This window comes from Taudactylus pleione, unplaced genomic scaffold (assembly GCF_031769625.1).
Source record: "Taudactylus pleione unplaced genomic scaffold, aTauple2 ptg000138l, whole genome shotgun sequence".
NCBI classification, from domain to species: Eukaryota; Metazoa; Chordata; class Amphibia; order Anura; family Myobatrachidae; genus Taudactylus; species Taudactylus pleione.
Window position 1 is genome coordinate 3,343,971 of NW_028284540.1, and position 72,089 is coordinate 3,416,059.

The following is a 72,089-nucleotide window of genomic DNA, read 5'->3' on the forward strand; positions in this document are numbered from 1 at the left end:
TTGGGAAAGAGAGACACCACAGAGGCTTTAATCCTAGGATCGAGCACGGTGGCCGTAGTGGTCTGATTGCAACAGAGTGACCACCTTCGAATCCTGGGAAAGAGAATGAAGGGTTTCATCCACAAGTCCCACATACCGAGCGGAATCGCTCCGTATTAGCTCCTCCTTCACTTTCTCCAGCTGCTTCTGCAAAAGCCTGATAAGTGGTATGACCTGACTCAAGCTGGCAGTGTCTGAACTGACTTTATGTGTGGCAAGTTTGAAGAGCTGAAGAACTTTGCCCAACATGGAAATCATTCTCCACTGCGCTTGAGTCAGGTGCATACCGCCTGCTTTGCCTATGTCATAGGTGGATGTATAGGCTTGAATGGCCTTTTGCTGCTCCTCCATCCTCTGAAGCATATAGAGGGTTGAGTTCCACCAAATTACAACCTCTTGCTTCAGGTGATGGCAGGGCAGGTTCAAGAGTGTTTGCTAGCGCTTTAGTCTTCGCCATGCAGTCACTGAATGGCAAAAGTGGCCTGAAATTTTCTTCCAACCAAAGCGTCTCCTGCACACCCCTGACATTTAAAAAAAATTCTGGACCACCAAATTTATTGTATGAGCAAAACATGGGACATCCTGGAATTTGCCCAGATGTAATGCCTGCACAATATTTATGGCATTGTCAGATATCACAAATCCCCCAGAGAGTTTAAGTGGGGTAAGCCATTGGGCAATGATTTCCCTCAGTTTCTCTAAGAGGTTGTCAGTGGTGTGCCTCTTACTGAAACCGGTGACACACAGTGCAACCTGCCTTGGAATGAGCTGGTGTTTCGGAGATGCTGCTACTGGTGACACTGCTATTGTTGCTGCATAAGGTGATACATCTACCCAGTGGGCTGTCACAATCATACAATCCTTAGTCTGCCCTGTTCCACTTGTCCACATGTCCATTGTTAAGTGGACATTGGATACAACCGCATTTTTTAGGACACTGAGGACACTTTTTATGATGTCTCTGTACATGGGATTTGGTACTGGGGACACACTACCTCCATCATTTGTCTAAATCCCACTGCACTAATGGCGGATACTGGACGCACGTCTAACACCAACGTAGCTGTCAAGGCCTCAGTTATCTGCTTTGCAACAGGATTACTGCTGTCATATTTCATCCTCCTCGCTAAGGACTGTTGAAGGGTCAATTGCTTAGTAAAAGGAGTAGTGGTGTTCCAACTTCCTCTCTGGGATGATGAACGACTCCCAGCAGCAATAGCAGCAGCAGTAGGTGTAGTGATGCAGGATCCTCTGGAGGAATCCCGGATAGGAGAAAAGTCAGTCATGCCAGTGGCATGGCCTGCAGGACTACTTCCAATCCTGATTGAGGAGGAAATTGATGAGGAGGGAGTTGACGGTGTGGTTTGCAGATGCTTGGATACAACAGGACAAAGGTGTCCCTGGACTGCTTATGGTATTAGCCACAGTTTCTGAACTTGGTTGTAACTTTTTATGAACGCGCTGTAGGTGATGTATAATGGAAGATGTTCCTAGGTAGTTAACGTCCTTATTACACCTTTACATAAGCTACATATGACAGTTGTTGTCCGGATTTGGATAGATATATTTCCAGACCAAAGAGGTGGAATATTTGGTCTTCTGCCCTGGCATGACCATGATGGGCTTTTTCATTCCACAAACAACTACTCTTTCCCTTGGTGCCTGATTTAAACAAACCACATCACCATCAGAATCCTCCTCGTCAACTTCCTCCTTAGTGCCAGCTACACCAATATCCTCATCCTGTTGTACTTCAACAGTGACATCTTCAATTTGAATATCAGCAACTGGACTGTGGGTGCTCCTTCCAGCACTTGCAGAGGGTGTGCAAATAGTGGAAGGAGCCACCTCTTCCCATCCAGTGTTGGGAAGGTCAGGCATTGCAACCGCCACCACACTTGAACTCTCCTTGGGGATTTGTGATAACTTCTTAGAATGCACAGTTCTTCGCTGTGCTTTTTACAACTTAACTCATTTCATTTTTGTAGCAGGAGGAGGAGGGCTTCCATCGTCATGTGAAGCTGAACCACTAGTCATGAATATAGGGAAGGACCATAGCCATTCCATGCCACTCTGTGTCGTAAATGGCATATTGGCAAGTTTACGTTTCTCCTCAGATGATTTATTTATTTTTTTTAAGGTCATTTTATTGGACTTTGGTTTTTTGGATTTTCACATGCCCTCTACTATGACATTGAGCATCGGCCTTGGCAGACTACGTTAATGGCATCTCATTGTCTATGTCCTGACTAGTGGCAGCAGCTTCAGCACTAGGAGGAAGTGGTTCTTGATCTTTCCCTATTTTATCCTCCAAATTTTTGCCCTTCATTATTTTAATGGAATGCATAATTTTTGAGTGAATAGCCCCTGTAAAAATTATTTGTATTAGCGTACCCCTACAGCAGACAGGTTACCCCCGGTAAAAATTATTTGTAAGAGCATACTGCTACAGCAGATGGAGCACCCCTGTAAAAATTATTTGTATGAGCGTACCCCTACAGCAGACAGGGTACCCCCTGTAAAAATTATTTGTAAGAATGTACTGCTACAGCAGATGGGGCACCCATGTAAAAATTATTTGTATGAGCGTACAGCTATAACAGACAGGGCACCCCCTGTAAAAACTATTTGTATGAGTGTACCGCTACAGCAGACAGGTCAGCCCCTGTAAAAATTATTTGTAAGAGCATACCCCTACAGCAGACAGGGCAGCCCCTATAAAAATTATTTGTATGAGCATACCCCTACAGCAGACAGGGCAGCCCTGTAAAAATATTTGTATGAATGTACCGCTACAGAAGACAGGGCACCCCCTGTAAACATTATTTGTATGAGCGTGCCGCTACTGCAGACAGAGCACCCCCTGTAAAAATTATTTGCAAGAGCATACTGCTACAGCAGACAGGGCAAGCCCTGTAAAAATTATGTGTATGAGCGTACTGCTACACCAGACAGGGCAGCCCCTGGCCAACACAGAACTACAGCCAGCTGGCCAACCCCTATGGACAGGACAACAGCCAGCCAATATATGGACAAGGACAACAGTAGCCAGCCAGGCCCTATGTATATATGGACAACAGTAGCCAACTAGCCCATCTTTTCACACTGGGGGTGGGTGAAGAGAGCACCCCTGAAGGACAGAGAACCCCCTGGACAACACAGCACTACAGCCAGAGAGCCAGCCAGCCTCTATGGACAGGACAACAGCCAGCCTCTATATAGACAAGGACAATAGTAGCCAGCCTGCCCCTATGTATTGTAAATGGATAAAAGTAGCCAGCCAGCCCCTATGGTCAGCGTCAGCATGAGCTCCCTCCCACTTCACAGTAGCCAGCGGTACTTTATTATTTTTTATTTTTGCAACAGTCTAACAGTCTAACACACTAGACCTTTATAGAATCCAAAACCAGGGAGAATCTGACAGCAGGATGATGACACTTTGCCTCGATTTCAGATCTGAGCCAGGTGGGAAAACCCGAGCCTGACTTGGTTCCTGGCTCTGATCGGAGGGGGCTTGGGGGGTTGAGATTTTGGAAATCCAAACCTGCTCATCCTTAAATATAATAAAGCTATTAAGTTATAAATGCAATTATAGATGAGCGGTTCGGATCCCTTTGAATCCGAATACGCCCAAACTTCCGGGATCCGAGGTGATCCGAGCCGCAGCTCAGATCTCCCTGTCTGCCTTGGATCCCTACCCAAGCCAAAACCTCAATATTCCGCTGTACAACCTCGTGGTTTTGGCTTGGGCTCCAATTTCAAATGTCCCATCGAAATCAATGCACTGACCACTGATTGGCTGAGATAGCCATCTGTCATGGCTCTTAGCCAATCAGCACTTCCCCTTAGACTTCATTGGGGCAAACGGATGCAAGATGGTGGCCCCCACAGCATCGAGGACACCGCCACTCACAGTGCCGGCACCGCCTGCAGGGCCAACACTACTGCATCCCAGCACTGTCGACACTGCTGGCACCCCTGCACTGCCGATGCCACTTCTGCACTCAGAACCCTGCTGGCGCCCCCGCACTGAGGACACTGCTGGCTCTCCTGCACTGCCAAGACCATCAGCATTCCTGCACTGAGGACACCATTGCAACTCCTGCACTGACAACTCCGCTGGCACCCCTGAACTACTGACACCACCATCAACCCTGTACTGAGGACACTGTTGGCACCCCCGCACTGCATACACCACTTGCACTTTCACACTCAGAATACTGCCGACACTCCTGCACTGCCGACACTGCTGGCAACCCTGCACTTAGAACACTGCCGGCATACTTGCACTGCCAGCACTGCTAGCAACCCCATACTGAGGACACATGCCGCTACCTCCGCACTGCCAACACCACTGCCACCATCGCATTCCCATTTCCGTTGGGACCCCTGAACTGCCAACACCGCCTGCAATCCTGCACTGAGTATACCACTGACACACCCACACTGCAGACACCACCGACACTTCTGCACCTAGAACACTATCAGTACTCATGAACTGCCGACACTTCTGGCTCCCGCACTGAGAACACTGCCGGCACTCCTGCACTGCCAACTCCACAAGCACCTCTAGAAGTGCAGGTGGGGTTGGCAGTGCAGGGGCATTGGAGGATTTCACATGCACAGTGCACATCCTGCACATGCGCAGTCCTGCCATGAAATTGCGGGAACACAACTGATATTCTTGACTACTTACTAAAGTAAAAAAACAGAAGTAAGCGCGCTGTCACTATGTATACAAGAATGGAGAAGGCTACTAATAATGGGATTAAACCACTCCCCCTAAAGGACAGTATCCATCGATATAAAGAAAGCAATCAGCACCCAGTACTCCATTCTAATAAAGATGATCGTATAATATAAATATACATAAATTGTGAATATAAAAATAAGGTTTCTTATAGCTCATATATTCAATAAATATATTTTATTGGCATAACGACATATGCATGTGTCAACCACTAAAACCATACAAATTAAAACTGAATTGTTTAAACTGAGCCTCTCAGAAATAATAAAAGGCAATATGAATGGCAGACAAAGTGTAATTAAATATAAACTCCTCATCTAATCATCCGCATAACATGAATCCCTTGTGTCCCTATTAATCTCAGTGGGTCCAAATAGTTCCTACAAGGTAAATGTTGTAATCCACGTGGTGACAGGTATGTCTCGCTATTTAGCAGACTTGCCAATCAAAGTGTCAGTGCATAAGATATATCACAGAAAGTGCCACAGACAATATCAACGTATCTTCTCACCCATATCTCTCACAGTTCAGTGCAGTGAGTGAAGGAAATACTGAATGTCTGATCACAGATACAATTCAATAGACACTGGGCCTGATTCAGAGCCGCTCATAAGCGGCCGCTCGATCGCTCCGAGCGATGTTCGCACAACTGCGCATGCGTACGGCTCATAATTCGCATGCGCGAACCAGTCAGTGCAGTCGAAATTCATGTGCTCGCAAAATAGCGAATGCCTGATAATTTGAGTGACAGAATGAGGCGTTTGTGGGTGGTAACAGGGGAAGGTGCTTGAAAACGGGGAGTGGAGATCCGATCGCAGGCGTGCCAAAAGGTCAAAACGGGCTTTTTAAGGGTGTGCAAAATTAACAAAGCAGCGTCATCGACCACATCACTTGGTTGTTTCTTAGCCTGAACTGCTCGCATGATTGCGGTAGAAAAATCTAACCACAAGCACTGCGAGCAGTTCATACGCCTTTCGATGTACCCGATTAATCAAATAAATAGCGGAGATGACGTAGGATGCGAGCAGCCAGGGGGCGTTTTTTACAAAATAGCAAGCACATGTTTCGTTAGCTCATTCAGACATAGAGGCGTCAACAGATTGCAAAGAGCGAGCGCTCTATTTAAATATCCGGCCGCTTTTTCTGAACGACCGTTCGCAAATAGCGTCCGGCTCTGAATCAGGCCCACTGTCTCAACAGTATATGTACTCAGCCTGTCTCCTCTGGCGGCATGTGTAAACAGAGGTCTACCCCACTTGTTGCGGCTTGTTATAAGGGGATTGCTAGAAGTGTGACAATACACAGTTCCAGATTGCTCTTACTCACACACTGTGGATCTCATTCCAACAGAGAATCAAACAGATAGAGCTGTCAGCACACCAGGAAGATCCATGATAAGAGGCAGAGTATGATTCTTAGTAAGTCTACTTAACGCATTTCCCTCTCTATTGAGAGTTTCCTCAAAAGGATACGACTTATCCTTATATAAAATATATTTGTTGAATATACTGTATGAACTGGAAGAAACCTTATTTTTATATTCACAATTGTATGTATATTTATATTTATTATATGATCATCTTTATTAGAATAGAGTACTAGGCGCTGATTGCTTTTTTATACTTATTAAAGTACCAGAGTGTTTACTCATGACTTTGTCAAGACTCTACATGAAAATACCCCACTATACCATGTCTAACTTAATTAGCCAAATATATAACCCTTAATAAAATTCAATGGTGTTAAAAACTTCAAATATTAAGATCTTGTAGTGTAAGACAGCAGTTTGTTATTTGTAAAAAAATGAGTGATTAAGCCTATTCTTGTTGTAATATGTCCATTGTCATATTTCATATCAAGTCAATAAACAATTAGCATCATATAATACAGATTAGTCCTCTAGATTCTATACATAAATATATTAATCACAACTTGTTTTTAATACAGAGAGTTAAATATAAAGATTTATTTTGGATCTTATTGACTCGGAGGAATCTTCTGTCTTTAGTTCTCAAATAAATATCCAGGCTGCAGCTCTTTGAGGAGATCACTCCAACTGTTAAACCCTGGGAAGATACTTGCCATACTCTCCCTAGTTTCGCACCACTAATACAATGCACTGTTCCCATCTGCTAATACATGTGTTCACACAGGGCCGGCTCAATGTGCTCAGCCGGCCCTGTACACAAAAAGGCACTGGGCTGCAGAGGCGCGGTCTCTGCCTACTGCATTTACTGGGCGCCTGCTGAGATTTTGTGTGGTAATGTGAATAAGATTGAGCTACTGTGTGGCATAATTAGAACTGGGGATACTATTGTGTGACCATGCCCCATAAACTCTAGCACTGGCCCTGTGTACACATGTTGTTTCTTTTATCAGAGTAATATACTTGAATACTCTAAGGGCCTTATTCAAAGATGAATAAACCCAATGATTAGCACATATCTTTGATTGTTGGAGGACTGCACATGTCCAGGATGTGAACTGCACATGTACAGCCCTCTATCTGTGAGTCTGCTTGTAGTGTCTCCCAGCCATAGCCTGATTGATAGGCTGTGGCATTTGGGGGGGCAGAGCAGGGACATTCCTGGTTACCATTCCTGAAAACAGGGGTGTCGCCCCTGTTTTCTGGGAAAGACGAGGCCAGAGACTGTGTTGGTGGACGCAGATTACCTGGCTTCATATGTGCCAGGCTGAGGAAAGCTTCAGGTTACGCAGCCTGGTCAAAAGGGGCAACCATCGTGACTGATAGTAATGATGGTTGCAATGGTGATTCGAGGCAGCGTGGCACTCGAATCTCTCAGATGCAGCAAGGAGGTGTTTTTTTCATCCAGATACCTCCTGCTGCATTTGTTGGACAGCTTCTGTGTGGCTGTGCAATACCACCCATCTCTGAATCAGGCCCTGAGTCCATAAACTATTAGCAGGGCAATGGCAGAGTGATCAATGGGGAAAATATTTTTTTTTCTTGCCAAGGATTTAAGATCGGTTTGAGAGTACTCGTAGGTCCTATATTCGAATTAGATCTTCTCTGTAGCTGAATTGGCTCCAGTTTTCAAATTAATGAAAAATTATAAAATTCAATTATTTTCTCCATTTGAAGTACCTTACTAATCTATGCCTGCTTTACTTAGCAGAATCGACTTAGTTTTGCTTTTTAACAACTACCCTCTTTCAACAATAACAAGAATTTGTTTTATTTGTGATAAAGTAGCTGGTAGTCACATTTGAGACACATAACACATTCAAATCTCCTCAATAACGCTGGGAGGAGGCGTGGCAGTGCACAGCTGTGCCTGCTGGGACATCCTCAGACCACAGCCACACCTCCTCCCAGCATAGAGAGAGGAGCAATGGAGAGGACCAAGTGAAGCAGTTAGCACACCTCCAATTCCTTTGTTCGGCCCTATCTCTGTCCCACCACAACCAATTTACCGCCGTTTGGGCTTGTTTTGTTAAGTACGTCCTCTGCTTTTGTTGGGAGTTAGCACTGAATGTGTGAAACAAAATGTTTTTGCCATAAAAATGACTTCTTCTCGGACGGTGTACTAACACCACAATTGGACTAAAGGTGATTGAAAAGGACTTGGGCCTGATTCAGACCCGCTCACTAAGATGCATACTCTCGCTGCTGCTGATGGTATGCAGTGCGAAAGTTCACAATGCATTTGCTCACTATGCACAGACAGCCCAGCAGAGTGAGTGACAGGGGAAGCCATTTGTAGGTGGTAACAGGGAGTGGCCATTAAAAATAGGGGAGTGGAGGTGCAAACGGAGGCATGCCTGAGCATCTCATTGGCGTTTTAGAGGTGTGCATAATTAAAAGACAGCATCATAGTACACATCACATGGCTTGTTTTTACACTGAAGTGCTCGCAGTGCTTGCAGCAGGGTATGGTGAACCTCAAGTGCTGCGATAGCATCTGATGTTACCCGATGTACCGATGGTTGCATACACTTCCTGGACATGACGTGCACAAGTGGGCATCTTAAAACAGGCTGGTGGGTGTCTGCATACACTATGTGATCACTCTCTAAGAAACACTGGGCGTGCTAATGGATTGCAGTGCGATAGCACTGCCTACGCAATTCGCATACAAATCGTGCGAGCGATCATATCTAGCTAGTGGCTCTGATTCAGGCCCTTAATTTTGGCATACCTTTGATGTGTTGTGAGCCAAAAGATCACTTGAGTGACTGCTATTTTTGTGCTGTAAATGTGAAGGGTATGAATCAATTTAAGAAATGCTAATGGGAATACCAGAGAATGAATTCTGCAAAACAACCGATACCACATAGCGAAGATTTACCTGTATCATAATTCAGTTCTTTGCGCGAAGTTGAATGTGATGATGTGGAAATGTTAATTTTATCCAGTGCAAGTAACAACACAGAGGAAAGTGAATTTGAAGAAAGTTCCTCTACTCCAAACAAATTTTCTCAAAAGGAACTAAACGATGTAATTTGTGACTTGAATTTATCGAAAAAAGGAGCTGAGCTTTTAGCATAGACTTCAAGAAAAGCACTGTCTTGAGCCAGATGTTACTATATCGACGTATTGAAATAGAGAGCAAGCCATACTGCCGTTCTTTAGCCAAGATAACAATCTTGTGTATTGCAACAATATTCTGAAACTTCTCCAGATGATGGGCTTACCAGAATATTGAGCAGAAGACTGGCGTCTCTATTAGATAGGTCTAAAAGGAGCTTAAAATGCATATTACTGCCCAATGGGAATAAATTTGTGTTGATTCCTATCGGTTATTCAACAAAACTTAAAGAACAGTATGAAAATATCAAGTTAGTCTTTCTTCTTGGGCAGCAAAGTGTTTATACTAAGTATCCTTGTCACATATGCTTATGGGATAGTCATGTAAAACAAAAGCACTGGCAGCAAACTATATGGCCTCCAAGAGAAATTATAACTGTAGGAGAAGCCAACATCATTCATGCGCCCTTAATTGACAGGAAAAAAATCATACTGCTGCCTATCCATATCAAACTGGGTTTAATTAAATAATTTGTAAAACAGTCAGGCGATTGTTTCACGTATTTTTGTCGAACATTCCCATCTCTTAGTATTGAAAAATTAAAGACAGGAATTTTTGACTGCCCACAGAAATGGAAACTGGTGAAGGAACCAAATTTTACCACATATATGACTGAAACCGAACCTGAAGCATGGCTGAGTTATGTATCTGTCATTCCAATTTTTTTAGGCAATCACAAGGCAGACAACTATCAATAATAAGTCCACAACATGCTAAAATGTTTTGAGAAAGTAGGTGCCAACATGAGTTTTACAGTACATTTTTTGGACAGCTATTTAGATCACTTCCCTTCCAATCTAGGAGATTTAAGCGAAAATCAGGGTGACCGGTTCCACCAGGATATTAAGGTAGTGGAAGAAAGATACCAAGGAAGGTGGGATCGTCACATGATGGCCGATTACTGTTGGAATCTGCAAAGGGACTGCCTCCAACATGAATACAAAAAAAAATCCTACAAAAAACGGTTCTCATGGCTTCCTAACACTTATGTATGTAATTATCCTGTGTCTTTTTATTACATTTTACGAATCAAATTTAATCAGAATAAAAAAATATCTTTTTAACAATTTTTAACATTGTTTAATAAAATTTTTCATAAATATTAAAGACATATGCATATCTCAAAAACTAGAGCCAACTGAAAAATAAGCATGGCATATTTATGATCAGGAGCACAAAATGAATCGAAATCAACTCTTAAATCCCTGGCAACAAATTCACTGTTCCCCAGTGTTATAGTACCTCTGTTCTGATGTTATTATGAAGTGTGTTGCGTATTGTACTGTAGTTCAGGGTGCAGTAGTTCAGCAGACAAGATGGTGCACCAGAATGTAAGATATCTTCCCAGAATGTAAATGGTATTGAATAGGTGTATAATGCCATATAATTCCTTTAATTCAGGACACATATGAATTACACAGGTTCTGTGGCTGGCTGACTTCAAGTCATCATTTTTACCTTTTTTAATCAGCCACAGAACCTGTGTACTTTATATGTGTCCCAAATTAAAGGGATGATATTGTAAGCCTAAAAATTCAGTATTTGGTGCCACTAGTGGTTAGTCAAAAAATGTGGTATGCTTACCCAGTCCTTAGATTCATTATATCAGGTAGAACAATGGTATACAATCGGGAAGCCGGCTGCCTTAATACCGGCAGCCGGCTTCCTGACTGTCATATCCTGGCGGGGGTGAAATGCCGGGCATCTAGATGTAGATGCCTGACATTTCCCCGACGCCGGAATACCGGCACCCGGCATCCTGATCGAAGGGATGCCGGGTGCCGCGAGGGGACAGCCACAGGGGGGGAGGGTTAGGTTTAGGGCACCTGGGGGGGACTTAGGGTTAGGCACCCCCTGGGAGGGTTAGAGTTAGGCTAGGGGGAGGGAAGGTTAGGGTAGGCACCCCCAGGGGGACTTAGGGTTAGGCACCCCCCTGTGGAACTTAGGTTTAGGTGGCGGGGAAGGGAGGGTTAGGCACTTAGATGGGGGATTAGGGTTAGGCACCCCTAAGGAGGGTTAGGGGGTAAGGTTAGGTTAGTTAGTACTTACCTATCCACGAATGGGATTTCCAGTGCTGTCGGGCTTCTGCTGCCGGGAACTCTGCTGTTGTCAGCCAGGCGCTGCCGGGAATTGAATTTCATACCGATTCCAGAACAACTGGTACAGTAACATACAATACAAGGAATATCACAGGTGTAACAACTGCACAGCCTGGAACTCTGGGTATCTCAAGGCATTATAGTGCACTGGGTGTGATCGCTATACTGGCACCAGTGGATAGTAGCACTGGTGTATATAGTGTACAACATTGGTGGTATGGTCTACTTGTGGGTAACATAGCGGCACGGTTAGGTTCCAAAGTGGTGAGAGTCTACTTGATCCAACTGTCCATGCAGAACACCAGGGAATATAGATGTATATGGATGCTGTGCATACATTGTAGTGCATGTCAGAGATTGGACCTCTCTGTCTGAGCTCTGTGAGGTCCTAGTAACTGCCAGCACAGAACTAACTGTAAGATGCTGGAGGGAGCAACACAGGAATGTACTCCTTCCAACCATTCTGTTTCTGTCTGGCTCTTTTTCTATCTTGCACAGTGATTTCAGATAATTGAAGGTTAGTAATGGGAACCACTACATTGTATCATATGATGGGAACCGCAAGGTTAATAGAGGTGAACTTTGCGGTTCCCAATGTAGTGGTTCCCACCACAGACTTCAATGGCCTTTTCCCACCATTAAAGTGTATGGGGGAAAGCTTGAAAGACAGACTGACCACTCAGAGCCAATCAGCAGGCAGCTCCTATGGAGGCGCCAGCTATTTGGCTGCCAGCTTCTGTAATGGGTTAACACATACCCTTCCTCCTGTCTGTCTTGCATTGGGTATACATTTTTTGTTTTTAACCCCTTGCATGCCTACTTGGAAAGAAGAGGACATGATCTTCACTAGGAATAGGTATGAATTTATTTTACAGGTTTCAGGGATGCTACTGCACAAGTAGACGTGAATGGCTACAGTGATTATAGTGAGTATGTGTGAGTGTGCATGTATGTTTTAATAAAATTATACTTTCATGGTGTGTGAGTCTTGCTTTTATTTTAATATTTATTTTGCAGGTCCCTATTGCCCCGCATACTTTTACTTGTGGTTCTCAAAGTACCAGCATGCGGGGGAGGCTACTTCTTCAGTAAAACACAGCTAAGGGGGCTCTGCTGATGACAATGTATTTAGTAAACCAGATGCAAAAACAAATCTGATTACCTAATCCCAACAGATACAGGAGCGGTGTATATACATTAGAGATGAGTGGGTTCTGTTCTCAGAGAACCGAACCCACCCAAATTTGATGTTCCAAGCTGAGTCGGCTCGGGTTTTCCCACCTGACTCGGATCTCATAACGTGGCAAAACATCGTCATCAGGCTGTCGGATTCTTGCAGGTTTTGGATTGTATAAAAGGTCTGGAGATCGCCGCCATTTTCATTCCAGCTGTGGAGGGTGAAGAGGATGCTGTGATCTCTGTGCTGTGCTGTTGCAGTGTGTTCATAGGGGCTGGCTACTGTTGTCACTTGTCAGGGGCTGGCTGCTTAATGTCCATACTGCACAGGGGCTGGCTGTTGTCACTTGTCATAGGGGCTGGCTGTTGTCCACTCCATACTAGGGTTGGCTGCTGCGCTGGGCTGTGCCTGTTGACCATAAGGGCTGTGTTACTCTATACTCAGGGGCAGAACTATGGGAGACAATGGAGGCACCTGCCGCCGGGCTCCAGCTCTGAAGGGGCACCTCCTCCATTGTCCACAACATATTCAACCGACTTAGAGCTGTAACTATGTACCCGAACTGTACCGTTATGGCTGTCCAATACATGGCACCCCATCCCGGCACCTGAGAAGCCACCATACACTAGTGGAGAGCTCCATGTTAGAACATCAGCTGCTGCCTTCGTCTATCTATAGCCTGTCTGCATGCGAATTGCTACATTACAGTGTCAGCGGCTATGACAGGGGGAGGGGGCACCAAATTATAACTTGCCTCCGGGCATCTGGGATGAACTTACGCCACTGTCTATACTAGGAGCTGTGCTGCAGACAGAAAAGGGGGGCTTCAGTGGCTCCTGTGCCACTGCAGTCCATAAAAGGTGCTGCTGTGTTGTCCAGGGGATGCTCTGTCCATCAGGGGTTCTCTTCACCCCCAGTGTGAAAAAAATAAAGAAATTGTGTTTTTTTCTGTGTGTGCACATGTGACCGACACTTATCAGCAACATAGCTGTGCAGGGGTGATGCCTGTGTTGTTTATAAAGGAGCTGCTGCCTTGTTCAGGGGTGCTCACCCCCCCCAAAAGTGCCTCTGTAATTTTTGCACATAATTGATGGCAAAGGTCTTTCTCTTAGTATTTGTAGTTAATTTTGATGGCAATAATGTTTTTCACATTTTGCGGAAGTAGTCTCAGGCCAATCACTGACAAGGTTCCCGGCTATGCTGAAAACTCTTTCTGAGTACACACTGGAAGGTGGGCAGCTCAAGTAAAGCAAATGCAGTTTGTGTAAGGGCCTTAAATTGTCTCTTTTTCCTGCCAGTAGTTCTTCACATCTCTTTAGATCTGTGGGCCTGATTCAGAGCCGCTCGTAAGCGGCCGCTCATTCGCTCCGAGCAATGTTCGCACAACTGCGCATGCATATGGGCTGTAATGCTCATGCGCCAACCAGTCATTGCGGTCGGAAATCGAGCGCTCGCAAAATAGCAAGTGCCTGCTAATTTGAGTGACAGGATGAGGCGTTTTTGGGTGGTAACAGGGGAAGGTGCTTGAAAACGGGGAGTGGTGATCCGAACGCAGGCGTACCAAACAGTCAAAACGGGCGTTTTAAGGGTGTGCACAATTAACAAAGCAGCGTCATCGACCACGTCACTTGGTTGTCTCTTAGCCTGAACTGTTCGCATGATTGCGGTTGGATAAACCTACCACAAGCACTGCGAGCAGTTCAGATGCCTTTCGATGTACTCGATTAATCAAATAAATAGCGGAGATGACGTATGATGTGAGCGGCCAGGGGGCGTCTTTACAAAATAGCGAGCGCATGTTTCGTTCGCTCGCTCAAACATAGAGGCGTCAACAGACCGCAAAGAGCGAGTGCTCAATTTAAATAGCCGGCCCCTTTTTCTGACCGAGCGAGCGCAAATAGCGTCCGGCTCTGAATCAGGCCCTGTGTCCGTTGGGAAGACGAAACGTCTTCATCCCTTCTGGGATGAAAATCCACTCCCAGCAGCAGGCAAGGTGCACAATAATTCTCAACATAAGACTTAAACCTTAAATCTGAAATGTTGCATTTGCTGCTCTGTTCCGCTTGTCCACATATCTGCTCTGGTTAAATGGGAAGTGGGTACAACAGCAGTTAGAAGGCCACTAACTAACTAACTATGTTTATTTTAATATCCCTGTACAGGTTAGGAAATGCTTTTCATGTGGAAGCTTTGCAAAGGATTATTTAACAGTCAATTGTTTTGGAAAGCAGTAGCACTCTTTCTGGTCCCATTCTGGGATGAAAATCCACTCCTCGCAGCAGAAGCAGGTGCAGGATTCTCAAGAAAGACACGTAAGACCTTAAATCTTGTGCTTGTCCACATATCTGTGCTGGTTAAGTGACAGTTTGGAGGCCAATAGCTAACTATGGGCCTGATTCAGACCCACTCGCGAGCGGCTGTACGCTCGCAAGTGGGTCGATGGTCTGCACTGAGCATGCGCACGACGGAGGGAGCTCCGTCGTGCGCATGCGCCAGACACGACGAGCGAAGGACTTTCCTTCGCTCGTTGTGTCCGATCAAAGGGGGCGTGCTGTCAATGTTGATTGACAGCACGCCCCCTTTGGTGGGCGTGCCGGGGGCGTGCCTCCCTGACGGGGGCGTTCCCACGGGAACGCCTCCCGTCAGAAGCCGGCCCACTGACATCACTAGTGATGTCAGTGGGAGTGATTTTGGCTCTGATAGAGCCAAAATCACTCCGGAGCTTGCGGTTGAAAACCTCAACCGCAGGCTCCGGCTCGCAGTTTCGATGGTCGCGATGGTCACGACCATCGCGGCCATCAAAATGCACGCTCGTATAGCCTGTGGGTGGTGACCCACAGCTATACGAGCGTCCAGGAGGACGCTCCATGAAAAAGGAGCCCGGCCCTCATGCAGAGCGTGCGCTCTGTTCAGAGCGTACGGCTCTGAATGAGGGCCTATGTTTTTTTTATTGTCCCTGTCAGGTTTGGAAATGCTTTTTCTTGTGGAATCTTTGCAAAGGATTATTTAACAGTCAATTGTTTTGGAAAGCACTACTAAAAGTCTTCCTTGTCCCCTTCTGGGCTGAAAAAAATCCACTCCCAGCAGCAGGCTCAAGGATTCTTCTGGGGCAAGGACTGATGTGAATGTGTCATTTTTTTTTGCAAATGCCTCCCCTCCCTCTCTCCCTCATAAATTTACTTTGGAATCCAAAAATTAAATGAAGTTTACTACCAAACAACCCTTCCTATACCTGTCTTCAACTACATACATACTCCAACTCCCTCAGGCAGAGGCTGGCTGGCAACTTTTAGCCTGGGGGGCAAGTCCAGGGCACTGGCCCATAAAGAACGGCTTATCCTTAAATAGAGATTGTGAGGTCTCATGCGCAGACCGACCGTGAGACCGTGCCCTAATCAATGGCTCAAATAGGGATGTTAGTTTCAATACTAACACTTAAATAAAACATTATAAGAGGAAAATAGAATGATGGATATTTCTCAGAAACAGTGACAATATAGGGCCCCATTTAACAACAAAACATACTACCTTTAGCACTTACTTAAAGAGGTCCTCTTTCAATATTCAACAAACAGTAAGACATATTCCTTAGCCCCAGTATGTCTCTACCTAGTGTGTGTGTGTCTCTCACTCATTTCCCCAGACCCAGTGTGCATCTCCCAGCTCCACACTCCCACACCCCCAGGCCCAGTGTGCATCTCTCAGCCCCACTCCCCCAGACTAAGTGCAGAGCCCAAGTAGTGGCCAGTATGCAGTGCCCCAGTAATGCCCCTTATGTTGTGCCCCCAGTAATGTCCTTAGTAGTGCCCTTTATGCAGAGCCCCCAGTAATGCCCCTTTATGCAGAGCCCCCAGTAATACCCCTTATGCAGAGCCCCCAGTAATGCCCCTTATAAGAGCCCCCAGTAATGGCCTTAGCAGTGCCCCTTTATGCAGAGCCCCCAGTAATTTCATTAGTAGTGCCCCTTATGGAGAGCCCCCAGTAATGCCCCTTATGCAGAGCCCCCAGTAATGTCCTTAGTAGTGCCCCTTATGCAGAGCCCCCAGTAATGCCCCTTATGCAGAACCCCCAGTAATGTCCTTAGTAGTTCCCCTTATGTAGAGCCCCCAGTAATGCCCCTTATGTTGTGCCCCAAGTAATGTCCTTAGTAGTGCTCCTTATGCAGAGCCCCCAGTAATGCCCCTTATGTTGTGCCCCCAGTAATGCCCATTATGTTGTGCCCCCAGTAATGACCCTTATGCAGTGCCCCAGTAATGCCCCTTTATGTAGAGCCCCTAATAATGCCCCCAATAATATACCTTTATGCAGAGCAGTAATTCCCCTTATTTTGTGCCCACAGTAATGCCCCTTATGCTGTGCCCCCTCCCAGTAAAGAACACGCCCAACTCACCTGTCTGTGCAGTACTTACCTTTCTTCATGATGGCCGCCGGGCACCGCTACAGTCCACGCCATCCTGCGTAGATGCTGCCACTGACTGGATCTAATTAGATCCAGAACGGTAGGTGCAGGCTCCACTGCATCACTGAGAACGCTGGCCTCTGAAGCGATCAGAGGCTTCTGATCGCTTCAGAGACCACTGTTGCCAGCCTGTACTGCCCGATGGTCACTGTTAACATGCATGTTGACAGTTTGACATTATGCATGTCAACATAACTGTCGACCAATCATACCACACCCCATGTAGTATATCTACCTAGGCACAATATATGGTCGAATATACTGTATGTACATAATTGGATCACACTTCATGATTTCCCCAATTACTGTAGTGTGGGGAGTTTGTAAAGAATCCTGTCTTGACAATCAAATTATTATCTGAGCTGGTGCTTAGAAACTCATATAAACTTAATGGATTGGAGGCCACACTCAATGCAATTTATTGATTGCAGGGACCCTGTTCCCTGGTTGACCCCAGTTATATTTGCATGAACTTACTGTACAGGGCCAACACTGTACCCATTCTGTCTCCGTAGGTATTGCAGGTAGTCATAACAGTAAGACATGCATCCAATAAAAAGTTTAGGAGTTTACGATATACGGTTTCGAAAGTAAGTCCTTTGCTATAGTGTAAGTGGATCTTCTGCATGACAAAGATCTGTCGCGCTTTGGACTTTTAAAACAAAATTTTTACCTTTGCAGTTTACTGCACATCAATTCTGGATAATGCAGAGGTCTGCTCATGCTGTACATCACTCCTGGCTGGTTACAAGGTCTGTCTGTGCTGTTCCTACCCAGTCCCCTCAGTGTTCTGTGTCTGAGTATGGAGGTTACTCCCTGCAGTGTTCTATTCACAGCGTGTCTGCTCAGCATGATGGTGCACAGGCTGCATGCCAGAGTTATCTCCAAAACCACAGTATGGTCTTCCACCACTCAGAGCGCTGCTACCAGATTCTACATCACTGGCCCCAGTCCAATATCAACAATATTGATTCCAATCTGATTTTACATAATCAATTCTACATCATCGTTCCAGTCCTATATCTACTACTTTGGTGCCAATCTGATATCTACAACTTCAGTTCCAATTCAATATCTACTATTTCAGTTCAAATAAAGTTGTTCTATTTCTGTTCTGCCTTTGGGCTAATCATCTCCAGCATTAACTCTGCCTCCTCTCATCTCCCAACACATGTGGAAGAGCTGGATCAAACCTCCAAGTTTTATACATGTCTCATCAATCTCCGCTTAAGTCTCTCATGCCTGTCCAACCCTCAGGCATGACAATTTTTACAGGCCTAATGGATTCATCCAAGGATTAGGCCCAAGCTGTGGTATTTCCACAGGACCTAGTAACATGCCTAGAAAACCAAGAGGCGGCACAGCGATGTGTGATACAATTCCTACAGGAACTGACAAATTGGCAAGAAAACATCCAAGCTATGCTCAGAGGCCCTGGAGCTCCTGCTATTTCTCTTACTATTCCTTCAGCTTCAGTTACCACAGCTGCACCTCGTCTTTATCTACGCACTCCAGCAAAATTTGATGGGAAATCCAACAACTGCAGAGGGTTTTGAATCCAAAGTGAGCTTCACTTTGAACTCCAACCAATTAATTTTTCTACAGATCAAACCCGTGAGGCTTACGTTATCACTCTACTCTCCGGATCTGATCTGGACTGGGCTTCACCTTTATGGGAAAAAGCTGACCCTATATTATCATCCTATAAAGACTTTGTCTCAGCTTTACTTCAAATCTTTGATGAGCCTGGAAGAGTTGCATTTGCTTCTGCAGACATCCTTGGTCTACGCCAGGGTTCACACTCTGTAGGCCAGTATCTGGCACAGTTTCAAATATTGGCATCTGAAATCAGTAGGAATGATGGAGCACTCTATGCAACCTTCTGGAATGGTTTATCAGATAAGATCAAAGATGAACTAGTCACCCGTGATCTTCCAGACAAGCTTGCGGACCTAATCTCTTTCTATACCAAGGTAGACTTACGCTTCAAGGAATGAGCCATTGAAAGAGAGAGATTTTCTCTTCCTAAGACTCGTACAACAGTCTTGCCCCAGTCAGTTTCTCCTCCCAATGAGGAACCGATGCAAATCACTCATTCTCGCCTACCACAGGAAGAATGCAGAAGATGCCAGTTGGAGAATCTCTGCCTATATTGTGCTGATCCTTCATCAGCTCAACACTTGTTCCAAGCATCCGAGAAACTCCTGCTCCTAACTCAGCAAGAAGAGGATAAGTTAGCAGTAGTTCATTCCTCTCCACAGAAATTCAATTGCATTCTTTCAGTCTCTCTGCAAGCAGCCAAGCACGCCAGGATGCTGACTACATTCCGGTCCTGCAATGGGCATTACCCACAGAGAGTTTGCTTCACTCTGTTTATCTTACAGTGGTTGATAAAATCCTCATCCTAGAGGGTACAGATACCCATCAGAATTGACCTCTGTGGGTCAAGATTGCCCGCTTTCACTCTGAACTTTTAAGTTTTCTTGGTATACCCAGGACATCGCATTCCATAGTTCTGGGCATGGCCTGATTCCATCAACATAATCCCCAAATTGTTTGGAGAATGTCTCAAGTTACTGCCTGGGAATCCCCCTGCTTCGGATCTGGTCTCCAGCAAGTTCTTCCAGTATGCTCTGCTGCTCCGTCTCATCCAGATATTCCTCCTCATCCTAATTAGAAATTCAATGATGTCTTCAGTAAAACTGGTGCTGATGTACAGTAATTCCTACTCATCATGAGTGAAATTGTCCAATTGAATTACTGGGAAATCTCCTCCCAGAGGGCAAACCTATCCGCTGTCACTTCCGAAAACAAAAGCCATGGCTAACTACATCCAAGAACATCTGGAAAAAGGATTCATCCACCCTCCCACTTAACTCACTGTTGTGTGCTTCTTCTTCATCAAAAAGAAGGATGGAGTGTTGTACCCCTGCATTAATTACAGGGGTCTGATTTACATCACAATCAAAAAATGCCATCTACCTCTGATTACAGAGCTTTTTGATCAAGTCATTGGAGCCACCATCTTTACCAAATTGGACTTGTGTGGAGCATGCAATCTCATATGAATTTGTGAAGGAGAGTGGAAGACCGCATTTAACACCTACAACCATCACTACGAACACCTCGTTATGCCCTTCGGCCTCGGTAATGCTCCTGAAGTTTTATAGCACTACATCAATGAGACCTTCCTTGTTCTTCTGTACAAGCATGTAGTCTTCTATATAGATGATATTGTGATATTTGCCAATGATCTGGAGGAACACCGCGACAAAGTGAAGGAGGTTCTTTCACATCTCCATTCTAATCATTTCTACTGTAAGTTAGAGACATGTGTCTTCAAGTCTATTTTATTCCTATGATATATAATTTCAGGTTCTGGTCTCAGAATGTATCCAGAGAAGCTCCAAGAAATTCAAGAATGTCCACTTCCTATGACTATTAAAACTGTTCAATGCTTCCTTGGTTTTGTGAACTACTATTGAAAATGTATAAAGAATTTCTCCACCAATATTGCACCTATTACCGCTCTCATCCAGAAAGGAGACGATCCATCCCGATGGTCAGATGAAGCAAAGGAAGCTTTCAGAAGATCAAATAGAAGTACATCTCAACTTCTGTCTTGCATCAACCTAATGTCACACAGCCATTCATCTTAGAAGTAGATATCTTCTTCTGTAGGGGTTGGTGCTGTAATTTCCCAACACTGTACATTCAATTGTGACAGATAACACATACCTCTTGTATCTTAAGACATCCCATTGTCTAAATCCAAGGCAAACCACATGGGCTCTCTTCTTCTCATGCTTCAACTTCAAATTGTATTTTCACCCAGGGGTTCAGAATCGGATGGCTGATGCTCTCCCTTGCTCCATGGAGCAAGAAAGTGAGACAACCTCCACCAAGAAGCATCTCATCATTGATCCTGTGGCTTTCTCTGTGGATTTTTTTATTTTTTATATATATATATATATATATATATATATACATATATATACACAGTATGTGTGTGTATCAGTGATAAAATGAGAGGGTGTCCCTAGTAGTGCAATAAACTTTTTTAATTGTTAAAAAGAATGGAGCACATATGTAGATAGTGACCATACCTAAAATAAAACTGTGTGAGCTAGAATACCACATGGTTTATAAACATTCCACCAAAGTCATAACTGCTCCTACTGCTTCCACTGTCAGGCACATACACATGCTGTCACCTGCTGAAAACAGGCCACAGCGGGTAACATCCCCTCAGTACAGAATGCAAGGACAGAGCCAAGCCGGTATACAGACATGTCCAAGGCTAACGTGTTCTGACAAAGTCTTTGACAAATTGCGTTAGTTGGAAACTTACAGAAGTTGTAACCTAGTCCTGAATCCAGTCAATTGGAACACCTGTGGAGCATACGGTGCATCTATACTAAGCATGTGTACCTATAGGTGCACCTGTCCGAATTAAGTTTATATACGAGTATATATATATAAGGTAAATGGCTGGGGAGGCACTGGCTAGTGTAAGAGCCAGATTTACACATACATATATCAACCTAAGGGTTCATGTGGGCATCATACAAAGGTGCAGCAGTATAAACTGCTGGAATTTGGTGTGTTTTGATCAGTAGACAGGGGAGGCAGTGCCTCACCCGCCATACACTTTTTACTCCAGAATGATAGAAAGAAGATATTTGTAATATTTTCTTCAAAATTTTCTTATAATTCTTATAGTAATCACTGTGGAGAAAAACGAAGTATGACAGGAAAAGGCTCTGCCTCACCTGCCTCTCCTTACCACACCGCTGATATACTGTATATATATATATATATATATATATATATATATATATAACAAATCTCTCTAGCAGCACTCCTCATCCGGCAATAAAAATGGCAAAGCAGGTGCCTTCCTTTTATGAGCCTCCTCGGGGGTTCATAACGTATAATGCAACAACCAGGCGGCACTCATGTCAATGAAATGGCAGGAAACCCAGATACAACAACGTTTCAATGTTTGAATATAAACATTTTCCTCAGGGCATAGGGGAAATGTTTATATTTAAACATTGAAACGTTGGCGTATCTGGGTTTCCTGCCATGTCATTGACATGAGTGCCGCCTGGTTGTTGCATTATATATATATATATATATATATATTCTTTCGAGGGTGAGTCAAAAATTATCCACACTCCAGTTATATTTGTACTGTTACATATGAGAGGCATGGAAAATCCCACTAGTGCCTGGATCTCCCTGTGATACCAATTTTTCTGCTGCAGTTTAAAAAGGAGGTAATTGCTAACTCCACAAATAGGCAAAAATTTATATACTCAAGAACTGCCCTGGATAAACCTGGACCATCAATCATAATAGTCTATATAAAAATGTATTGTTGATTTTTTATACATACAGTATATATATTTATATATATAAAGCACAAAATACATGTACATAAAATATATGACACTAGAATTTAGTAGTCAAGTATCTAGAACATCATTGAGGGAATATATAAGTACAGAACCAATGCAATGTAAAAAATGAATAAAACATTAATAAATTGTATCTTCATAAATGGCCAGTGGTTGCATCAATGTATCTGACTGTAGAATATGACAAACGTGCAAATGTCTCCCATTGAAAGGAATAGGAATATTATTCCAAATAATAATATTCCAAATAATCAGTTCTAACCGGTTAGACTTTTATCCATATACATAAATTACCTGTATCCTGAAGGTTATTTTGTAAAGCACTTTCTTGTGATCCCATCAGTATTATACCAAGGAGGCCTTCTGGTGTAAATACACCCAGTGGTTGTTCTTATCCACCCACTGTTAAGGTAGACTCTGTGCCGGAGTGAGATTCTAGTATGTTCAGGACTTTGTGTGGCTATTAGCCCATTCTTATGCTCAATTCCTTAGCAGTTCTCACCCACTCTGTGTGACGGAGGGGAGGTTACATGCGCTCGATACTTGGAGTAACTTTCAGGTTATTACCCACTCCGATGCTCGGACCCCTCCGACTCACTGCTGTTGCTTAGTCTCCTCCAGCTCTATTCATACAGTGGTGAAGGGTGGTGTTAGGGGAGTACCATTTGAAATTAGATTCTCCACATTAAAATAGGAGCCGGCCAGTTAATTAGATTGGATGACGACCCATAAAGTCCCAATACTCACAAACCTTGCTGACAGGGTTACAGAGTCTCTTTCAATATAAAGGATGAATAGATGGTTATTAAGGCAGCAATGCGTTTCGTCAAAGCCTTTGAACTTTTTCAACCTTACATCTGAGAGATGTACCATAAAACTGACTTACAGTCAAATGTAAATGAGCCCAAAAGCAGTTAGTAAGATCTATGTATTGATGAAAACACTCTGATATTTTTCAGAAAATGCATGTAGCCATAGGGATCATTGTGCCTCATTACCAATGCAGGGAAATTATGCTAATTATACCATTTAAATGTACATATCTCTGTATTTTCTTTTATATAACAGCTACATAATGTGGGTAAGGTGCAATCAGGGAGATTGCTAGACTCCTCAGGGATTCAGGAAGATTGCTACTATTTCAGGGAGTCTCCCTGACAATCAGGTAGAGTTAGTGAGTATGGTGTAAGTTATGACACGAGGCAAAAGCATTTGGGCTTGTTGTATAAGGGAGGAAATGCCATATAGAGCATGCAGACTGAAAATCTACTGTCACCAGGAAACAGAGAAACCTTCTGCTCATTGCTACCCTTTGATGATGACATTTGCATTCCTTCAGTTCATGTAACTAATAAATACCAAACCAGATTATAAAAAATAAAAATACACATTAAATACGTTAGTAAATTCCACTTATTTTGCAATACAAAAGTACTGTCAGGTACATGTAAAATAAAGATGTAATACTGACTTGCAAGAGACAGGAAGCCAAAAAGGTAAGACGAATTCCTTGTGTGCTGTTTTTGACCTGCAGGATTGCTTTTAAAAGGCCTTGTCGTATTCGTAAAATTAATTTGCCTCGCCGTCACTGAGCTGTCAGCCTGTCCTTGGTGTTACTAATCAAGTAAAGTTAACCTTGAAACAGTACTCTTGATTCCAAATGAATTTAAGATAACTTTCTAGACAAAAGCTGCTCATTCCATGTCTGTTATCTGCAATGTAGTAGGATATTTAAACGAATGAAAAAATAGATGCATGCATGGAGAGACAAAAACACAAGATAGGTGTGTTGTGGCTTTCTGAAGTTTGTCAAATGTTCTCAATCGGTACTTGTCTATTTTAAGATAAATCATTCTCCTGACTATTTCTATGCGTATTAACTCGGTGTGTGGTAGACACTGTTTTCTTGGCGCAGGTAACATATTTTGCTGGAAGTTATGATCAAAGTAGACATTTTTCCCTTTGTGGATACTAAACTAATACAATCTGTATTCAGATATTCAGTATGTGTCGGAAATGTTAGAAGCTGCAATGTCTTTGAGATTGTAAATAGTTGGGCTTCTGGCATACATACTTATAGATGATATATTTATATATACAGTTTGTGTACAGAAGAATTCTACTTTTTCCTGGTGTTTGACTGTGATGAATTTGCAGGAACAGTTCTCATCCTGGCTTACCTTGAAAAACAGAATCTAAGCTGGACATCAATTTAGCAAGTCATAGTTTACAAGGGCTTGTATACTAAAAGATGATTACTAGGGGTGTGCACCGGCCACTTTTTGTGTTTTGTGTTTTGGATCTGGATCTTTCTTCGTGTTTGGATCTGGATTGGTTTTGCCAAAACCACCCTCCGTGTTTTGGGTAGAGATGTGTGCCGACCCCATGTTTTGGTTTTGGATCTCCCCTGGTATTGGATCTGAATATGGTTTTGGATTTTTTTCCTTGGTGTTTTGTTTTTAGGTTTTGGTTTTGGATCTGTATTTTTTCCAAAAAAATATATAAACAGCTAAAACCACATAATTTGGGCCTGTTTTTGTTCCTAAAGTATTATTAACCTTAATAACAATAATTTTCAGGCATTTCTAGGCACTTTTAACCACCTCACAATATTGATTTCACTATTTTTCACCAATATAGGCCAAAGACTGCAGCGAGCTGGCTGGCTAAAGTAAGCAACAAAGCAGCAGCACAAACACACAGCAGTTTAAAAAAATATAGGACATCTATGAAACATTGCCACACGGCAGTGGCAGACAGGATGGCAGTTTAATAAACTATAATAATGTCAGTCGGCAATGCCCCAAATTGTGCCAAATGTAAAAAAGAGGTGCAAGATGGAATTGTCCCTCCCACCCACTCTTATGTGGGATATTAAAAAGGAGACATGCATCGTTTAACAAACCAAGCACTTTAGCCACTAGGACTGAAACTTTCGTTGCTGAGCTCCTTGGTTTGTTTGGGACCCCACAAAACATTTTTTGGAAGGGCTACCTTCAATTATTAAGGAGGAGGTTGATGATGAGGGTGTTGGCGGTGGAGATTGCATGTACTGGTCCAAACTGCTGGTAGCTGATACTGGACTGCTTGTTATTAATTTACAAATTATAATTTTGTTAAGCAACTTGCATGAACTCGCTGCAAATGACGTAACATGGAGGAGGTGCCTAGATGGTTAACAACCCTTCCTCTTCTAACTTTAGCTTTACAAATGGAACAGATGCCTTCACAACTGTTGTCAGAATTTAGATTAAAATAATTCCACACCCAAGACGTTGCTTTTCCTTATTATCAACATACACATTAGCATCAGATAGGACACATATTTCCCCCTCATCCTCCTTTTGCACTTCCTCCACACTATCATCCTCATTTATTATTATTTCACCATCTAATACTAGCACAGCCATCATGGCGTCAGTGATCCGCTGTGAAACTGGGTGACAGCTGTTATACTTACTTCCTCTATGAAAGGACTGTTTAATAGTCAATTGTTTTTTTAAATTACTTCCGATCACGAATGAGGATGTTGATGATGATGCAGGTGTTGGTGTTGGAGATTGAAGGCGCTTGGATCCCACAGAGACGGAGCAGGTAGGTGACACTGGACTTGTTATGTATTGAGTTTTGGAACTTGGTGACATACACTTTGATATTTGATGAATGCGCTCCAAGTGACGTAACAAGGAGGAGGTTCCTAGGTGGTTTAGGTCCCTCCCTATACTCACTCTTGCATGGCAATGGTCACATGTGGGTTGACAACTATTGTCCGGATCGGGGTGGAAATAATTCCACACGTTAGAAGTAGATTTTTTTTTGCTTTTTTCCCGGCATGACAACAATGGGCTTTGGCTTTTTCAATCCATGGGCAACATATGTTGCCTTACTTACACTGAGGACATCCTCGGCATCAACATCCTCATCACCAACATCTTCATCGTCAACATCCTCATCATCCTTAGCACCTTCAACTACCAAAATATCCTCCTCCTCCATGTGCAATTCCACAGAAGCATCATCAATTACTACATCTGCAAGATGTTGCATGCCCTTGCCCACATTTACAGAGGGCACACAAATGTTAGAACTTGGAGGATCTTCCAGTACACTAGTATATAGGTCTGGCTCACACATGGCAACCGCGGACACACTTGCACTCTCCTCTGGGATTTGTGATTTCAATTTTTCAGGGCACAAAGTTGTTTTTTTTCGAAGGGCTATCAGAATCAGCAGTCTTCCTAGAGAAAGGCTTATCCTTTCTTTGCCACTTCATGTAGTGAAGGGCATATTGCCAATTTTTTGTTTATCTAAAGGAAAATTTCCTTTCAATTTTTTATTCTTAACTTCAGTACAAGTAGCTTTACCATATCGATGGTGTGACTTAAGCCCTGGGGCATGGGCCTTCATAGAGGACGAGGAAGTTGACATCCTTGCACTGCTGGTGGCAGCTAAAACATGTGGTTCTTGGCCTTGCTCACCTGTCATGTGACAGCCCTCCATATTTTCTGTGGTCTTGAAGCAGTGTCACAAGCACCAATAGTGTAGCCAAGGTGCGGTTACAAAATTCACACACGTGCAGTCATGCACACACACAAAAATATTAGACAAAAAAAGACAATTGATTATTATTTTTTTTCAGCTCTAGAACTTGAGCCCAGAGCACCGATTGATCATTACTGGAGTCAGGCAGCACTAGGTTGCAACTTGCGTTACTGGCTGGATCTTGTGCAGAACTGCAGTTAAGCCTAACACGCACGCACAGAAAAATATAAAAGACACTTTGATTTTATTTTTTTCTGGCACGACTGTAGTCGGGCAGCAGCACTACTTGCATTGCTGGATGGATCTTGTGTGGTACTGCGGTTAAGCCTAACATGCACGCACACACACAGAAAAATATAAAAGACACTTTGATTGATTTTATTTTTTATTAGCACGACTGGAGTTGGGCAGCAGCACTACTTGTGTTGCTGGCTGGATCTTGTGTGGTACTGTGGTTAAGCCTAACATGCATGCACACACACACACACACAGAAAAATATGAGACAATTTGATTGATTTTTTTTTTTTTCAGCACGACTGGAGTGGGGCAGCAGCACTACTTGCATTGCTGGCTGGATCTTGTGCGGTACTGCAGTTAAGCCTAACACGCACACACATACACACAGAAAAATATAAAAGACACTTTGATTTTTTTTTGACTATTGTGACACAGTCGGGATATGGGTCCCTCTCCTGGGGTAGATGGACTTCCTCTTTATACACACAGCTGCCAGAGAAACAGGACACAGTTCTGGGGTTCTTGTGCAAGCTGGACGGAGACAGTCTTTACTGTACCAGACACATAAACAAAATAAAACATAAACAAAATCCTAGCCCGCCTGGGCTCTAAATAGACAGTAGGTTCCCTCACTGTCAGAACACTAAACAAATTCACATCCATAGTATTTACAGGTTTGTATCAAACAGTGTCTCAGAGCAAGATAGCCTTCTCAAATGGGTCAGGGTTGTTTACCTCTGTAAAAAATCGGCTTTCCCACAACTTCCAGAAGTGAGCAAAGTCTCTCCCCAATATTGCATTATACATTAAGCCATGTACCAAACCCACAGAGACTATTGCGGAACCACACGGTGTTTCTATGTTCACTTCCGCAGTAACATAATAGCGAGTGTCCCCATGTATGGAGATCACACCAACAGTTTTCCCCTTACGCTTCAAGGGGTTCTCCAGTTCAGCTTTCATAAGTGTAACCAGGCTACCAGAATCTAACAAAGCCTCTACACGGTTGCCTTCTACAGTGAGTACACACATGTGCTTATCTGTCTCAGCCTGCCAGTCAGCAGTACAGGCTGGCTGTGTAAAGGAAGACCCCTGCGGTTGAAATGAGCAGTACTACATTGCATAGGTTCAGAGGTAAGTGAACAATTAACCGCAATATGGCCAAAACCACCATATCGGAAACACTGAATCACAATATTATATAGTCTTTTATGGGGTAGGAACCTTCCTGGCTTAGTTGGCCTGTCTTCTGGTTCCACACCCTCAGTCTTAAGTTCATTCCATCACCCAGCACCCTCCTCCCATGGAAAAGTCTTGCCAGTGTCGATGGGAGTTCGCCGGCTCGGGGCAGACTCAACAGCTCCTTATTTGCCACATACCTCTCCATCAGTTCAACTAACTGATCTGTGGACTTAGGATCTGCATGGCTCACCCACTTGCGCAGAGTTGCAGGTAGTGATTGCAGATACAGGTCCATCATGACTATTTCCACAATCTGTGGTCCTGTCAGCATCTCAGGCTGTAGCCATTTTGTGGTTAGATGGATGAGGTCATGCATCTGTGAGCGTGGAGGCTTTTCCATTTGGAACTCCCAGCGGTGGACTAGATGAGCACGAACAAATGTGGTGACTCCCATGCAAGTTAGGATCTCCCGTTTTAGCTTTACATAGTCCTTGGCATCAGCCAAGCACAAATCATAGTAGGCCTTTTGTGGTTCTCCAGACAGGAAGGGTGGCACAAGACTTGCCCACTGTTCCTTGTGCCAACTCTCCCTTTCTGTGGTTCTCTCAAATGCCATGAGATACGCCTCCACATCATCACTTGGAGTCATCTTCTGTAAAAAATGACTGGCACGTATGGAGCGAGTGTGAGTTGGAAGGTCAGTGGAAGCATCTCCAGACCAGGCTACTAGGTGTTGTACCACCTCTTTTAGGGCCTGGCTGTTTTCTGCTATGGCCTGGTGGGATTCCTCGATGGTGACTTGTTGTTGCCTCTGGGCTGCCTCCATGGCCAATAGTTGCACCTGCTGAGCCTCGGTAGCCTGAAGCAAAGCTTTTACAGCGTTCTCTTTTTTGTTGTCTTTAGTGGTAGGCTGAAAGCAGAACCTGGCCTCTCTGAGCATCTGCTGAAGCCACCTTCATGAATTCCACAATCTCGTGTATGTCCATTTAAATTTTAAAGGAAATTTTTTTCCTTGCTGCAATTTCAGTGTGTGGTTGCCCGCATTCTCCACCAATTGTGACACAGTCGGGATAGGGGTCCCTCTCCTGCGGTAGATGGACTCCCTCTTTACACACACAGCCGGAGAAACAGGACACAGTTCTGGGGTTCTCATGCAAGCTGGATGGAGCCAGTCTTTATTGTAACAGACACATAAAAAAAATAAAACATAAACAAAATCCTAGCTTGTCTGGGCTCTAACTAGACAGTAGGTTCACTCACTGTCAGAACACTAAACAAATTCACATCCACAGTATTTACAGGTTTGTATCAAACAGTGTCTCAGAGCAAGATAGCCTGCAGGCCTGCTCTACCAGGTGTGAGACACTCAGCCACAACTAAATCCAGCTTATATCAGCCATTTTCAGGTGCAAGCCCTAATAAGCCTGCTACCAGGCTGAAAGGCCCAACACCTGGAGAGGCACGTGGATGGAGCCCTCCCTCTCCTCACATCCACACCCCCAGAACCCATTCCACATTTTCACCAAAGCTGACATTTCCCAGTCTGTTTTGTCAAACAGACTTCTCCTGGGGGGTTTCAAAACACATAGGACAGGAATCTGGCTTACACATAGAAGCCATTCCAAACTTTTCCAGTGCTTCTATCACACTATATATATATATATATATATTTATTTATTTTTTGGAGTCCAGAACTTGGACCCAGATGGACACAGCACAAGCCAAGATGTATCTGCAGTTCTGCACCAGCTCAGATGGACACAGTAGACAGCAAAGCACCAGCCCAGAATGGATCAGCACCACCAGCCCAGGACACAGCAGACAGCATAGACAGCCCAGATGGATCAGCAACAGCCCAGATGGACACAGCAGACAGCACAGACAGCCCAGATGGACACAGCAGACAGCAGAGTCTCCCAGCCCTACACTACCCACCCTCCCTGTTCAGTCTCCATAGCCGGAGTGAAATGGCATCCGTCGCGTGGTCCCTTATATACTACATTGATCATAGAGGTGAAAGATTGCAAACCGCGAGATTTCTAACTCTGTAGTTTTACCTTGGTTTGAGATCAGAGTTAGGTGGGAAAAATCAAGCCTGCTCATATCCGACTCGGATCTGTTAAATTCTAGTGGATTCGTATCTCAGAGATCCGAACCCACTCATCTCTAGTTTTGGGTTCTGGGTTTTGTGTTTTGGATCTGTATTTGTTTGGAAAAAAGTATAAAAACAGTTACAATCACAGAATATATATTTTTTTTGTTCCTACTATATTACTAACATCAATAAAATTCATTTCCACTCATTTCCAGTCTATTCTGAACACCTCACAATATTGTTTTTAGGAAAAAAAGTTGCACCGAGGCAGCTGGATGACTATGCTAAGCGACAAAAGTGGGCGGCACAAACACGTGGTACAACTAGGAGTGGCACTGCAGTGGCAGACAGGATGGCAGTTTGAAAAGCTAGGCCACAAATAGTACATACTTGGCGCTGCTACTTTGTTGATACACGTGCACCTAAGGTGCGCACAAACAGAAAAATATGTTTTTAACATTTTACGGGGGCACTTTGGGGGTTACACTACCCTTCAACATACCAGCCGGCCCTTGACTTATGATAGGCGCATGCTTGGCACTACTGCTTTGTTGATGCACGTGCGGCTAATGTGCACACAAGTCACAAACACAGAAAAATATATTTTTTGGGGGGGCGGCACTTATGGGGTTACATCACCTTTCAACAGACCAGCCGGCCCTAGACTTATGACACAGGCACATGCTTAGTGCTGCTACTTTGTTGATGCACGTGTGGCTAAGACGCACACAAACACAGAAAAAGAAAAATATGAAAATCTTTTCATTTTTTGGGGCACTCTGGGGGTTACACCACCCTTCAACAGTATGGATACCCCTTAATTGCTATTTTGCACTTCAAGTCGCCAAATTGAAATAATTGCTTTCCAATCCAATTGTGGTTCCAAAGCACAAAAAGTTATATTTTACAAGAAAAAGTATAACGCTCTGTGATCTAAACAATTGATGCAAAAAGCAAGTAAAATACAAGGTACAGCCAATACATATGCTAGCGCTCTGGATCCAGTTCTCAGTCATCAATCCTGAAGCCTGCGGTAATCAAAGAAGGGAAAATGACTCCCTTATAGTGTCCAGAGCAGTAGCCTATATACCTTACAGGTCACAGATAAAACAATAGAGACAAGCTGGCATGATTCCATTGGTTCTTGCTACTGGTCATCCTGGTTATTGGTTAGTTCATACGGTGTCATCAGGGGTATGTCCTAGTTCTCCAACAGTTAGTTTGTGTAGTTTCCCACCGAAGAACTGGTTAAACTGGCTACAGACACTACATACAAAATGTTAACATGCTAACCAATAACTCTCTATAGTTCGTAACTTGCGGACGCATGATGCAATCTCCTTGTCGACAGAATCGGAGATCTGCAAATGAACAGTGATTTAATATAATACCAAACATGACATGTCTACTATGTTCTAAACCTTAGATCTTACTTAAGTACTTATTACATCATAATTACTTGTTAAAAAGACCTTTATTAACTTAATGTAACTAGGAACCATTATATACATATGCGTTCGCATATGTGCGTCTGTGCATTGATGTAGGAAATGTTCATACATATGTATGTTAGGACGCACGTGGGCGTCTATGTGTACGCATGTGGTTACACAAAATAGCGTCTATGTATAAACATATAAGTCTATGTGTGTGCGTCATGTGGATCAGTGTATGTGTGTAGTGGGTTCGCAATTGTGCGCATTGGATTGCGCCAACGCAAAGTAGCTTCCAATTTACCCTTTATCAGACAACAGATGACTAGATTGTCAGATAATAATTCAATTATTTGACTATGACAACAGATCAGCCAGCCCTTGACTTATTACACAGGTGCACGCTTGGCGCTACTACTTTGTTGATGCACGTGCAGCTAAGGCGAAACACAAACACAGAAAAAGAAAAAAAAGAAAATGTTTTAATTTTTTGGGGCACTTTGGGAGTTACACCACCCTTCAACAGACCAACCAGCCCTTGACTTATGACACAGGGCACACGCTTGGCGCTGCTACTTTGTTGATGCACGTGCGGCGAAGGTGTACACAAGTCACAAACACAGAAAAATTATTTAGTTTTAGTTTTTGGGGAACATTGGGGGTTACATTACCCTTCAACAGACCAGCCGGCCCTTGACTTATGACACAGGTGCACGCTTTGCGATGTTACTTTGTTGATGCACGTGCAATTAAGGCGCACACAAAAACAGAAAAATATATATTTTTATTTTTTGGGACAGTTTGGGTGTTACATCACCCTTCAACAGACCAGCCGGCCCTTGACTTATGACACAGGTGCACGCTTGGCGGTGCTACTTTGTTGATGCACGTGCGGCTAAGGCGCACACAAACACAAAAAAAATGTAAAAAAATTAAAAATTTTCTTTTTTTTGGGCCCTTTGTGGGTTACACCACCCTTCAACAGACTAGCCGGCCCTTCACTAATGACACAGGCTCACGCTTGGCGCTGCTACTTTGTTGATGCACATGCAGCTAAGGCGAACACAAGTTACAAACACAGAAATATAATTTTTATTTTAGTTTTTGGGATACCTTGGGGGTTACACCACCCTTCAACAGACCAGCATGCCCTTGACTAATGACACAGTCGCACGCTTGGCGCTGCTACTTTGTTGATGCACGTGCAATTAAGGCACACACAAACACAGAAAAATATATTTTTTACATTTTGGGGGGCACTTTGGGGGTTACACCGCCCTTCAACAGACCAGCCGACCCTTGACTTATGACACAGACGCACGCTTGGCGCTGTTACTTTTTTGATGCATGTGCAGCAAAGGCGCACACAAACACAGAAAAATATTTATATTTTATTTTTTGGGGCAGTTTGGGGGTTACATCACCCTTCAACAGACCAGCCGACCCTTGACTTATGACACAGGTGCACGCTTGGCGGTGCTACTTTGTTGATGCATGTGCGGCTAAGGCGCACACTAAAACACAGAAAAAAATATATTTTTGGGGGCACATTTGGGGTTACACCATGCTTCAACAGACCAGCTGGCCCTTAACTTATGACACAGGCACACACTTGGCGCTGCTACTTTGTTGATGCACGTGCGGCTAAGGTGCACACAAACAAAAAAATAAAAAAACATTAAATATTTTCATTTTTTTGGCCCTTTGTGGGTTACACCACCCTTCAACAGACCAGCCGGCCCTTCACTAATGACACAGGCTCATGCTTGGCGCTGCTACTTTGTTGATGCACATGCGGCTAAGGCGCACACAAGTTACAAACACAGAAAAATAATTTTTATTTTATTTTTTGGGATACTTTGGGAGTTACACCACCCTTCAACAGACCAGCCGGCCCTTGACTTATGACAAAGGCGCACGCTAGGCACTGCTATTTTGTTGATGCACGTGCGGCTAAGGCGCAATCAAACAGAAAAAATATATTTTTTTGTGCACTTGGGGGGAGCACCCCTGATGGACAGAGCACCCCCTGTACAACACTACAGCACCCCTTTAGGACTACAGCCTTTATGGGACAACAGCATTGCACAACACAGCCCACCCATTATGGACTTTGGACACAGCTCCTATGGACAACAGCAGCACAGCAACCCCAACCCTCCCTCTATGGACAACACAGCCTTTATGGGACAACAGTACTGATCAAGACAGCCCAGCCAGCCCCTATGGACTTTGGACACAACCCCTATGGACAACAGCAGCATTAGCACAGCAAAAACCCCACCCTCCCTCTTCACTGTCCACAGCCGTAGTGAAAATGGCGCAGACGCAGGGACCTTTTATAGAATCCAAAACCTGCGAGAATGCCACAGCGCGAGGTTGACGTTTTACCCCATTTCGGGAACCGAGTCTGGTGGGAAAACCCGAGCTGCACTCGGTTCCCGGCTCGGATCGGGGGTGTTCGGATTTCAGATTTTTTTTTTTTTCTCACTCTCTCTCTCTCTCTCTCTCTCTCTCTCTCATGGTTTTGAAATGAAATAATCAAGATGTGCTTTAACTGCAGACTTTCAGATTTAATTTGAGAGTAATTACATCCAAATCGGGTGAACGGTGTAGGAATTACAACAGTTTCAATATGTGCCTCCCACTTTTTAAGGGGCCAAAAGTAATGGAAAACAACTGTGGTGGATGACAAAATAATTATTTCTCTGGTGAAGAAAAACCCCTTCACGACAGTTGGCCAAATCAAGAACACTCTCCAGGAGGTAAATGTATATGTGTCAAAGTCAACAATGAAAAGAAGAGTTCACAAGAGTAAATATAGAGTGTTCACCACAAGATGCAAACCATTGGTGAGCCACAAAAACAGGAAGACCAGATTACAGTTTGCCAAACAACATCTAAAAAAGCCATTACAGTTCTGGAACAACATCCTATGGACAGATGAGACATTGATCAACTTGTACCAGAGTGATGGGAAGAGAAGAGAAGGAAAGGAACTGCTCATGATCCAAAACATACCACCTCATCAGTGAAGCATGGTGGTGGTAGTGTCATGGCGTGGGCATGTATGGCTGCCAATGGAACTGGTTCCCTTGTATTTATTGATGATGTGACTGCTGACAAAAGCAGCAGAGTGAATTCTGAAGTGTTTCGGGCAATATTATATGCTCATATTCAGTCAAATGCTTCAGAACTCATTGGATGGCGCTTCACAGTGCAGATGGACAATGCCCCGAAGCATACTGCAAAAGCAACCAAAGAGTTTTTTTAGGCTAAAAAGTGGAATGTTATGCAATAGCCAAGTCAATACCCTGACCTGAATCTGATTGAGCATGCATTTCACTTGATGAAGACAAAACTGAAGGGAAAATGCCCCAAGAACAAGCAGGAACTGAAGACATTTGCAGTAGAGGCCTGGTAGAGCATCACCAGGGATGAAACCCAGCGTCTGGTGATGTCTATGCATTCCAGACTTCAGGCTGTAATTGCCTGCAAAGGATTTGCAAAAAAGTATTAAAAAGTGAATGTTAGATTTAGGATTGTTTAGTTTGTCCCATTACTTTTGGCCCCTTAAAAAGTGGGAGGCACATATAGAAACCGTTGTAATTCCTACACCGTTCACCTGATTTGGATGTAATTACCCTCAAATTAAATCTGAAAGTCTGCAGTTAAATCTCATCTTGTTTGTTTCATTTCAAAGCCATTGTGGTGGTGATAGAGGCCAAAATCTGAAAATTCTGTCAATGTCCCAATATTTATGGACCTGACTGTATATATACAGCACACACACTGATCCAGTTGCTGCCCACCTCACAGCACCACATACTGCCCGCCTCACAGAACAGCACCCCTCTCAACACAGCTGCCCTGGCCTCATCCAGTATCACTTTCCCAGCACAGCACCTCTGGCTTTATCCAGCACCCCACATCCAGAACAGCACCCATGGCCTCATTATGCACCCCTTATCAAGCAGTTAGGAATCCTCATTCAGCATGGTAATGGATAGATCCCCTTCGGTATTTGTACTCTGATGTAATCAGTTACTGTCCATAGTCATTCCCTACTATCCACGTGGACATAAAGGGGGAATATTAACCTGTGGTGAGCAAAGCGAGCCACTGTGCCTGAAGCATGGTGAGTGGACAAATGTCTTCTTTTTGTGGACTGTATGAGCATAGAACTTCCTCCGTCACTGCATGTCACTTCCAGATATAAATATTGAAGGGGATCTATACTCTACCCATTCAGCAAAGCCCCCCTGTGCTCATTAATTATGCACCCCTTTCCCAGCACAGCACCCGTCAATCATTCAGCACAGTCAGCATCACTGGCCAGCGCTCACTAAAAGGGTTATGTAATTCTTTCTGTATTTAACAAACTGCAGTAAGCTAAGATTACTACTGTTTGTCACAGCATCGTTCTCGCCATCTTTAGATGGCAAGATCGATGCGGTCACCATTGCCAGCAACAGGGATCCAGCACTGCCTTTCCGGCTTCAGCGAAGCCTTCCAGGCACTCTTGGGTCCCCTCTGGGTTAAGTGGCATGCACATGCGCAGACGGACTGTCACGCATTACACAGAAGCCCATTACTGAAAGTATTAGGCTGCCAGCAGCTGAGCGGAGGATGTGGCCGACGAGGAGGACTTTACTGCAACTCGCCGGAGGGGCATTTTTGTTTGTGTCACTGCCACTCTAAATAAAAAAATGGTTCTGGTGTTTAGCTTTGTTAATAAATGGGGCCCTTAAGCCGGCTACACACTAGATGTTATGCCATCCGATCTGGCGGATCAGTCGACATATTGTCCACATCGGCCAGTTTGTACCTGCTATATCACTGAAGATAGCACACGCCAGCAGAATCATCCACTGGACCTGCATGCAGGTCCGTCGGGTGATATCGTCATTAGTGGCTATGCTGCGGAATGCAGCATGGCCCCCGCCGTCGCTCTGTCGCTCCCGGCACCGGCAAGTGTGTATGCACTTGCCGATACTGGCATCCTTTCCAGGTCCCGCTGTTGCGATATCACGCTGGGAACACATCGTTAAGTGTGTACCCAGCTTTAGACTCACTCTCTTCAGGGCCAAGGAGGTAGTCGCGCCCACCCTGCTTGTTTTTCCAGCTTCTGGCCTTTCCCTGCTGGACTTGGTGGGTGCTGGGCTAAGGATGGAGTCGGAGCTGTGAGATGTGAGGAGTGGCTGCCCTCTCATGTCCATTTTACTTGGCGCAGCCCAGTTGTGGAACTAGTGAGTGGTGGCCTCACAGCAGAAAGGGTATCAGTAGCGCCATATAATGCAGAGGTGCCATATAATACAGAGAGTGTCACAGTGAGCGCCATATAATATAGAGAGCGTCGCAGTGAGCGCCATATAATATAGAGAACACAGCAGTGAGCACCATATAACGCAGAAAGTCCCGCAGTGAGGACCTTATAATGCAAAGGCACCATATAATGCATAGAGTGTGACAGTGAGCGGCATATAATATAGAGAGCGTTGCAGTGATCGCCATATAATGCAGAAAGTGTCACAGTGAGCGGCATAAACTATAGAGAGCGTCGCAGTGAGCGCTATATAACGCAGAGTTGCAATGAGCACCATATAACTCAGAGAGAGCCGCAGTGAGAGCCATATAACAGAGAACATCACTGACACTCATATAACTTATAGCACAGATAATATGAACAAACTCCTCACACACATACACATAGAATGAATACAGCCCCTACCCCCCACACACACACTACATTAATACACCCCCCACACTACTACATTAATACACCCCCCGACACTACAACATTAATACACCTCCACACACACACTACATTAATACACCCCCCCCACACACACTACATTAATACACCTCCACACACACTACATTAATACACCCCCCACACTACTATATTAATACAACTCCCCCCACACACACACTACATTAATACACCCCCACCACACTACTACATTAATACACACCCCCCACACACACACTACATTAATACACCCCCACACACACACTCTACAGTAATACACCCCCCACACACACAAACTACATTAATAATATACATTCTCTCTCTCTCTCTCTCATGGTTTTGAAATGAAATAATCAAGATGTGCTTTAACTGCAGACTTTCAGATTTAATTTGAGAGTAATTACATCCAAATCGGGTGAACGGTGTAGGAATTACAACAGTTTCAATATGTGCCTCCCACTTTTTAAGGGGCCAAAAGTAATGGAAAACAACTGTGGTGGATGATAAAATAATTATTTCTCTGGTGAAGAAAAACCCCTTCACGACAGTTGGCCAAATCAAGAACACTCTCCAGGAGGTAAATGTATATGTGTCAAAGTCAACAATGAAAAGAAGAGTTCACAAGAGTAAATATAGAGTGTTCACCACAAGATGCAAACCATTGGTGAGCCACAAAAACAGGAAGACCAGATTACAGTTTGCCAAACAACATCTAAAAAAGCCATTACAGTTCTGGAACAACATCCTATGGACAGATGAGACATTGATCAACTTGTACCACTGTGATGGGAAGAGAAGAGAAGGAAAGGAACTGCTCATGATCCAAAACATACCACCTCATCAGTGAAGCATGGTGGTGGTAGTGTCATGGCGTGGGCATGTATGGCTGCCAATGGAACTGGTTCCCTTGTATTTATTGATGATGTGACTGCTGACAAAAGCAGCAGAGTGAATTCTGAAGTGTTTCGGGCAATATTATATGCTCATATTCAGTCAAATGCTTCAGAACTCATTGGATGGCGCTTCACAGTGCAGATGGACAATGCCCCGAAGCATACTGCAAAAGCAACCAAAGAGTTTTTTTAGGCTAAAAAGTGGACTGTTATGCAATAGCCAAGTCAATCCCCTGACCTGAATCTGATTGAGCATGCATTTCACTTGATGAAGACAAAACTGAAGGGAAAATGCCCCAAGAACAAGCAGGAACTGAAGACATTTGCAGTAGAGGCCTGGTAGAGCATCACCAGGGATGAAACCCAGCGTCTGGTGATGTCTATGCATTCCAGACTTCAGGCTGTAATTGCCTGCAAAGGATTTGCAAAAAAGTATTAAAAAGTGAATGTTAGATTTAGGATTGTTTAGTTTGTCCCATTACTTTATGGTGCCTTTGCACTATAAGGTCCTCACTGCGGGACTTTCTGCGTTATATGGTGCTCACTGCTGTGTTCTCTATATTATATGGCGCTCACTGCGACGCTCTCTATATTATATGGCGCTCACTGTGACACTCTCTGTATTATATGGCGCCTCTGCATTATATGGCGCTACTGATACCCACACTCTACATTAATACACCCCCACCACACTACTACATTAATACACACCCCCCACACACACACTACATTAATACTCCCCCCCACACACACACACTCTACAGTAAAACACCACCCCCACACACAAACTACATTAATACACCCCCCCCACACACACACACTACTACATTAATACACCCCCCCACACACACACACACTACTACATTAATACACCCCCACACACACTACTACATTAATACACCCCCCCACACACACACACACTACTACATTAATACACCCCCCCACACACACACACACTACAATAATACACCTCCCCACGCACACACTACATTAATACAACCCAACACACACACACTACTACATTAATACACCCCCACCACACTACTACATTAATACACCCCCACACACACACTACATTAATACAACCCCCCACACACACACACTACTACATTAATACACCGCCACCATGCTCCTACATTAATACACCCCCACCACACTACTACATTAATACACCCCCCCCGCACACACTACATTAATACACCCCCCACACACACACTACAATAATACACCCCCACACACACTACATTAATACACCACCACACACACACTACATTAATACACCCCCCCACACACACTACATTAATACACCCCCTACACTACTACATTAATGCACCTCCCCCCCACACACACACACTACATTAATACACCCCCACCACACTACTACATTAATACACCCCCACCACACTACTACAGTAATACACCCCACCACACTACTACATTAATACACCCCCACACACTACTACATTAATACACCCCCCCACAACCACTACATTAATACACCCCAACACACACACACTATATTAATACACCCCCCACACACACACAACATTAATACACACCAACATACTACTACATTAATACACCCCCCACACACACTACATTAATACACCCCCCCACACACACACTACATTATTACACCCCCCACACACACAAACACTACTACATTAATACACCCCCACCATACTACTACATTAATACACCCCCACCACATTACTACATTAATACACCCCCCCACACACACACTACATTAATACACCCCCCCCACACACACACACTACATTAATACACCCCCACACACACACTACATTAATACACCCCCACACACTACTATATTAATACACCCCCACACACTACTACATTAATACACCCTTCCGCACACACATTACATTAATACACCCCCCACACTACTGCATTAATACACCCCCACCACACTACTGCATTAATACACCCCACCACACTACTACATTAATACACTCCCCCACACTCTACATTAATACACCCCCTTACACTACTACATTAATACACCCCCCACACTACTACATTAATACACCTCCCCCACACACACACACACTACATTAATACACACACACATACATTAATACACCCCCCCACAAACACACACACTAACATTAATACACCACTCCCACACTCACACATGGTACAACATTAATACATCTCCCCACCACAGACAGTAAAACACACTCCAACCTCCCTAGAAATAAGAAAACAATACACCCGTGTCCATTGCATACAGATACCACCCCCTAGACCGGCACCTACCTGTCCTGGAAGAGGATGTGTGGTCCCTGCTGGGGCTGGTCTCCATGGCACATGATGAAAGGAGAGGAGAGGCTATTCCTGTGAAATAGTGACAGTTGGGCTAGAAAGAGTGCATGTAGAAAAGACGGAGAGGAGGGGGCGGGGACTCAGTTGGTGGGGCTGTGTCTCAGGCAGTCTAGTGACATCCTGATCACGTACAGTGAGAGTAAGTAGCTCCAAAACATTAATACACCCCCCCACACACACACACACTACTACATTAATACACCCCCCCACACACACACACACTACAATAATACACCTCCCCACACACACACTACCTTAATACACCCCCCCACACACACACTACATTAATACAACCCAACACACACACACACTACTACATTAATACACCCCCACCACACTACTACATTAATACACCCCACCACACTACTACATTAATACACCCCCCACACACACACTACATTAATACACCCCCCACACACACACACACTACATTAATACACCCCCACACACACTACATTAATACACCCCCACACACACACTCCATTAATACACCCCCCACACTACTACATTAATACACCTCCCCCCCACACACACACACTACATTAATACACCCCCACCACACTACTACATTAATACACCCCCACCACACTACTACAGTAATACACCCCCCCACACACACTACATTAATACACCCCCTCATTAATACACCCCCTCACACACACACTATATTAATACACCCCCCACACACACACTACATTAATACACACCCACATACTACTACATAAATACACCCCCCACACACACTACATTAATACACCCCCCCACACACACACACTACATTATTACACCCCCCCACACACACAAACACTACTACATTAATACACCCCCACCATACTACTACATCAATACACCCCCACCACATTACTACATTAATACACCCCCGCACACACACACTACATTAATACACCCCCCCCACACACACACTACATTAATACACCCCCACACATACACTACATTAATACACCCCCACACACTACTATATTAATACACCCCCACACACTACTACATTAATACACCCTTCTGCACACACATTACATTAATACACCCCCCACACTACTGCATTAATACACCCCCACCACACTACTACATTAATACACCCCCACCACACTACTACATTAATACACCCCCCCACACTCTACATTAATACACCCTCTCACACTACTACATTAATACACCCCCACACTACTACATTAATACACCTCCCCCCCACACACACACTACATTAATACACACACACATACATTAATACACCCCCCCACAAACACACACACTAACATTAATACACCACTCCCACACTCACACACGGTACAACATTAATACATCTCCCCACCACAGACAGTAAAACTCACTCCAACCTCCCTAGAAATAAGAAAACAATACACCCGTGCCCATTGCATACAGATACCACCCCCTAGACCGGCACCTACCTGTCCTGGAAGAGGATTTGTGGTCCCTGCTGGGGCTGGTCTCCATGGCACATGGTGAAAGGAGAGGAGAGGCTATTCCTGTGAAATAGTGACAGTTGGGCTAGAAAGAGTGCATGTAGAATAGACGGAGAGGAGGGGGCGGGGACTCAGTTGGTGGGGCTGTGTCTCAGGCAGTCTAGTGACATCCTGATCACGTACAGTGAGAGTAAGTAGCTCCCCCCCTCCTCCTCCTGCCCCCGGCCAGCTGCAGGCAGCGCAGAGAGAGTACTGTAATAATGAGTCAGTGTAACTCATTATTAGTACTGCTGGCTGCCGGTCCTGCTGCCGAGCGGGGGGATGCCCCTAAGGCATTGCAAATGCCCTAGGCATTTGCCTGTAATGCCTATGCCTAGGGCCGGCTCTGATAAAATCCATACCTGTAGGTGCATTGACTCTCCAACTTTGAACATAAGCATGTTGACTGTATTGTTTTTAATCATATACACATTGTTGTGTGTGTTAATTATATGTATGTTTTATTAAACATACAGTTTTATACAATAATGTATTTTTTCTTGTGTAAATTATAACTCTAGCGCTGTGTGTCATACTATAGATTTTTTGTCCTTTCTGCGGTTTGCTACCCACATACAGTATAGCTGCTCTTGGTGAGTTTCCTCTCATACATAAGATTTCTATCCCAGTGCCGAGGTGTAATTTCTTATTCATTGGCGTCCACTTGTTTTTTTTCTCAATACGTTTTGATTTATGTGTAAATCCAGATCCAAAAACTTTACTACATTTTACTGTAATCTGAAGTTAAGACAATGCTTTTTCATTTGGGCGAACCTGGTAACGTGACGAAGATACATAGACAATGTACTGTTTATCTTGGAAGGCTCAAGAAAGTCCCTACAAAAGCTCATTGTGTATATCCAGGGCCATAATTATGTGCATTCGACCTGTGCCTCTGCACAGAGCGCAGAACCCTGTGGACAGCACCACTGCTCACCCACTGCACCCTACAGTGCCATCCGTAGCATCATTTAGACGCTCCAGGAGTGCACACTGCAGCTCGTAGTCCCCCGAAGCATCCTGAGGATCTTGTGCTCAGGAGCCGTGGCTGGTACAGGGTACAGAAAAGCCCTGTAAAGCTCCATGTATATCAACAACTGTAGAAACCTTTTCTTCAATTATTCTAATTTTTTTCTTCTCGCAACACACAATGCTCATTACATAAATTTGAAGTAAGTAGGACTTTTAGCTTGATGTACTATTATATTGTTCTAAATAGCACAAACCGTACATGCCAATAAATAAATAAATATATTTCATATTGTCTGTATTCATCATTTCTGGAGATCCCACACATGCATCATTAATTATATACATATTTGTGGGTCTTGCACATCTATATACATTTCCTAATAATATGACAACTTGAAAAAAAAGGTGTGTGTGTGGGGGCAACAATGAAACTTTAAGTTGCTTCAGCTTGGACAAATAGATCACAATAAAATGGGGCTGATTCTGAGTCTATGTCAGGATCTATTGTCGGTCTCCCGTCTGCATTATATGCAAATGCCACTACAAAGTCTTTCCTGGGAGTACATCTGCGAGTCTGAAAGTGCAAGGTCTGAGATGCCCACTGTCAGCCTCCATAGGGGCTGAAATACCACTTAGTGCGTCATAGGGAATGTGTGCCCTCCTATGTTAGTGGTCAAGCCAGTGCCCCTGCTGCCATTAGGTAGCTGCCTAGGACGCTGGCTCCTGGGGGGGCGGTTCTACCTACAACAGAATGAAGGATGTCTCTAAAAGTGTCATCGTTCATCTACATGAAATTTTTAGCTGCCATGGATCTTATCAGCCGCAGCTGGCACTGGCACTGGCCCTGCACTTTGCCCCTGCTTCCTGGTCCATGGCAGGTTGGTCACATTACTGACATGTCATGTGCTGTAATGAAGCCTGCGCTATGTGGGTTTTATTATGAGGGTGATGGGGTTAATGAAATATAGATAAGATTAAGGCCCTCATTCAGAGCCGTACGCTCTGAGCAGAGCGCACGCTCTGAATGAGGGCCGGGCTCCATTTTCATGGAGCGTCCTCCTGGACGCTCGTATAGCTGTGGGTCACCACCCACAGGCTATACGAGCATGCATTGTGATGGTCGCGATGGTCGAGACCATCGCGACCATCGAATTTGCGAGCCGGAGCCTGCGGTTGAGGTTTTCAACCGCAAGCTCCGGAGTGATTTTGGCTCTATCAGAGCCAAAATCACTCCCACTGACATCACTAGTGATGTCAGTGGGCCGGCTTCTGATGGGAGGCGTTCCCGTGGGAACGCCCCCGTCAGGGAGGCACGCCCCCGGCACGCCCACCAAAGGGGGCGTGCTGTCAATCAACATTGACAGCACGCCCCCTTTGATCGGACACAACGAGCAAAGGACTTTCCTTCGCTCGTCGCGTCTGGTGCATGCGCACGACGGAGCTCCCTCCGTCGTGCGCATGCTCAGTCCATAACATCGACCCACTTGCGATCGGACAGCCGCTCGCGAGTGGGTCTGAATCAGGCCCTAAGTGTTTAATTTTTTTATTGGGGATAAAGAGGGTGTTCTTTTGATCAGATTGAGCATCTTAATAATTATACAGATGTGTCCACATACATCTATCTGCCATGCTTCACAAGTCGCTTTAAACATAACACGTGAGGACCGTGTGACTCGCTAGTGCCGAGCGTCTTTTCATGTAACATTTTCCTTCCAGTATTTATTGTATGGCAGACCTAAATGATTCACTACGGAGTGCTTTTGTGATCGCAGCAGTGATTACGCATGCAGATCTGCTGAGAAAATATGCTAATGTTTGCAATCGCAAAGCCAACATAGAGACACCCACTAATGCTTTTGCACATTCGTAAAACCTCGCAATCCTGCGAATACATCGGTAACATTGAGTAACTTCGGACAATCACACAGAGGGTCTCATTCAGACCCGCTCGCAAGCTGGTCGATGTTTTGCTTTGCGCATGCGCAGCGGCCGCACTGCGCGTGCGCAAGCCCCGGAGAGAGAGAGAAATTCTCTCGCTCTGGGGCTCACTACAAAAGGGGCGGCTGTCGATGTTGATCGACAGCTCGCCCCGTTTTGTAGGCGTGTTGGGGGGGTGGTTTCACAAACAAACTCTTGCCGTTTGTGGGCGGCCCTACTGACATCATTAGATGACTCTATTAGAGCCAAAAGCTCTCTGGGGCTTGTGGCAGATGAGACCCTACCACAAGGGTCTTGTCGCAAGCCCCAATGGTCGCGATGGTCTTGACCATTGCAACCATTAACCTGGTCGCTCGTTAAGGCTGTGGGTGGTAACCCACAGCCTAGCGAGCGGCCAGGAAGCCGGATCATTTTTTAGATGTGGCCACTCTCATTCAGAGCGAGCGCTCGCATTTTGCGAGCGGCTCTGAATGAGGTCCAGAATTACAACAGGTCTGACCTTACTCAGAAATTGCAACTGTTGTCGCATGCAGTGAATGCCGCAACTTCAAGCTGTGAATGCCGTTGAAGTGGCTAATTTAGGAACACCCATGTAACAATGTTCAAATGGACTGGCATGCCTGCGTTTCTCCAATCAATCCCCCGGCACCACCCCCAAATGCTGAAGTCTTGTCCCTCTATTTGCTATGCTCTCAGTATTTATTGTATGGTGGTCACAAAAATGCTCTCAGTATTTGTATTATGTCAATCAGAAAAAGGGTCTCAGTAGATTATGGCGGTAACAAAAATGCTCTCAGGACTGTATGATGGCCAAAAAAGTGTTAATATGTTTATGATATTATTATAGAGCTATTTTTAAAATTCAAGATAATAAATCTAAAAACTAAATCTAATAATATTTTAAGAAGTCAACTTTGTATGTGAAGGGTTTTGTGGAGTGTATTTGGAGGAGCATGGGAGGTATTGTGTTGCTTTGCCTATGGCATCAAGGAACCTTGCACCAGCCCTGAGTTAAGTGTCTGTGTATGCAAACATTTTCAATGACACATCTGAGACACTCACATAATACACCCATAAGACAGACCATCTCAATGTACATAGCCACCTCTCTGTCACCACCCAGGTATGCCCACCACATTTTCTCCACATTGCTTACCTTCCATCTCCCATGTGTCTTCTTAATCACAACCTCGACTCTGTTTGCATGCTATCTGGATGCATAAGCAGTGCAACACAGATGCATGTCCCCAAGGAAAATTTTGTTTCTCTGCGTCTGACATCAGCATATGCAAATGTCGCAGATGCTGAGTAATGTATTGAGACACTCACCTGTGGCTTTGTAAATTCAAGCATCTGTGTATAAAGACACAGCATTGGTTGTAGATCATTTGATTATAGCAGTTCCTGTGGCACAGAATTGCCGTGGGAACTGAGATGCCGGAGATCGCAGACACATGATGTACGGGATCGTAGACACAGGATGTGACATGCCACCACTCCCCGTTACCTCGTGCCAACACTCCCTGACTGTCAATCACACTGCGAGTAAATAGTTGCTGTGAGCAACTACAGTAATGTACTTTTACAGCAATGGTAAGAAAAAAATAATCCCAATCAGCAAACACACTTAGGGCCTGTTTTAGCAAGGAATGCAGTTGCTAATATGCACGCAATTGGTCGATTAATTCACACTACGCATGTGTATGTATCACAGTGCACGAGCCAGATGGTGTGGTGAGAACTGCGTACGCAGAGCCTATGCAGACCCGTGACAGAGTGATTGACAGGAAGTGCTGTTTTTGGGTGGTGACGAGGGGGTGGTCGGGCGAACGCAGGCATGCCAGTGCATTTCAACACCGTTGCATGGGCGTGCATAAATTATCCACTGCGATACCAGCCGCCTCCTGAGGTCTCATAGCGTGTGCAGAAGTTAGTAATTCCTGAGTGATGTCTGACCTGCCTTAACTGTGCATCTAGGTCAGATGTTACTCAATGTTACCAATTGTTTCACTATGTTGGCCAAGTGTATGGATGTGAGTAAGGGGAATTGGGCGTCCTTATATCAGGCTGCAATCGCAATGTGAATGCAAACATTCAAATATTATTGCTGACGTTAGCCACGCAGTCTCATGCGTATAAGCAGAGTAGCGATCCATGCTGAATCAAGCCCTTAGTTCTCTTTTTTATTTAAATGACAAAGTGCATTGGGAGATGAAAACAAAATATATTATAAGTAGGGGTGAGCGGGTTCGGATTTCTGAAATCCGAACCCCCCCGAGCCCCCCCGATCCGAGTCCGATCCGAGTCAGGCTCGACTTTTCCCGCCTGACTCGGATCTGAAATCGAGGCAAAACGTCATCATCCCGCCTTCCGAGTCTCGCGGGTTTTGGATCCTATATAAGGTACCCGCGTCGGCGCCATTTTCTCACTCGGCTGTGGACAGTGAAGAGGGAGGGTGGGAGTTAGGGCTGTGTAGTGTAGTGTAGTGTAGTGTAGTGTAGTGCTGCTGTTGTCCACTACTTCAAAGTCCATAGGGGCTGGCTGTGTTGTGCTGTGCTGCTGTTGTTAATAGGGGCTGTGTCCACTACTTCAAAGTCCATAGGGGCTGGCTGGACTGTGTTGTGCAGTCAGTTCTCCATAGGGGCTGTGTCCACTCCAAAGTCCTGTGCAGTGTCCCAGTCCTAAAGGAGTGCTGTAGTGTTGTCCAGGGGGTGCTCTGTCCATCAGGGGTGCTCCCCCCAAGTGCTAAAAAAATAATATATTTTCTGTGTTTGTGAATTGTGTGCGCAGTAGCCGCACGTGCATCAACAAAGTAGTGCCAAGCGTGCGCCTGTGTCATAAGTAAAGGGCCGGCTGGCTTGACCGTTAAAGGGTGCTGTAACCCCCGAAAGTACACTCCAGTCCAAACCAAAAAAAAATTATTTTCTGTGTTGGTGAATTGTGTGCGCAGTAGCCGCACGTGCATCAACAAAGTAGTGCCAAGCGTGCGCCTGTGTCATAAGTAAAGGGCCGGCTGGCTTGACCGTTAAGGGTGCTGTAACCCCCGAAAGTACACTCCAGTCCAAACCAAAAAAAAAATTATTTTCTGTGTTTGTGAATTGTGTGCGCAGTAGCCGCACGTGCATCAACAAAGTAGTGCCAAGCGTGCGCCTGTGTCATAAGTAAAGGGCCGGCTGGCTTGACCGTTAACGGTGCTGTAACCCCCGAAAGTACACTCCAGTCCAAACCAAAAAAAAAATTATTTTCTGTGTTTGTGAATTGTGTGCGCAGTAGCCGCACGTGCATCAACAAAGTAGTGCCAAGCGTGCACCTGTGTCATAAGTAAAGGGCCGGCTGGCTTGACCGTTAAGGGTGCTGTAACCCCCGAAAGTACACTCCAGTCCAAACCAAAAAAAAAATTATTTTCTGTGTTTGTGAATTGTGTGCGCAGTAGCCGCACGTGCATCAACAAAGTAGTGCCAAGCGTGCGCCTGTGTCATAAGTAAAGGGCCGGCTGGCTTGACCGTTAAAGGGTGCTGTAACCCCCAAAGTACACTCCAGTCCAAACCAAAAAAAAAATTATTTTCTGTGTTTGTGAATTGTGTGCGCAGTAGCCGCACGTGCATCAACAAAGTAGTGCCAAGCGTGCGCCTGTGTCATAAGTAAAGGGCCGGCTGGCTTGACCGTTAAAGGGTGCTGTAACCCCCGAAAGTACACTCCAGTCCAAACCAAAAAAAAATAATTTTCTGTGTTTGTGAATTGTGTGCGCAGTAGCCGAACGTGCATCAACAAAGTAGTGCCAAGCGTGCGCCTGTGTCATAAGTAAAGGGCCGGCTGGCTTGACCGTTAAGGGTGCTGTAACCCCCAAAAGTACACTCCAGTCCAAACCAAAAAAAAATTATTTTCTGTGTTTGTGAATTGTGTGCGCAGTAGCCGCACGTGCATCAACAAAGTAGTGCCAAGCGTGCGCCTGTGTCATAAGTAAAGGGCCGGCTGGCTTGACCGTTAAAGGGTGCTGTAACCCCCGAAAGTACACTCCAGTCCAAACCAAAAAAAAAATTATTTTCTGTGTTTGTGAATTGTGTGCGCAGTAGCCGCACGTGCATCAACAAAGTAGTGCCAAGCGTGCGCCTGTGTCATAAGTAAAGGGCCGGCTGGCTTGACCGTTAAAGGGTGCTGTAACCCCCAAAGTACACTCCAGTCCAAACCAAAAAAAAAATTATTTTCTGTGTTTGTGAATTGTGTGCGCAGTAGCCGCACGTGCATCAACAAAGTAGTGCCAAGCGTGCGCCTGTGTCATAAGTAAAGGGCCGGCTGGCTTGACCGTTAAAGGGTGCTGTAACCCCCGAAAGTACACTCCAGTCCAAACCAAAAAAAAATAATTTTCTGTGTTTGTGAATTGTGTGCGCAGTAGCCGAACGTGCATCAACAAAGTAGTGCCAAGCGTGCGCCTGTGTCATAAGTAAAGGGCCGGCTGGCTTGACCGTTAAGGGTGCTGTAACCCCCAAAAGTACACTCCAGTCCAAACCAAAAAAAAATTATTTTCTGTGTTTGTGAATTGTGTGCGCAGTAGCCGCACGTGCATCAACAAAGTAGTGCCAAGCGTGCGCCTGTGTCATAAGTAAAGGGCCGGCTGGCTTGACCGTTAAAGGGTGCTGTAACCCCCGAAAGTACACTCCAGTCCAAACCAAAAAAAAAATTATTTTCTGTGTTTGTGAATTGTGTGCGCAGTAGCCGCACGTGCATCAACAAAGTAGTGCCAAGCGTGCGCCTGTGTCATAAGTAAAGGGCCGGCTGGCTTGACCGTTAAAGGGTGCTGTAACCCCCAAAGTACACTCCAGTCCAAACCAAAAAAAAAATTATTTTCTGTGTTTGTGAATTGTGTGCGCAGTAGCCGCACGTGCATCAACAAAGTAGTGCCAAGCGTGCGCCTGTGTCATAAGTAAAGGGCCGGCTGGCTTGACCGTTAAAGGGTGCTGTAACCCCCGAAAGTACACTCCAGTCCAAACCAAAAAAAAATTATTTTCTGTGTTTGTGAATTGTGTGCGCAGTAGCCGCACGTGCAACAACAAAGTAGTGCCAAGCGTGCGCCTGTGTCATAAGTAAAGGGCCGGCTGGCTTGACCGTTAAAGGGTGCTGTAACCCCCAAAGTACACTCCAGTCCAAACCCAAAAAAAAATTATTTTCTGTGTTTGTGAATTGTGTGCGCAGTAGCCGCACGTGCATCAACAAAGTAGTGCCAAGCGTGCGCCTGTGTCATAAGTAAAGGGCCGGCTGGCTTGACCGTTAAAGGGTGCTGTAACCCCCGAAAGTACACTCCAGTCCAAACCAAAAAAAAATTATTTTCTGTGTTTGTGAATTGTGTGCGCAGTAGCCGCACGTGCATCAACAAAGTAGTGCCAAGTGTGCGCCTGTGTCATAAGTAAAGGGCCGGCTGGCTTGACCGTTAAAGGGTGCTGTAACCCCCGAAAGTACACTCCAGTCCAAACCAAAAAAAAATTATTTTCTGTGTTTGTGAATTGTGTGCGCAGTAGCCGCACGTGCATCAACAAAGTAGTGCCAAGCGTGCGCCTGTGTCATAAGTAAAGGGCAGGCTGGCTTGACCGTTAAAGGGTGCTGTAACCCCCGAAAGTGCACTCCAATCAAAATAAAAACATATTTTCTGTGTTTGTGAATTGTGTGCACTGTGGCTGCATCAACAAAGGAGCAGTGCCAAGCGTGCACCTGTGTCATAGGTAAAGGGCCAGCTGGCTCATTTCTTAAAGGGTGGTGTAACCCACAAAGTGCACTAGTCTCCAACAAAAATAAAAAAATAATTTTCTGTGTTTGTGTGCGCCTTAGCCGCACGTATATATCAATATAACATAAATGGATGACCAAACTTTCTCCGATAAAAAATAAAATAGGGAAAGATCAAGAAAAACTTCCTCCTAGTGCTGTTGCTGCTGCTGGGAGTTGTTCATCATCCCAGAGAGGAAGTAGGAACACCACTACTTTTACTAAACAATTGACCCTCCAACAGTCCTTAACGAGGAGGAAGAAGTACGACAGCAGTCATCCTGAAGCAAAACATATAACTGAGGCCTTGACTGCTATGTTGGTGTTAGACGTGTGTCCGATATCCGCCATTAGTGCAGTGGGATTTAGACAATTGATGGAGGTAGTGTGTCCCCGGTTCCAAATTCCATCTAGATTCCACCTGCATCCTCAAAGCAGCAGTGACAAGCGTGCATCTGTCTGTTAAAGGGTGGTGTAACCCTCAAAGTGTGCTCCACAAACAATAAAAAAATTCTTCTGTCTTTGTGAATTGTGTGGGCTGTTGCCGCACCTGCATCCTCAAAGCAGCAGCGACAAGCGTGCGTCTGTCTGTTAAAGGGTGGTGTAACCCCCAAAGTGCGCTCCACAAAAAATAAAAAATTCTTTTTTTTTCTGTCTTTGTGAAATGTGTGGGCTGTAGCCGCACCTGCATCCTCAATGCAGCAGCGACAAGCATGCGTCTGTCTGTTAAAGGATTACATCGGTGACAGCATCCAAGTAGGTATGTCAGACAGTCCGTACATGTACTGGCAGGAAAAAGAGGCAATTTGGAGGCCCCTGTACAAACTGGCTCTATTTTACCTGCGTTGCCCCCCCTCCAGTGTGTACTCCCAAAGAGTGTTTAGTGCAGCCGGGAACCTTGTCAGCGAAAGGCGTAGGAGGTTGCTTCCACAAAATGTGGAGAAGATGATGTTCATAAAAATGAATTATCAACTCTTCCAGGGAGACCAGCCTCCAGAACGTACAGAGGGACCTGTGGTGGTGGATTCCAGCGGGGACGAAATAATACTCTGTGAGGATGAGGATGTACACAACACTGAAGAGGGTGAGGTATCGGTGAATGAGGATGATGAGGATGACATCTTGCCTCCGTAGAGCCAGTTTGTGCAGGGACACATTAATTGCCAGCTTGTTTTGTGGGGGCCTAAACGAACCAATCATTTCAGCCACAGTCGTGTGGCAGACCCTGGCGCTGAAATGATAGGTTTGTTAAAGTGTGCATGTCTTGTTTATACAACATAAGGGTGCGTGGGAGGGCCCAAGGACAATTCCATCTTGCACCTCTTTTTTTTCTTTGCATTATGTACTGTTTGCGGCCTAGTTTTTAAAACTGCCATCCTGTCTGTCACTGCAGTGTCATTCCTAGATTGGCCACGTGTTTGTGTTGCCCACTCGTGTCACTTAGCATAGTCATCCATCTACCTCGGTGCAACCTTTTGGACATAAAAAGACTATTGTGAGGTGTGAGGTGTTCAGAATAGACTGGAAATGAGTGGAAATTAAGGTTTTTGTGGTTAATAATAGCATAGGAGCAGAAAAATCAACACATTCTGTGATTTTAGCTGTTTTTATGCTTTTCTTTAAAAAAAAATACAGATCCAAAACACAAAACCCAGAACCCAAAAAACCGAAGGGTGGTTTTGGCAAAACCAATCCAGATCCAAAACACGAAGAAAGATCCAGATCCAAAACGAAAACACGAAAAGTGGCCGGTGCACACCCCTAATATATAGCCATGTTAAATATACTATATAGTTGTATGCAGTGAAAGGTGTATAGCAGTAATTGTAGTGAAAGATTTACTTACAGTAGTGTGCCTTTACAATTCTTGTGGTGAACAAAGACAGTGGGAACCATGACAGAATTACATCTTCTCTCATTTTAGCTAAACTTAACACTGGGCCTGATTCAGCAAGGATGGTAATTGCAAAGCTGTCCACAGACAAGATCCTTGCAATCATGCAAATGCAGCAGGAGGTCGATGGTCGCGATGGTGGAAGGCCCCGGGTGGCAGGCCAGCTGACTAAGCCACTCACAGAAAATGGGTTGGACACTTCCCGTTTCTGGGAACGCCAGGCGAACCCTCCCCTGCCCTGCCCTGCCCTGCCCCCGTGCCACCCCTTAAATGCCTCTTTCTGTCAATTAGGCATAGGCATTCTAGGGCTTGCATGTGTGTTAGCAGGACCCATTCTGCACACTGGCAGAATGGGTCCTGCGCATGTGCAGATTCCCGATAATCGGGAATCTACATTCAGCAGTGCACTTGCATACAATGCTGAATTAGGTCCACTGTCCTCACTAGTTAGATAACTACCCATTTAACATTATCACTTGATCTCTTTAATTTATTTTTTGTCACATCCAGGAACATAAAAAAAAAATAATTAATAAAATTTTTCCTAAAAAATCATACTGTAAGATTTAAGTTTGACCATTTTCAGTCCAAAAAAATGCCCACATTCAGACTGAGCGCCCGCCAGCAGAGAGTGGCTCTGAATCAGGGCCATAATGCCTACAGCAGTAATGCCCCTTATGCAATGCCCCCAGTAGTGGTGCCCCCAGTAGTGGTGCCCCTTATGCAATGCCCCCAGTAGTGGTAGTGCCGCTTATGCAGTGTCCCTAGTAGTGGTGACCCTTAAGCAGTGCCCCCAGTAGTGACAGTGCCCACAGAGGTAGTGCCCCTTTTGCAGAGCCCACAGTAGTGGTGCCCTTTATGAAGTGCCCACAGTAGTAGCGCCCCCAGGAGTGGTGCCCATTATGCAGTGCCCCCTTTACATTGACCCCATTAGTAGTTCCCCTGTAGTAATGCCCCTTGTGGTAGTATCCCCAATACTAATGCCACAGTAGTAATGCCCCTTGTAGTAGTGCCACCTGTATAAATGCCCACACTATTAATGCCCCCAGTAGTAGAGCCCCCAATAGTAATGCCACCAGTAGTAGTGCCCCCAGTAGTAATGTCCCACCGAATATTGCCCCCAGTAGTTAGTGCCCCTTATAATAAAGCCACTTGCACACAAAAAAACAAAACTAATACTTACCGTAAACCATGCTCTTGGGACTGCTGCTGTCCGGTCCGCCTGGTTGCTATTCTGAACTATGGGAGAAGTAATGACATCTCTCCCATAGTGCACTGCGGGAGCTGGAAGCCGGAGCTCAGCAGTGAGCTCCAGCCTCCGATTCTGGCTGCCACTTTGGGGAGTGAGCTGGGCGCCCACTGGTAACAAATTCTCAGCAGGTGCCCGGCAAATAGAGCCTCTCTGTGAAGAAGAGGTTAAGTGGGCCAGTGGAGGCAGGGTCCCTTAATGTGTGAGGGCCCAGGGACAACCATCCCTGTCACCCCCTGTTAATCTGGCCCTGGGTGTAATCATTCGATATCTTTCATGTTATTCATTTCTATCAAGGAGATCCATAATACATGCATCTGTGTGTAAAAAAAAATACAGATACACAGATGGGATCAGTGAGATCTGTTTGTGCTGCTGTGTTTATAAAAAGGAATAACCTGTGTAAAACATTTAAAAAAAAAAACAGTGTGCCCCCCCAAAAAGAACAACCAGCCCTGACTTTGAAGAACCAGTACTGGTTATGCTAAATACAGGGAACAAATAACATAGGGGTCCCCTGTATTAATCACAACCACCACCAGGCTATTCAGAACCAGCCCTGTTTGCCAAAATACAGGCGACAAAAGACTTAGGGGTCTCCTGTATTTACACAACCAGGACTGGGCTCTGAGCTGGTCCTGGTTCTGGAAATACATGGGGAAAAATGCATAGGGTTCCCCTGTAAATTTTAGAACCAGCACTGAACTTTTTCCAGAACCAGCACCAAATTTTTTTTAATATATTGCATCAGGGTCAGGGAACTGGTACCATCTCCTGGGGTAGATGGCAATGCTCAGCAGCTGAGAAACCACACAAAGTACTTTGGTCTGGTGCAACTGGCACCAGACCAAATTGGTTGTTCAATTTGCATTGTATATTTCACTTGTTTGTTAATTTGTATTTATTACATCGTTACATTAATCCTGTTGTCAAGGTGATGGTTTGTCTGCAAGTCACATGGATGTCGCGATGACGTCATTTGTTCAGGGACGCCGGTCGGGTGTGTGGTCCCGCGCCTGGCAAGTTCCTTCACAGGGGTGAAGTCTATAAAGGTAAGATGTATGTTTTGTTTTGCTTTTATCCTGAAGATAGTGCAATTAAAGAAGCACTGAAACGTCGATAATACATACTACTTGTGTGGAGTTAATTTTGTACAAGACGAGTGCCGCACCTCATTACTTTATATATATATATATATATATATATATATATATTGTATTCCAATGAGCACACAATTCTGTGAATTAGCAGCTCCACCATTTTGTGAGGGCCAGAAATATCATTCTGTGAAGGTGCTGAATCTGCAGTTAACCACAGGGTGTGATGGCATACCATATCTGTATTGCGCAAAGAAAATGTCCATTAAGGTGTCAGCCTTAATGATCATAATTTCATTGCTTTTTGAAGTTTGAGTGGCAGAAAATCAATAGGTTTTGTGAATTTTCAGATCATGTCTAAGCAGCCTTAATGGGACATGTGAAACCGTAAGGTTATTTGTCTATGGAATTTCATACCTTTTTTAAAATGTAATGGACGAGCATCAAAAAATCAAAAAAACAAAACCAGATCAAAAAAACAAATCCAAAACACGGGGTCAGCACAAATCTCTAGTCTTTTACTACATGTGCAGCTCTAAATGAGCCATAAAATGTCTTAATCAAAATACTCTAATTTTCCCTTAACTTAAACTCCTAATGAAACTTAAGAACAAAAAGACACAGAATATTTGGGAATAGATTCCTGCATATGGTTACCTTATTTTGGATCTAAAAAGAAAATATATGAGGGGGAAGTTATGTCCCAGACTTCAGATTACATACTGTAGGGAATAAATTTACTAACAATCGAGTTTGTCCAGAGTTTCCTCGTGAACAAACTCTCTGAGCTTCGTCTGGACTCGGTAGAGATTAGAAAAATGAAAGCTGCAAATTTACAAAGAATCGAGTTTGGACTGAATCAAGTTCTCCAATGAGGAATTATTTCGAATTTTCTCTGCCAAGCTCTGTGGCTGACCACAGCCAAGCACTAAGAACATGCAGCCTGCACATATCAGTGAGATACATGCAGGATGCATGTGTGTATAATGTAAATAAAGTGTAAAGAATAGAAAAAAAAACAATGTTGGGTCCCCCCAAAGCATAACCAGCCCCGGGCTCCTCCTAAGCCAGTCCTGGTTTTAAAAATACCACTTGGTCTCTGTCATTTACCAGGGTAGAGTTGTATGTGTTAACAAATACATGTCATGTCCGAAATGATACTGGCAATTCAGATTGTTTTCTGCCAAATCCTGGGGAATCTACTAGACAAGTGGACTGAGCTAAGCCAGGGGATCATTGGATTTTTTATGAAAACTGTGGGAATTTTACTGGACATGGGGACATGGCAGAAGGTAAGTATGTGTGAGTGTGTTTAGTGTGTATTAAAACTTTCTATGGTGTACAGTAGTTCCATAACTGCAAAGGGCAGGCACGCTGGCACCCAGAGTCCCACTGTAATAAACAATAGTATCCATGTACTATTCCCACTATTAGCCCTGCACCCACTGGCCATGGGTTCAAGGAAGAGCCCAGGGCTTCAGCCTAAGACTAGGGTGCTCGGAAGAGAGGGTATCTCTTTATTGTGGGGGTCCCTACCTCTCCTGAGTTCCCCAGCTTGGGCTGTTAATCATTTTTCTTTTTAATTGTAACCCTTTTTTATTAGCTATTTACAGGCAGAAACATACACAGATCTCACTGACCTGTGTATGTTTCTGTTTTGAAACTCGATTATTGGTAAATTCCTGAAACCTATCTTTGCTAGTGAAAAGTTACTCAAGTTTTGCTGATGGTGAATTGAAGTGTGTTTGCTAACTCTCCAGACTTTTCCTGTAGTAAATGAGAATTCTCTCCTGAGTTTGACATTAGTAAATTTCCGAGTTGTAAAAAATGGCCAAAATCTCTAAAGAATGCTAACTCGACCATACTCGATTCTTAGTAAATATTCTACTGTAAATAAATGGTTAAATGTAAGATACATGAGGAGCAGAGGTGTAACTAAAGTCTTTGGTGCCCAAGGCAAGATGAAAAATGGTGCCCACCAACTATGTGTTTTCTGTGGCCACAAGTGGCATGGCCACAGAAAAATGGGGCCATGTCAACATGACACGCCACCATTTCTTGTCACCCTGGGAACATTCCTTTCCATTCCATATGCACTTTAGCTATATGATGTTTCTCATAATGGGGAACCTCTGAAGAAATATATCCTCCCAGGGAAAATGGTGTCTTCAGTTGTTTTTCTAAATTCATGTAGGATATCATGGTCTGGCAGATGCCTGTTTGTGAAGGAATATTACCAAGGTCATCATCATACAACAGTGGATCAACCAGACTCATCCCCCCTGTGCCACTTCCTGCTCTCGGTATCTCCACTTCCTCCCCCAAGCATCTCCCAGCCACACCATCCTCTCCTCCCTGCATCATCTCTCAGCCACACCATATTCTGCCCCCTGTGCCATCTCTCAGCACACCATAATCTCCTCCCTGCATCATCTCTCAGCACACCATAATCTCCTCCCTGCATCATCTCTCAGCACACCAGCATCTCCCCTCTGCTTCTCTCAGCCACACCCTCATGTCTTTCATGCATCATCTCTAAGCCACACTATCATCTCCTCCCTGCATCATCTCTCAGCACATCATCATCTCCCCTCTGCGTCTCTCAGCCACACCATCATCTCCTCCCAGTGTCATCTCTCAGCTACACCATCCTCTCCCCCATGTCATCATTCATCACACCACCATCTCCTGCCTGTGTCTCTCTGCCAAACTATCATCTCCACCCGCATCTCTCTGCCACACCATCACATTCTGCCTGTGTCTCTCACCACCTCCCTTCACTCTGAGCCTCACAGCCTTCACTCTGTATCTCTCAGTCTCCCTGTGCCTTCACTCTGTGCCAAACAGCCCCCCTCTGAAATTTGTGTCTCTCTGTGCCCCCGATTTTTTCTGTGTCTCTGTGTGCCCCCCCTCATTCTGTGTCTCTATGTCCCCCATCCCTTCTATCTCTCTCTGTGTTTCCCCCTCTACAGTTAACTTCCAGCCGGCCTCATCTCTGCCTTCTGTCTGTATGAGCCACAAATGGTGAGGACAGGGAGGTGCCTGGGCTCTTCTTCCTGGCAGAACAGGGAGCATGACATCATGTGGTGCTGGTGTTGTTCTCCCGGCAGCAAGGTGGGAGGTGCAGACCTGCCCCGAGCACAATGTGCCTTGCTCGGCAGCGCAATGCTGAGTGTGTAGCAGGAGGTAGTGTATGCTGCCCTGGCCAACAGCACCCCCCTCTGCTGCGCCTGCCATGGCATCTGGGGCACGTGCCCTTCCCTAGCTACATCTCTGTTGAGGAGATCAAACAGAGCTCAGCTTTAGGAAGTATTATAAAGTAGATGATGATGGGCAATGATTCAGCTGTTGCATCTGTTATGTGATATAGGAAAACACTTTTTCAGATCTCTTAATGAATTCAATTACATTTTGTTTCTCTAAAGCTTTAGGTTATGTGAGAAACGCGGCCAGTAAGACAATTCTTCCTTATAATTAACATTATGTTCAAGAACAAAGCAGAGTAGTCAAATTGAATAATTTTATCTTCTGTTTTCTGTATCTTTTGTTTGACTTTGTGAAGTCTTGGGGATCCATCTTTTTCCCACCCTTTCATCCTACTTGTTCTCTGGCTTTTCTTTTACATGCCTGCTCTGTCATTTTTCAAACAGTTTGTTGTTAAATCCATTTCCTTGCTTGTGAGTGATGCTTTGCTTGCTCAGTTCCACCATGAAAAATAAGTACATGTTATGCAAGCAATAACCCCTATATGAATACCAGCTATCTGTTTAAACACCATATTATGCCACAGTCTGGTACTCTATTAAATATAGATTACAGACGGTTAAATGAAAGAATATCAAGTATGCTGTCCCATCATTCTGCGCGTATAAATGCAAATAATGACTCCTGGCATGCAGAAGGAGCAGGTCGAGATATAATTACATATTTGTCTTGTTTTATGCCTCTCCAGCTCCAATCTGAAATATATCACTGCTTCCAGGAACACAATTTGTACTTTCAGACTTGATAAACATTTTGATAAAATTGCCACTGTATGCTGGTAAGGGGAAAGTTACAATATTTTATTTGATAAAATGTTTACAAATCAGTAAAACAGAATTTTAGTTTGTTTTTGCATTCAAAATAAGCTTTATTCTATTTAAAAATAATCTTTAATATGAACTGTTAAAGTTACCCAAAGTTGGATTTGGCAAGGTGACAAGTGCCCCTGTCAATCCTAGCTATTCACTTTTTCCTTCAGTATTGATGACTTTAGGTAAATGTTATTTGTAGAGATGTGCGGTTTGGTTTTACTGAAAACAGAACACACCTGATCTTTGGGGTTCTGTGTCAAACTGAATCTAGGCTCAGATTACTTTAGGTGGTTCGAGTAGAACCGAGTCCTGACTCTGGTATTTCCATAAGTTCGGAACTTGGATTTAAAAACTGTATCACTGGTTTTGAATTGCATGTAAACAGGTCTAAATTACATGATTTTAGCTGTTTTTATTAATTTAAAAGAAATCAAAAAACCAAAACCAAATATGAAACAAAACACTAGAGGTGGTTTTGCCCTAACCATAACATTAAAGGATGTTTTTGCCAAAACCAAAACATAAGGGTCCGCGCACATCTATAGATATGTGGGGATTGGTGTGTGGTGTGTTAGGGGTATATCTATCAATTTTTGTTCTACTAAAATAAAGTGAAAATGTGTGTTTTCACACCCTTTTCACAATATTTTCGTTTCACATAAATATAACAGAGTGCATTTGGAGATTACATTAAAAAAAACTTCATGCCCTAAAATTTGCATCAGTTCCACATGCTGACCACATTTTACATGCTTCCAATGGGAAATGCGATCAGCCCAGATTTAATAGACTTTAATTGTTAAATCTTTTTGGGTAAAGCACTTCTAAATGCTACCTTCAGATGTTGTTAGTAGAGGCTTTGGTCCATTTCCTGTTGTCCTGCTCTGTTCTTCCTGACATCTGACAGTCATAACAGAGCCTAGAGCCAAGGTCTGAGATCAGCCTTTGTCTGATAGGACACAGGCTGCATGCATAAAGAAAATAAATGTTCATAAGTGAAAATAAATATGAAAAAGCTTACCTACCCACACAGATCTCTGAACAGTGTGCTGCTTCTGTAACCTCAGCAGCTGAGCTGTGTGTTCCGCTAAGCTGCTGGCCAGAACATTCACTGTAGCTCAGGTGACCACATGGCTCAGCAAATCAGGTTACAACACCAGCTCACCAATCAGAGATCCCCATGTGCATATAAGCTTTTTATCAATTTATTTAAATTTTTAAACATTTGTTTTCTTTATGCATGCAGCCTGTGTCCAGTCACATTTATTATGATGAATCCATGTGATAATATCTAATATCGCAATGCAATATAAATGGATTTTATAGCATCACAGTCACATTTAAAAAGCAAATTGTGATAAATATGCACATAGGTGTTATGTGTGGGTCACCAGACATAGGTAAAACTTTGTGGGCCCCAGAGCAACATTTTGAAGGGACCACCACCCTAATGTTTCTAAAGAGACACCTCTCTCTGCAACGGTTGTTAGTTGTATGCTCCATAGTAGTGCCCTTGTTCATTTTGCACCCCATGTAGTGCCAAAGTTTTCACTGTACCACACAGTGGCTCCCAGTTCATCTTGAGTCACATTTTAGTGCCTCCAGTTCACAATATACCACATTGTAGTGTTGCCAGTAGACATTATGCCAATGTTCTCTCAGTTCACATGATGCAACACAGTGTCAGTACATATTATGCCACTTTGTTGTGCCCTCAGTTTATATTGTGCCACATTACTATATAGCACTCCCAGTTCATATTATCCCACATTATGGTGTCCACAATTAAGGTTATACAACATTGTACTTTCCCCTTACATTATAACATCCACTACATGATCACTTTTTAACATTATAACATCCACTACGCACACCACTCATGGCCTTCGATGATGAATAGGCCCTAGAGACTGCTATCTATTTGAGAACTGATGAGACTCACTTTTCAGGACAGGAAAAAGGCCAGACCCAATTGTTTAGCAGGCTTTTCTGGAAACTGATAGACAATTATATGACCTGGGTCTGAGGTCCACTATGCCTCTGGGCCCCATAGCAATGACACCCCCTGCACCCACTATAGTTATGCCTATGTGTGGGGTACTGGGGTGGCTGGGTTAATTTTATGTGGTGGAATGGTGTGTGGAGGATCGGTATTAATGTTATGTGGAGATTATTATGGTAATGTGGGGCTTAATGAAAGCTATTAATATATCGTTGGGGCAATTGTTACATTTTGGGGTTATTAATGCAATTTTATGTCTGTATTATCAACTTAAATGGCAAATATTCTTTTTAAAAGTTTACCCTAAAATAATTTTATCAAATTATATAAATAACAGCTATTTAAACCTGATTCAAAATATTTTTTTAAACAAAATGACAAAACACACACACACACATTACATCTATCTATATATTAATTGCAGGAGATCTGTTCCATCTCGTCAGTGAGCGTGCAGTGGACAACTGGTCAAGCACCCCAATGGCTCCCATTCAGAGGGAGATAGGACTGACCTACTGTAGAAGAGGAGGACCAGCCACCAGAAATTAAGTAAATATGGGAGCTGGGTGGGGTGGAGCAACAGTGTTTTGCAGGACAAGAGAAACCAGCAGCAGTGAGTGGGCAATACTGAGGATCCATCACTGCTGTTGTGATGACAGGGAGAGGGGCCACTGGGTGACACTGGGCTGCCTGATCACTGTAGCCACAGTGATCAGGACACTGGGGACAGAGCCACCGTTACTGTGAACACTCATTCTTAGCAAACCCCATAATGAAAAGTGATGAAATTGTCTTTGAGCCCTCACACACACACGCTCATGTTGTATTTTAACAAGAACATGTACAGTTGGACAAACCAAGCATTTCAGGGATAATAACTCTGCCTTCAGCTAAGCAGTTTGAGTAGCCTTTCCTAGGTTAAATTATTACTGACCTTTGAGTTATTCCTGTCTCCCACCTGTTATGTCTTGTACTGTTCATGGTGTGTATAAATAAATTTGACTTGCTTTTACATCCAAGATATTCGTGATTCCTCTGGACACACACAGGAGCATTTCCTAGCGACCCTATGACAAGTACAGATCAATTCCCACACAAACAAGACCAATCCATGATGCTTAGTCCAGGACAATTCATGCAATGTTACAGAATCACACAGATGTCCACATTAAGAAGTAACACATGCGCAGAGACAAAGTGTTGCACATACAGTAGTCACACAGAGCTTCACACATAGGGCCTGATTCAGACCCACTCGCGAGCAGCTGTCCGCTCGCAAGTGGGTCGATGTTCTGCACTGAGCATGCGCACGATGGAGGGAGCTCCGTCGTGCGCATGCGCCAGACGCGACGAGCGAAGGATTTTCCTTCGCTCGTAGTGTCTCTTCAAAGGGGGCGTGCTGTCGATGTTGACTGACAGCACGCCCCCTTTGGTGGGCGTGCCGGGGGCATGCCTCCCTGACGGGGGCGTTCCCACGGGAACGCCTCCCGTCAGAAGCCGGCCCACTGACATCACTAGTGATGTCAGTGGGAGTGATTTTGGCTCTGATAGAGCCAAAATCACTCCGAGCCTTGCGGTTGAAAAACTCAACCACAGGCTTTTGTACGCAGTTTCGATGGTCGCGATGGTCAAGACCATCGTGGCCATCAAACTGCACGCTCGTATAGCCTGTGGGTGGTGACCCACAGCTATACGAGCGTCCAGGAGGACGCTCCATTTTCATGGAGGGCGGCCCTCATTCAGAGCGTGCACTCTGCTCAGAGCGTACGGCTCTGAATGAGGGCCATAAACCATTGCACTCAAGGCGATACATACACAATAACACACTGTGAAGACACACAGGGACATACACAAATACAGTTTAGGGTCACATACATAGAGTTACCTAAATCATCAGAGTCAACATTTCAAAATTAATGGGGCACTCAAGTTAATGTAATGAAACCTGCACAGAATACATTGTAAGCTTATCATTAATGTGCCTTCTAAATAGTGCAAATGCAAGCAAAAAACACATTTAAAAAGGGAGTGACATTAGATAATATTGCAAAGTGCAAACCCACTACCACTGTATTCTAATATTGTGGTATTACCTTGTTCTATGTACACATACATAGGATGATCCAGGGGAGGGGGTGCACAGGGTCAAGTGCTTCCCCTGTAATTTCTGGCACTTTTCTTTCAGTAAGTAGTCTTGTTCCTACAAGCTTTTCCACCTCCCTGTGCTCCTGTATGCAGTCTGCATGCCACTGCAGAGGAGCCAACCGGCCGCCATCATTCAGTACAGCCACCAGAAGGACGCAGTGACTGACTGTGAGACAAGACCCAAGGCAAGGCAAGCAGGTAAGTTTGCTTGGGGGAGGAGGGTGTGTTGTAAGGTGGGCAGTGATGGGGGCAGTATGTGCTGTGAGGGGGCAGTATATGGTGTGAAGCGGGCAGTATATGTGCTGTGATGGGGACAATATGTTCTGTGAGGTGGGTAGTATGTGGTGCTGTGAGGGGGCAGTATGTGGTGCTGTAAGGTGGGCAATGAAGGGGTCAGTATGTGCTGTGATGTGTGCAGTTAAGGGTGAATGTGTGGTTCTGTGAGGAGGGTCAGTGTGTGCTGTTAGTGGGTAATGTGTGAGTTGTGAGGTGTCAGTTCTGGGAGGGGAGCAGTAGTGGGTCAATGATTGATGTAAGGTGGGGAATTAGGGGCTCACTGTGTGTGCTATGAAGGGCTCAGTGTGCTGTAGGGTGGCAATGAGTGATGTAAGGTGGGGAGTGAGTGGCTCACTGTGTGTGCTGTGAAGGGCTCAGTGTGCTGTGGGGTGGCAATGAGTGATGTAAGGTGGGGAGTGAGGGGCTCACTGTGTGTGCTGTGAAGGGCTCAGTGTGCTGTGGGGTGGCAATGAGTGAGCTGGGAAGGATGTCAGCATGCTGGGAGGGAGGCAGTGAGTGCTGTGAGAGGGCAGTAAGATATGCAAGGATGGCTCTATGCAAGGACAATGAGATGACAGTGAAGGAATGAAGGGGACAACTAGAGAGATATGATGAGGGGGCAATGAGACCAATATGGAGGGGGAAGTAAAATAGATATGGGCAGTGAGAGAGATCCATGCATTCTAATACTTTATGTTGGCTAGCAGTTGCAGAGTCAAGGGGAGGGATCTAAATAATGTGACACATTTTCAATGCAAATACAGTATTTATACCCAATCTCTTTTCCAGACAGGTCTGAAACTTTCCAAGATTTACATACTGTAAGTACTAACAGAGCTTAGAGCACCAGCTGGTAGCTGCAGCAAGTTCTTAAGGCAGCAAGTGCAGGTAGTACATATCTTGTCTTGGCCTTGTTTACTGTATGTACCCCAAGCCCCCAGTATGACAAAAATGTATGTATGGGGGGGTTGTTTCTTGGGTAGGGCATCTCCTGTGTGGTCACACACCCCCTTTCCTGCAATTGTGGTCAAATGTCCCTAACACCGCTATTCCCTTTTTCCGCTATCTACAGTAGGTGGCCTTCCCTGTCATTTCTTCTGGATCTGCCGCTACACCCATGTATTTTCCATTGGTTACAGCAAAGTGGAAGCCTCCAGAAAGCTCCAAATGTTAATTGCATGTAACATACGTTTTCACTAGCGTTAAAATAAGATCATTCAATGCCAGTGGGAACCTGGCCTAAATATTATTTTATTTTAATTTTTTTTACAATTTTGATTTAATTATTATATTAAATTAAGAAATAACCCCTAATATGTGAATTTACTAAAAATAGCTTTTTATGGGGAAAAATTACAATCTGTAGCTTATTTAACAGAGCTGAATTTTGGGGTTTTCACAAGTCAGATCGACATCTGAAATCTAAGCAAATCATACATTTTCTGAAAATCCCAGATCTTGTGTGTTTTATATTCCATACAAACCACTCCTTCACACTAAGTTGACATTTTGCGCTAGAAAGCATGGATAGAAGTCCTGTTGTTTTGGTTCAGAATTACACAAATGGTGAGACAGGATGAGAGAAGGTGAGTATTCTAGTTAATATCTAAGTGGCTATAGTTGGGCAATTTTCTATGAGGGACAGTATCATCATATATTTGATTACAGAAGGCTGCTGTGGTCATGTGACTGTGCATTCAATTATAAAATATAAACTACTAATGAACAATTTTAGATATCACATTTTTTTACAGTTTTTATTGAAATAAGCAATCCAAGTCCAGCGAATGACCAGACATGGTATAAAGGTAAAGAATAAACTGCTAGAGGTTAAAACAACAGCAACAACAACAGCACAGCTTAGGTTAGCAAAATGGAGAAATAATATAAGTTTCAGAGTTACAGAAAAATGACTTTTTCAGGAAACCAGTAAAGAGTTAGCAGCAATGTGGCTTGCTTTGAGCATCTAGTAGACTACTGAAAACTAGAAGAAAGTCTTATGGTCTGATTTCAAAATTTGGAATCTTTACGACATAACGCATGGTTTTTGTTGGTGAAAGGATGGTTCCTCAGTGTGTAGAATTTATTTTCTTTAGAAAGTGTTGCTTCCCTGCAAGTATAAGCCCAAAATTTAAAAGGACAGTACCCCATGGATGCAATTACATTTATGGTTTACGTACAGGAAACAAAGAAAAAGGTTGTAGAGATATTTACAGTAGGATAAAGAAGTACTTGTTTTGTTGGTATGGTTTATATTACACTTTATTTTTCTAACAACAGGTTGATTCTTTTCATACTTTGTAGAGGAGATAAGATGACTTTACTGGAGGTGTGTCTGACAGAATGGTTTTCTGGAAGTGATTTCTCGTACAAGGGATAAAGGGCCTGATTCAGAGTTGGGAATAGAGAGAGAGAGATAGCACTTAACTATGTACCTGGGCAAACCATGTTGCAATGCAAGGGGTGTAAATACATACAGTTTTTTGTATGTAGTGTAAATACTGGCTGCTTTTGCATGTAGCTCACAAATACTGCACAGCTTTATTATTACACTGCACTTTAGATGTCAGTTTGGACACCTCTCTCCCAAATATAAATCTCTCTGCACATTTTAAATCTGCCCCACCTGCAGTGCAGCATGGTTTCACCAAGATGATCACTTGAGAGAGAGATCTCTCTCTATTCCTAACTCTGAATCAGGCCCAAAGTCCAGGATGACAAGAGAACTGTGCAAGACCAGTGGCACAACTGATGCATTTATAGTTATTATACAACAGACTAACTGAACTTGAGTCATATAATGCTTTTAAGATCCACGATCATCATCAATAACTTCAGACACTATACTGAACTGTAATAATACTAGAGCTGCTTTTATATGTAGCTGATAAGATTTTGAATACAGTATATATTATATTTACTATTTATTATTATACCAAAGTATGCACATAATATAAAGGAACACATAGGGGTATATTTACTAAAGTGCAGAATTTTAGAAGTGCAGATGTTGCTCATAGCAAACAGTAAGATTCTACTCAACATTTATTTAGCACCTTCTAAAATATAATAACTAGAATCTGATTGGTTGCTATGGGCAACATCTCCACTTCTAAAAACCCGCATTTTAGTAAATATACCCCATAAAGAGGATTAGAGAGATGATTCAAGTATTCAGTGAGGTACATAGACAGGAAATGCAAGGTGGAAAGATTGGTTACGTTGGTTGAATCCAATTAGTTTCCTGACTTTAAAGGTTGGTCCAGTAAGACAATATATTTTTTGTTATGTAATCTTAGTGGTACATTGTAGAGTATTATGTGTAGAGAATTATTGTGAAAGTACAGTGGACCTTACCTTTGCAATAGTGGGGGATCATGTTTATTATATGTGACATGTAGAAATTAGAAGGTGGTATGTGATCATAGAAGTAACAATGGTGATTTCTTTAGCAGAACCTGTTAGAGGACTAATAGGAGTAAAGAAGGAATTATCACATGGAGGTGGCGTTATTCAGGGTCTCCCCCATTTACTGGACTCCTACTCTGCTCTAAAAGACAGAGCAGAGCCCGGGGCTGGCCCTATTGATCAGCTGTGTGGTCTAAACAGACCACACTCTGGTACACTGTAAAAATAAAAATAAAAAAAAATAGTAAAAAAAAACCTACCTGAGTCCAGGGACTGGAGATAGGGGATCCGGTGATGTCCTCCCTCTGGTCAGCTGGTCTCCCATCTTGCACTGGGGCCCAAATGTCACCTGACCGGGTCCCAGTGCGGGATGGGATGTCAGCTGACCAGAGCCACGGAAGACATCACAGGAGCACCGATCACCAGAGGTAAGTGTAATTAAGGGAGGGTGGGTCGCGGGGAGAGGAGGGTGTCACGATTGAGGGGGTGGGGGCTTATCAATGGGGGCGGGGCTTAGTGACGGCTGGTCGGCACATGTGTCGGCACTTGTCACTGTATTTTTTTGCGAAAATACCATGATAAGTGTGCAGAGGGGATTGGCAGGGACAGAGGTTTATCGCAAGCTCTGTCCCTGCAAGGGATTTTTGGAGAAAATCCCTGTGATATTGGCTGAATTTGCAATGCGAATTCAGTCGGTAATATCACACTACAATCTGAATTCAAAATGCGGGCTGTAGTAAATAGAGCCCTTAGTCTTCATTATCTGTACCAATTTTAACCAGTTCCAATGGGCTGGCCATAGTAAGAATTGAGTCTTTATCTTGTTGGAGTTCACCTAAGATGAAGAAAGTGCAAGTATTGTGCTTAGCTCAGAGTGGCTTTCAAATTCTGACTGTCACAAAATTGACAATGGGTTCAACTCAGATTGTTAATGAGTATCTGTGGAGGACATATTGTAGACTGAACCCAAACTCAAAGTTCAGCATATTATCATAATTGATTGCATGTTTTTTATTATTGTCACGAACAGGGCTGTCAAGACCCACACCATGCCCAGGTGAAGGGGACGTGGTCTAATCACAGGAGGCGTGGCCACGCCCCATAAGGAAAGAAAAAGAAAAAACATTATTGCAGCGCTGCAAAGTGGCACTAAGCGCTGGGGAGGGTGTTGCTGTGAGCCCCTCAGCCCAACACAAATCCAGGGGGGGCATGATCAGGATGAGCGCTCCCCCTCACAGGCAGAGGAGACTGCTGCTGCTGTTCTGCACAAGCAAGCAGTCTCCCTTTGCAACCCAGCACACCGCAGCATGTGCTGAGCTCCTCACCTGACAGGGAGGAGGGGGGAGTGGCGTCAGACCCGGGCCGTCCGCCAGGCCCCTCCAGCAAGCCCAGGCCCGGGTAATTAGTACCCGCTCCCCACCCCTCTCTGCTCCCCAGGTCGCTAATCTGCATCAAATAAACTGTATTTTCACATTTTTATAATCTGGAGTTTCAGCATACATTTATCAGCTAACACTGAATGACACCTGTCAATCAAAGTGCCTCATCCTACTTATTCTCCCCCCCGACAAGCCATCCCAGGAAAAATCCCAGAAATGTAACGACGTCTGAAAGCCAATTAGTGTATTTCATTAACATTAGATTATGCAACAAAATGTCTGGCATACAGGGGGATATCAGCATCAAACTGATCATGTGAAAAGAGAAACACCAGCAAGGTTACCTTTAAAATCCCAGAAATGAGACGGTTTAAAGTGTACACTGTGTATAGCAGCACTTATCCAATGACCTTTATTGGATAAGTGTACTACTCACCATTTAAGTGAGAATTTCATACATACTGTATAGAAAGAACCGGTTTCTTTTCCAAGTGATCTTCTTATCTTCTACCAATCACAGACAATCACATATTCATATAATAAAATTAATTACATGTCTGTAATTTCCCCCACCTTCAGTGCGCGGTGTGGTGCAAGGTGCATTTAGGGAGCTACAACTCCCATTGCCCCAGGCTAGCTCTCCACGGTGTGGACAATACCTGAGAATGGGGTCAATGCCCATGCAGTCTTTATAACAGTCACACATTTACATACCAGTATAAATATATGCAGCAACAGGTCTTGTAGAAAAATGTGGGTGCCGGACCATGTCTAATGAATATATACCTCTTAATTTCTCTCCTACAATACATGACTTTTAAGCACGCAAATATGGTTACAGGAAGCTTCTCACTTCAGCTCAAATATTTGGCATGTCAAAGGGTATATGACAACCTTATGGATATGATTGCATTGCTCCACACTCTTCTTCACCAGCACAGTATTAAAGCACAGTTACTGTACAATAAATGCTTTGCACCTTACACATACTGGTCCACTTGGCCCTTCGCTGGCTGGTGCCTGTAGTTCCACAGCTTCACACACATCTCTCTAGCAGCTCACATCTCTGCTGCTTTAATGAAGGACAAACCCTACACTAGTACATTATTCCTCCCTTGTGTTCTGCTACACTCTGCCTCTCTTTGCCTCTCAACAGACAATGTAAAGAAGGCCTCATACTCAGTCTGCCTCTCTCTGCTCCCTAAGGACCAGCAATATACAGCTGGTCACTCACACATCTGTCTCTTTTTGAGTCCCTTCTCCTGCACACGAGACAGCAGTATACAGACTTCTCCGTGACTCAGCGCCCCACCCTTTATTTCCCAGTCCACTCCTCCCCATCAATATATATACTTTCTATTTATTTTTAATATTCTAAAGTATAAATATGCATGAAGAAGGTGGTTTTCGGATCGTGCACAGTGTATTGTCCTGAATGTGTCTTATGGTGCAAGTGTCATATGTATAGATGATCAATCAAACAATTAAATTCTTTAATTGAGAGGAGGCAGCAGTCCCCTCCGTGTGTCTGTATGGCAATCAGACGAATAGTAATCTGGAAAATGGGGTGGAAAGGACAAGTGCCAAATAGTGTGATAAATTAAAAATAAATGTGCCCGTGCTCAAATAATAATGTGCGTACCAAAAGAAAATTCATTTAAGGCTTATCTGGAAATCCTGTCGGAGAGGAATGAGCAATGCTGGACCATGGTTTCTAGTGCCAGAGAGGACCTTAATGAGAAGAGGCTCTTGGCAGATCCAGATGGGAGAGAAAGACAACATAGTGTAGTATTTCCAGTACAGGGAATCTGGTATTAATGTTTATGCATACCCAATTTATTCTTGTGTGAGGGTGCAGAATTATATCCTTGGTTACTCATCCAAGTTTCCTTTTCTTTCAGCCTCAGAGATACCCACATACAGTGGTGATGGGCTGGTAGTGAGCTCTGACAGCCATTTTAGGATTGGAGAATCAGGCAGGGGTGTCAGTACAATCCAGGTCCTCCCTTGGAGTAACTCCTAGTCCAGCAGCTGCTTCCAGCGGCAGCACCTCACCGCCGCTCTCTGCGCTGTACTATGATCTGAGTAGCACTCATACACAGGGAACAACCCAGGGGAGGCTGTGGGAAGTCAGTCAGTGAAAGTGTAGGGAGGAGGGGGAGCAGCCGGGTGCTGCTAATAGACCGAAGAAATATTCAAATATGCATGTTTTTAGTAGGGGTGTGCACCGGCCACTTTTCGTGTTTTGTGTTTTGGTTTTGGATCTGGATCTTTCTTCGTGTTTTGGATCTGGATTGGTTTTGCCAAAACCACCCTTCCGTGTTTTGGGTTCAGGGTTTTGTGTTTTGGATCTGTGTTTTTTTGAAAAAAAGCATAAAAACTGCTAAAATCACTGAATTTGTGGGTTTTTATGCTCCTATTCAATTATTAACCTCAATAACCTTCATTTCCACTCATTTCCAGTCTATTTTGAACACCTAACACCTCACAATATTGTTTTTATGGCCAAAAGGTTGCTCCGAGGTAGCTGGATGACTATGCTAAGCGACACGAGTGGGCGGCACAAACACGTGGCCCATCTAGGAGTGACACTGCAGTGGCAGACAGGATGGCAGTTTGAAAAATTAGGCCCCAAACAGTACATACCGCAAAGAAAAAAAAGAGGTGCAAGATGGAATTGTCCTTGGGCCCTCCCACCCTTATGGTTGTATAAATAGGACATGCACACTTTAACAAACCAATCATTTCAGCGCCAGGGTCTGCCACATGACTGTGGCAGAAATGATTGGTTCGTTTAGGCCCCCACAAAACAAGCTGGCAATTAATGTGTCCCTGCACAAACTGGCTCTACGGAGGCAAGATGTCGTCCTCATCCTCCTCATCCACCGATTCCTTGGATAAAACAGGAAAAAGGGATTTAGGTGTCCCTGGACTGCTTACGGTCTTAGCCAAAGTTTCTGAACTTGACAGAAACTTTTTATGAACGCGCTGCAGGTGCCGTATAAGGGAGGATGTTCCTAGGTGGTTAACGTCCCTACCCCTACTTATTTCACCTTTACATATGGTACATATGGCAAAACAGTTGTTGTCCAGATTTGGATAGAAATATTGCCAGACCAAAGAGGTGGAATGTTTGGTCTTCTGCCCAGGCATGACCGTGATGGGCTTTTTCATCCCACAGACAACAACTGTCTCCCCCGGAGCCTGATTTAAACAAACCATATCACCATCAGAATCCTCCTCGCCAACTTCCTCCTCAGCACCAGCTACACCAGTATCCTCATCCTGTTGTACTTCAACAGTGACATCTTCAATTTGCATTTCAGCAAGTGGACTGTGGGTGCTCCATTCAGCACTTGCAGGGGGCGTGCAAATGTTGGAAAGAGCCACCTCTTCCCGTCCAGTGCTGGGAAGGTCAGGCATCGCAACCACCACCA